Source organism: Cajanus cajan, chromosome 10 (assembly GCF_000230855.2).
Source record: "Cajanus cajan strain Asha chromosome 10, NIPB_CcT2T_4, whole genome shotgun sequence".
Taxonomy (NCBI): Eukaryota; Viridiplantae; Streptophyta; class Magnoliopsida; order Fabales; family Fabaceae; genus Cajanus; species Cajanus cajan.
This window is the reverse complement of record NC_138526.1, coordinates 29,124,347-29,190,059: the sequence shown is the minus strand read 5'-3', so window position 1 is coordinate 29,190,059 and position 65,713 is coordinate 29,124,347. Positions and strand designations below refer to the sequence as shown.

General features: G+C 37.6%; 2 protein-coding genes and 1 long non-coding RNA gene across 4 annotated transcripts in view; all 3 read right to left on the bottom strand.

Annotated features, from left to right (window-relative positions):
• Positions 1 to 17,316: 17,316 nt before the first annotated feature.
• On the bottom strand, positions 17,317 to 19,152 carry LOC109792827 (uncharacterized). Its single transcript, XR_014430034.1, has 3 exons — positions 18,515 to 19,152; positions 17,999 to 18,298; positions 17,317 to 17,931 (listed from the first exon to the last, which is right to left on the bottom strand). It is a non-coding gene; the product is annotated as an uncharacterized LOC109792827 (long non-coding RNA).
• A 12,808-nt stretch (positions 19,153 to 31,960) lies between these two features.
• Positions 31,961 to 33,050, bottom strand: LOC109793198 (protein E6). Its single transcript, XM_020352663.3, has one exon. The coding sequence runs from the start codon at positions 33,002 to 33,004 to the stop codon at positions 32,270 to 32,272; it is 735 nt and encodes a 244-aa protein (XP_020208252.2). The 5' UTR covers positions 33,005 to 33,050; the 3' UTR covers positions 31,961 to 32,269.
• Positions 33,051 to 60,756: 27,706 nt separating this feature from the next.
• LOC109818270 (uncharacterized) overlaps positions 60,757 to 65,713 on the bottom strand; it is a 17,822-nt gene continuing 12,865 nt past the window's right edge. The window contains exons 2-3 of one of the 2 annotated variants that reach the window (XR_014430033.1): positions 61,947 to 65,713; positions 60,757 to 61,730 (exon numbers count right to left, since the gene is read on the bottom strand). The exon at positions 61,947 to 65,713 is cut by the window's right edge and continues 14 nt beyond it. The gene's annotated coding sequence lies outside the window, so the exon portion shown is untranslated. Of the gene's footprint in view, positions 61,731 to 61,946 lie in introns of those variants that run through there. The other variant, XR_014430032.1, reaches the window with a different exon arrangement.

Genomic DNA, 65,713 nt, shown 5'->3' with positions numbered 1-65,713 from the left:
GTTTCTGACGACCTCGGTAGCGTGAGTTTGCCCTCTCCAGGGTCTGCATGCCTCCGTGTTTCTGACGGCGTTGGCAGCTGCATACCTCCGTGTTTCTGACGACGTCGGTAGCTGAGTGTTAGTCGTCGCCTCTCCAGGCTCGTGCATACCTCGGTGTTTCTGACGACCTTGGTAGCGTGAGTTTGCCCTCTCCAGGGTCTGCATGCCTCCGTGTTTCTGACGACGTTGGCAGCTGCATATCTCCGTGTTTTTGACGACGTCGGTAGCTGAGTATTAGTCGTCGCCTCTCCAGGCTCGTGCATACCTCGGTGTTTCTGACGACCTCGGTAGCGTGAGTTTGCCCTCACCAGGGTCTGCATGCCTCCGTGTTTCTGACGTCGTTGGCAGCTGCATACCTCCGTGTTTCTGACGACATCGGTAGCTGAGTATTAGTCGTCGCCTCTCCAGGCTCGTGCATACCTCGGTGTTTCTGACGACCTCGGTAGCGTGAGTTTGCCCTCTCCAGGGTCTGCATGCCTCCGTGTTTCTGACGGCGTTGGCAGCTGCATACCTCCGTGTTTCTGACGACGTCGGTAGCTGAGTATTAGTCGTCGCCTCTCCAGGCTCGTGCATACCTCGGTGTTTCTGACGACCTTGGTAGCGTGAGTTTGCCCTCTCCAGGGTCTGCATGCCTCCGTGTTTCTGACGACGTTGGCAGCTGCATACCTCCGTGTTTTTGACGACGTCGGTAGCTGAGTATTAGTCGTCGCCTCTCCAGGCTCGTGCATACCTCGGTGTTTCTGACGACCTCGGTAGCGTGAGTTTGCCCTCTCCAGGGTCTGCATGCCTCCGTGTTTCTGACGTCGTTGGCAGCTGCATACCTCCGTGTTTCTGACGACGTCGGTAGCTGAGTATTAGTCGTCGCCTCTCCAGGCTCGTGCATACCTCGGTGTTTCTGACGACCTCAGTAGCGTGAGTTTGCCCTCTCCAGGGTCTACATGCCTCCGTGTTTCTGACGACGTTGGCAGCTGCATACCTCCGTGTTTCTGACGACGTCGGTAGCTGAGTATTAGTCGTCGCCTCTCCAGGCTCGTGCATACCTCGGTGTTTCTGACGACCTCGGTAGCGTGAGTTTGCCCTCTCCAGGGTCTGCGGTTTTCCCTCCCCAAGTTTGCATACCTCCGTGCTTCTGGTCACTTTGGTAGCGTGAGTTTGCCCTCTCCAGGGATTTGTGATGATTTTGTCTCCACAGTCTACGATGCTGCTTCGATGGTTGTTTTTGATTTTGGTGCCGCTGAGGGCTGGATAACGCAGGGATCCGTCTAGGGGATGTGCAGTTACTCATAGGTTCTTGTGTCCCAACTTTCCATTGCGTAGTTGGTGCCCACTGGGGAAATTCTGATTCCTTGGGGATGCAGACACAAAGATGCTCTTTCTGAGGTGAGCGATGCCTTATGATTGGCTGACGTCCTTTCGACGTTGGTGGAGTATCCCGGTTATCCTTATTCGGGTGAATTTTTTTTGATTTTCTGGTTTTGTTGCCTCTGCGTAGGCTGTTATCCGCTGGGGGTCGTATTGATCTTGATTGGCCTCTTCTGTTAGGCGGATTATCTTGACGTTCGGTGTTTAGCTGAATACCGAATTCTGCTTGGGAATGGTTATTGATCTTTTCGGATTTTCTCTTTTTGAAGGAGTGCCTCTGAGTAGGCGAATGGGGATTGAGGATCTTATGTATCCCAGAGTATTATTTAGAAAGCCTCTTCAGGCTTAGCTTCACTCGTCGCTCGAGTTGGAAAGCTATCTTCCACTGAGGAAGTCTAAGTCCTTTGACTCGGATATTTTGTTTGGATGATCATGCTTCCATTGGGGAATCTTGCTGATCTTGCTCTGATAGCTTTCACTGGGAATTCGGCCCAAGAGTGCAAGCTGAGATGTCTCTGGGGAGTATTATTTCGGCAAGCCTCTCCAGGCTCAGTTATTCTGTACGATTGTTGGATTTTCTGAATTTTTTGCCTTTTTTGTCGATTTCAGCTTTTTCGGCTTTTTCTGTACAGAAATTAAAGTGCTAAAGAATTTTAAACTCGAAAGTGGAAAATTTCATTAATCAAACAGAATGAAATTTGTACAATGATGATAAAAAGAGTGGGGCACAGCCCGATCAATCAAAATAAACAAAAAGCAAGAAAACACAGCAAATGGCCGGTCTTCATTCCTCTGCCGGCGGATCTTGTGGAGGGTCTGGGAAGCGACGATGCAGCCAGACTGACAGGTTGTCAAAATCCTGTCTCAGGGTGTCAATGCTGTGCTGCGCATTGTCGAATCGGGCGTTGATGCTCTGCTGCAACGCGTCGAAACGAGCATCAAAGTAGGCCATGTCTTGCTGCGAGGTGTCGGCCTCTGTCTGCGGGTCCCCTTCACCCGGGAGCTCGATGTTCTCGAAAAGCTCACTGAAGGTGTCGTGGGTGGTCGCACGTACATATTGCCTCCCTGTCTTAGCAATGATCTTCATATTGAGCAGGGTGGCATCATTGATAGGCTTGGGCGCCAACTCCCCCGCATCTACGCCATCAGGGCACCCCCAAGTCTCGGCGAGTCGTGAAAGAAACGTAGAGACCAAAATGTATCCTCGCCGAGCGTCGCTGCCCTCTCTTGCCCCCAGATTCTTTATATGCTCGAGAAAAAAGAATCTGGGGTTGGCCTTCTGCCTGGTGGCCATGCAGTAAAGAGCTAGCAGATCCTGCCGCGTTACTGACTCTAGACTCTTCAGTCTGGCGTGGATGGAGCCGGTGATCAGCTTGTGGCAAATTCGGAGCGCAGTCGGGAGCCAGGTACCCTTTACTCCAGCGTGATAATCCATCTGACCCGTGACCTCTCTCCACATCTCGGTCGGGGTCAGATTATCAGGGCACTCACAGACGGCGTCCCGATATTCCAACTGATCGGCTCGCCGAAAGAAACCAGCCTGGACGTTGAATTCATCCAGTGTCAAGGAGCAGTATCCTCCCTTCATCCAGAAGTCTACAGAGTAGACCGTTGCGCCGTAGCTGTTTGTCGACTCTATGACACCGACGGTAGCCAGAAATTCCTTTGTCGCGGTCGGATAGATCTTAGGGTGGGGATCAAGGAGGAACCCCCATCCTATGGCATCGATGTAGCCTCTGACCTCATCTTCCCATTCCATTGCCCGAAGGATGCTGAAGTCGAGCACCCTCGACGGCTGGAAGACGAATGACTCGAGGAAATCCAACCTCTCTTGGTGCCGCGCGGTCATTTCAAGTTGCGCAGGGACCCTCTGCCTCTTCCTTGAAGACTCGGCCATTTTTCGGAATCGGAGGGATCTCAAACACACTCACAGATGAAGTATGCAGAGGAATGAAGATGTTGTGATGAATGAGAGGAGGAGGGACGTATTTATAGAAAAAATTAGGTCAGTACGGCCCGTACTGATCTTACTGTTGATGTACAAAAGAATGGGCCAATACGGGCCGTATTGAATTCAATACGCCCATATTGGTGTGGACGTTATGGCCAATACGGCCGTATTCATTTCAGTACGCCCGTATTGAGTTGAAAATTTGTTCATAACCCTAATTTTAGTACGGGCGTACTGAACATGGTACGGGCGCATTGTTTTTTCTAAAGTTCATTCATTTTTTTTTTCAATAAACAGAGAATAAGTGATCTTCTAGTACACCTATCATCTATATGCATGTATGCGGTATGATGCACCTAATTCTATTTGATTTATTTTTCAAAAGAATTAACCGATGCGTTTCTTTGCTTGGATTTTTGCCATTCCTCTAGACGGGCTGTGCGCTGCCGATTTCTGTAACCGAGGAATGATGCGTGTTATATCGAGATTGGTGTCATCAACCCAGTGATCTTTCCCTTCCTTTAGAAGACGTATCAACCTTCCTATTGACCACTATATCTCCATGTTTCCACTAGATTATTCTAAAATCATTTGGGACAAGAGAAAAGAAAGGAAAGATATTTTTGTTCAAAAGTTTGTGTTTTAGAGGGGATTATTATTGTTTTGAAAACGGTTTTTGTAAGAATGGCTGGCCAAGGTAGGCTCATGTGTTTAGGCTTGTTTGATTAAACACTTATGAAGTTAAGAAAGTCTTGTTATTGACGTTGTGATTCGACAACTTAGATAGTTTCCCTTGAACCTTTCTTTTTGAATTCAGCTCATGGTACCATCATGGATTTCTTTTGCTTTTTGATTGTCCTTATTTTTGCCTAAAACACCCCTTTGTGGCGTCTCAGTGGACCTTTGTTTTTGTTCATTTTTGAAACCCTAATTTTTGCCTAGGTCACCCTTTCGTGGGATTCCTAGCGGGTTCTTTCCTCTTATTTTTGCGCAGCCCCCTTTTTGGGTTTCCTGCCGAGCTTTTTTGTTTTTAGGATTTTGTCCTTAAAGGATTTCTTTTTTATCCATGATGGCACTTGTCGAGGCCAAGGAAAGGTGCTCCAAGTTGTCACACACACTTCCATATAAAAATGATGCGGGTTTATTGTTATTAAGACGATTTTAACCTCATTCATGCTTATTCAAACAGGGTTAAAAATAATGTGGTCTAGAAATTTATTGCAAGCAAGAAAAGAAGCAATAAGAACTAATAAAGAACGATTTTATTATGATTCTAGCGGAAACATGTGCCCTATCGAGGCTCGGGGGTCGGGCTGTCCCCGAGGAGTGATCTCTAACAGTCATCAGGTCTATACATCCCTATCGGAAGAAGAAGAGCACTTGATGACGACGACCGGCCTTGACGCTTGTGAACCGACCTTCCTAAAGATCTGGCTTAAAGAACGTCGAGAAGGATCTTGGTTCCTCTTCGTCCTTTGATCTTTATTAGGGTTGTATCCTAACCCTTGTTTCCCCGGATTATCCTTAATAATGGGTAGCTCGGGAATTCCTTGGGAATCCTTGCCAAGTCCTTGTCCAGGCAAGTATCCGTTCTTGGTGAGCATGTAGGCTACCTTCTTCATTTCTCGGGGAAACGTTTCGACATTGGCAATCTCCAATGCTTGGAAGGCGGTCTCTAGAGCTTCCTCTGCTGCATCCACGTAAGGTATGGCAGATGGCTTGCTGATGAGTATGTCATCTTCGGCTTGTACGGTCACCAGCTTGTCACCCACTATGAATTTGACTTTCTGGTGGAGCGTAGAGGGAACAGCTTTCGCATCATGAATCCAAGGTCAGCCGAGGAGACAGCTGTACGTGGGAGTAATGTCCATCACTTGAAATTTGACATTAAAGATGGTGGGTCCAATTTGGATTGGAAGATTGATTTCTCCCACCACTTCTCTTTTAGAACCGTCGAAAGCTCGGACGATCATGTTGCTCGGGCGCATTTGGATTCCCTTGATTGCCACTTGATCAAACGTTCTTTTTGGCATCACATTCAAGGAAGATCCATTATCCACCAAGACTTTAGCGATGTGATATTCCTTGCACTTTACAGAGATGTGCAAGGGCTTGTTGTGATTCGGTCCCTCAGCGGGGATTTCTTCATCGGTGAAAGTGAGGTGATCATTAGCCGTGATGTGACTAACAATCCCCTCAAACTTGTCTTGGGAGATAGTTTACGACACGTACGCCTCGTTCAAGACTTTCAACAGAGCTTGCCGATGCGGTTCGGAGCTTAGGATCAACGACAACATAGTAATCTTTGCTGGCATCCTATGAAGTTGATCCACGATGGAGTACTCGCTCTGTCGGATATATTTTAACAGCTCGTCAGTCTCCTCCTCGGATTCTTTATTTTCCTCGATTTTCTCTTTTTCTTTTTCCTTTCCTTTATTCTTGGGAGCTTTATCATGAAGATCTTCGGGAGTGTAGATCCTGCCACTCCTAGTCATGCCCCCAAGTCCAGCGATGTTAGAGATATCGCTGTCGGCAGAAGAATGGATGTCGTATATCCATGGCACAACTTTATTCGATTCGTAGGGAAAAGGTCTTGGAGCAGTGATCTTCAACGGTGTCGGACCTTCCCCTTTATTCGTCTTGATTACCAACAACGGAGTTGATGTGCGTTCGCTTGGCGCGGTTGTTGGCTTACACTTAATAACAAACGGCGTGCGATCCATTCTGAACATACGCATCGATTAATCCTTTCTTTTTATTAATGGTATTAATGAATTACTAGGAGAGATGTATGCAAATGAATGACTATGAAATGCAAAGGCAATTGAAAGATTTCATAGATCTCAAAAATTCGATTTATTAATCAAAGAAAGTGTACAACTCATTATACAATGCTTCGAAGCAAATTTTTACAAAATGAGAAAAGCCGATAGAAACCCACAGGCGGGTTCATGTTTCTTCTCCATTCAACTTCGCCTTCCTCTACATGACGGGCCATTGCTTCGGCTTGCGTATGGACCACTTGGCTCATATTATCACTAATCTTTTGAGCGTCCTTCGCCTTTTGAATATAGTAGTTGATCATGGCTTGCAGCTCATTAAGCTCGTCTTCGGCTCGATCCTTCTCCTCTCGGAGCTTAGCCATATGTGCTAATCCTTCCCTTTCCTTCTTGCGAAAATCGGAAAGGCTTGCAGTTTGTTGTTGAGCAACTTCCCGCCATTGCTGCGCATCGGATCGAGTCAAGAGTAGATCATCTTGCATATCCTTGATCAACTGTGCCTGCCTTGCGTACTCGGCTTCAAGGCATGCTATCTTTGCATCGACATCTCGGAGTTGACTACTCGGTTCGACCTTTGGCATTTTGGATGCCCGAATAGCCTTCTCATTAAGGTTAGCACACTCGTCCTTGAGCCGCTCTATCTCATGGTCTTTTTTCTTGCACTGCCTTTGTAGACCGTCAATGGCGAAACTGGATTCTTCGCTTTTCTCCTCAAGAACTCTCATCTGAGCTCCCATGATTTCCAGCTTCTTGGTCAAGGCATCGACTTGTTCTTGCAGCAACCTCCTCGTGACTGCGGTTGCGCAAGAGGTGGATGGTTGGGGCACTCCCCTCTCGCTCCTCCAAGTCTCGTAGTCGGTGGAGACGGATACCCGAGGCTTTCCAAGCTCTCGATCTCCCTCGTAGATTGGTCTCTCCCATGTTCTAACGACAGCGTGCATGTCCCTTTGATGCTCGGAATCAAAGGAGAAACACAATCCTCCAAGCTCCTCTTTAGTAGGAACAATCTGAGTCCTCATAAGTTGCCTCATAGCCAATCTAGGTGAATAAGCTATGCAACCTCTGAGGCCCATCAAAGGTACGCTTGGGTGACTGCCGCATCTCATCAATACGTTGCTCGGACGGAACCAAGGACAAACCCATGTGAAGTGCTCGATGCTCCACTGTTCCATCTCTTCCTTCCATTCGGAAGCATAACGGCGGCATACGGGGATCTTCGAAAAGCTCCTCAACGGATCGGGGAAAGTCCCCATGTGACTAGAGGCGTAGAAGTGTGTGATGCTCCACACATATAACAAGGAGGTGCAGCATCGGATAATCTTCCCTTGCTTCTGCTGAGATATGTTGACAGAAAGCAAGGTGTCGGCAAGAATGGCAGGCACGGGACTCTTCATGTGCACGTCCCATGTGAAAAAAGCATCCATAGCGGCATGGTCCACTGTGTTAGCATGAAAGGGGAATAGGACTGTCCCAAACACGGCTAACGCTAGAGTCTTGTTGAAAGCTAACCAATCTCCCTCACCAGCTAAGGAAGAAAGGTGATCCTCAATCATAGCGAGCTTCCAACCTTTGATACTGCCGTTCCCCACTAAGGTAGATGATCGTGATGGTAGTTTGACTTGAGTAGCGACCCTCTCCACGGCCACATAATTACCATGAAAAACATAGACTCCTGCTGATTTGGGCCATCGCAACATGAGCTTGTACTCCTCGAGAGTAGGAACTAAGTCAAACTGGGGGAACTCGAAGCAATGCAGATCGAGACTCCAAAAGTGAACCAATGCTCTCAGAAAGGCCGGATCCACACATATCTTCATCAAATCGAGGACTCGTCCATATGATTTCTCGAACTCAACACGAGCCTCATGTGGCATCAAAGAACAGAGGTGGTCCAACCTCTCGGCACGGTATAACAAGAAGTCCACTTTCTTCAACTGCCCTTGCACTCCCCTAGATCCCTCCATGATCTTCGATAAGAATGCATGATATGAGATGATGGCGTTGAATATGCATGCATTGTGTTTATTCAACTAAGCATTATCATGTTTTCAGGATGCTCCTAAGATGATGCATGATATTGCTTGGTTTGGATAAATAACTTTTTTTTTTTTTTGGGTATTTTGTTTTTTGTATTTTTTGGGTGAAAAGGGAAACTACCTACATGAATGTGATGAGGGTAGATGTTAACACCATGTAATGGAAGATTCTTATTCCTATTTATTCTTATTCTAAAAAGGGAATGTTGTATGTTTAAAGAATGCAATGTATGCTCAAACAATGTCACATAAACAATGCACAAACAATTCACTCATCCACGAACAGTCACGAGCGAATCACGAGGTAGGGGTATCCTGCAGACAAGTGCATATTCAAGGAGGTTCTAACTGTTCTCACCGGTCTAAGGCCCCCAAGGTGCCCCCATTATAGGGACCCAATCCCTTTCGTCGTAAGTCGATGGAAAGCTCCAACGCACTGTCGGACTTGAGTTCATGGTTTTCACCTTGAGTGATGCTTTCCGACAACGGTCTACGGGCACCTATAGACCCATTCGACAACCGGCTGTACTAGCATCCACTCCCTATGGCTTTCCACTCATGCCCCCGGGTATAGAGGGAACTAAGGTTTGTGTGCAGTTTATATTTCAAACAATTGCGAAAATTTAAACACCCAACAGTTATTAAAGACAATTAGGTAAAACATATTATCATACAAGCGAGGGGTAATGAAGTAATTTTAAACTATCATTTTAGAAATAATCCATCACTAAATGGGACTGACTCTCGAGGCTTCCCCAGTGGAGTCGCCATCTGTCGCCACCCGCCGAAACGGACATTGGCATTCGCGACGATGGTTGGACTCTTTTTTAGTTTTGAAAAATGGTGGATTGTTAGAACGACTTATTCTCAAACTGAGACCTCATCGAACTACCAATTTTGTAAAATGATTCTCACCAATCCGTGTTAATCCCAAACGGGACCCTCCATGGATTAGTGGTTTTCGCAAAAAGAGGTTCTTGGAGTCGCCACCAATGTTTTACTCAAAACATTGGAAAAAGACATAAGGTAATTGATTTTCGCAAATCAACTTTGGCCATTACAACCAGAGTTGGGTAAGGGAGTCGATTACGTGTGGGGAAGGTGTTAGCACCCCCACAACGCCCCTTTCGGGTTCCCTATGATGGATTATTTCATAAATAATAGCGTAAAATTACTAAACTACCCCTATTTATTAGAACGATTATAAGTAAACTATCTACATGATGAAAGCTTTAAACGTGCAATGCAACAATCAAAAAGCGATAAATGAAAGCGGTAAAAGAAAGGATTTGGAAAGAAACCTTCGAAGCGGGCTTTTATATATGCAAAAAGGAGTTAGGAGGCTTTTTGGCGCTCCTTCCCACTACACGTTCGCTCGCTCCTTTCCCTAAAAATAAATATTAACTATGGAAATCAAAGAGATTTCCCTTCGACTTGTTCGAGTCTCAAGCTAAAGGCTCGTGAACTCAAGAACTTAGTCGGATCAGCTCTCGGAGAGATTTCTAGGGCAGAGAATAGCTCAAAAACCCAAGAATACTCAGCCAGAGGGTGGAGAAATGCTCCAAATGTGTGGAAGGACGAGCCAATGACGTCTTATTTATAGGATTGAGGCGCAGTACGGCCTAAGGAGTCAATACGGCCCGTACTGAGTTTTTGAACTACAGTACGGTCGTACTGAATTCAGTACGGCCGTACTGAAGTTCAAAAACTTCAGTACGGCCGTATTGATTTCATTATGGCCGTATTGTAGTTCAAATGGCTCAGTACGGCCGTACTGAACCTCTAGGAGGGCGTATTGAGCTCCAATCCTCACACACCCTTATTCTAAGCTACTCTAAGACTTCTAGACCTACAAAGAATCATCCTAGGGTCTTCCAGGAGTCCTTTCGGCTGACTTTCCTTCGGTCTTCGAGAGTCTTTGAGTCTTATTTCCGACCCGGACAATTTTAGGGGTCTACAGGAAGGAGTATTAAGAAGCTGGTCAGGTATATCTAACTCCTTGTTAGTCTACTCACGTGTAGTACTAGTGGAAGTGGCTTGAAAATTTCATATGTTTCAAGCTTCCACTTAGGGAAACCGACTAGTTACTTATCTTGCTTTCTTTAAGTTCTTTGTCTTTAATTGTTTTATTTTGCTGCCTTATTTCGACTAGAATTGTGTAGCTTTTAATTGTTCACGTTGAGCTTAGATTGCATAACAAACCAATTGAGAAAAGCATACAAAAATTTTTGTGAAAAACTTTGGGGAATTGGAAATACCACAAAGGAGTTTAGTGATTTCCACTTGAGAAGGCTTGGTTATTAAGTGGCTCTTTGTAGCTCACCTCCCTTGATAGTGCAACTTGTACACTTAGACTTCCAAGTGCTATTTTCATTCCTAGAAAATACCAAAAACATTTTATAACTTTTTGCATAGCATATAAAATTCTCTTTGCTTAATCATGAGTCTTATTTCTCAAAGTAGTAGTGACTTTGAATCTCCTAAAAGTTTTAGAAGAATTGTTAAGGAGGTTGAGAAACTAAAACTTTGGAAGCAACAAGAGGTACTTCAAAAAGAAAAAGAGAAAATTGAAAGAGAAGTACAACTTGTTGTTTTGGAGGAAGAGATAAACAAGATCAAGCTAAGAGAAGAAAAACTTTTGAAAAAAAATCATAAACATAAAAGCCAAAAAATTTCTTCCACTAAGAGTTCCAATGACTCTCAAAGCCAAGAAAATGATGGTAGTTTGAACATGGATGCATACTACCAACCTCATCCTAGGAGAGTCATTAAAGAACACAAAGTGAGGGAATCAAGGGTTGATCTCCCTTACTTTCATGGAAAAGAAAATGTGGATGCCTACTTGGATTAGGAGATGAAAGTGGAGCAAATCTTCACTTGTCATCAAGTAGGTGAGGAAAGAAGAGTTCCTCTAGCCACCCTAGCTTTTCAAGGACAAGCCATGCATTGGTGGACATCCTTGGAAAGAGAGAGAAGACTTCACAATGATCCTCCCATCACTTATTGGAATGAATTGAGGACTGCTATGAGAAGAAGGCACATTCCTTCTTATTATAGTAGGGAGCTTATGGATAAACTCCAAGGACTCCAACAAAAGAATATGAGTGTTGAGGAGTATAGACAAAAGATGGAGTTGTATCTCATGAGGGCTGGAATAAGGGAAGAGGAAAGATTGACCATTGCTAGGTTTTTAAGTGGTCTAAATTTTGATATAAGAGATAGAGTTGAGTTACTCCCTTATAGGGACCTTGATGATTTGGTCCAACTTTGTATAAGGGTGGAACAACAAAATTTGAGGAAAAGTTCTTTTAAAGGTAAAACTCAATCTAGCTCATATATCAAGAATGACTACAAGAGGGAGGGTCAACATGACTCTTCTACAAACTCTAGTAAGGGTCAAGAAAAAGAAATAAAAAAAGAAAATGATAAAAATAAAAATGTTGTCACTTCTAGTAGTAAAACTAGTGACATCAAATGTTTTAAATGTCTTGGGAGAGGCCATATAGCTTCTCAATGTCCAACTAAAAAGGTTATGATTTTGAGAGGACAAGACATTTATAGCAGTCATGATGAATCTAGTTCTACCACTTCAAGTGATAGTGAGACTAGTGAGGAAGATCATCCAAGTGAAAAGCTATATCCTGTTGATGGTGATCTTCTTATAATCAAAAGGCTTATTGGAAGTCAACCTTGTTCCACTTTACTATCACAAAGAGAGAACATCTTTCACACAAGATGTTTAGTTTCCGAAAGAAATTGTTCTCTTATTGTTGATAGTGGATCATGCTCTAATTGTTGTAGTACAAGGTTGGTTAACAAGTTAGCCCTTACCGCTATTCCTCACCCTCATCCTTATAAACTTCATTGGCTCAATGAAGGTGAGGAATTGGAGGTAAATCAACAAGTGAAGGTCAAGTTTTCTATAGGGGACTATAAAGACAAAGTTTTATGTGATGTGATCCCTATGGAAGCTTGTCATATTTTGCTTGGTAGGCCATGGAAATTTGATAAACACACTATACATGATGGCCTTACTAACAAAATAACCTTCACTCATAAAGATAAGGAAATTGTTTTTAATCCTTTAACACCATCCCAAGTGTTTGAGGATCAAAAGCAAATGAAAAGGAAAAGAAATAAAGAAAGGAAAGAAGGAAAAAGTGTGGATGAAGGGGACTCAACTAAAACATTTTTGAACAAGGAGAGTTATTTTATTACCAAACAAGCCTTGCAAAGAACTCTCTTTATTCATAAAAGTTTTGACTCTTATCCTAATGCTGCCACTAATGTTAAAGTTGAGAATGAGGAACAAAATCAATTTCAAACAAAGACTTCTCAACTTCGGGATATAGTGAAGAAGGAGAGGACTATTTTTAGTTTTACTCCTTATACTACTTCCTTGGAGGTGCACAAGGGAGAAAGTATTTTTGTGGTCTTAATAAAGCACCCAATTTTTGGTTTACATTGTTTGGTAGATACAACTTGTAATAATCTATATTCTATGTTTGCTTCTATGGGAAGATCTTATTCTTTTGAACTTAATATGATTCCTTCCCTACAAGACAAATATAGTTTATATGATTATAAGTATCTAGCAAACAATCAAATCCAAAATTGTTTAGGATGTTTTCTAGTAGTTTTTTCTTTATTTTTTAGGGAAAGCCTAGGTTACCATTTAGGGTACTTTAGGCAAGATATAGTAGTGTTTAAAAATCAATCTTTCCATTGTCTTAGTCATAGTGTTCTCACATTTTTAGGTTTTACTTCTAGGTTATGCTTAGAAGAGGAGCCTATTTTTAGGGAGTCTAATTTTGATAGTTTATTTTTTCTTAGGCTAGATAGAAGGACTCCTCCTAAGATTTCTGAAAGTTTCATCTCTTATCCATTGTATGTTATACATGTAGGTGTTGGGTTTTCTTCCATTCATCCTCGAGATTTGAGGACAAATCCTTTTCAAGAGGGAGGGGATGATGGAATCATGCTTTGGAGTGCAAGAGGTGACATACTCAAAGATCCAAGAGGAGTTGGCTAGACATGAAGGTTTGGGCCAGTCAGGGCCCAATGGGCCTGATGGGCCTGGGAAGGCCCAAGTTGAACTTTTCATGGGCCATATTTTGTTATAGCTATTTTCATATATTTTGTATACATCATGTTAGTATAGGTATCATATATTTTGGTCTTGTATTTTGGACCACATAGAGTAGTTTTTTGGGTTTTAGGTGTCTTGGGCTTAATTTTGGGCTTCTTGGGCTTTGGGCTTTTGATACCCAATATTGGGCTCATTCTTCTCCTTGTAATTTTTCCTATTCATTGTATTCATTAGACCATTGTATTTTGGTCATTAGATTAAGGTTTAAGGAGGTTTAGTAGTTCATTTGAATTAGGACAAATTAGGTTAAATTTAGGATGGATTTAAGTTGCATTTAGGTCACACTTTTAGCACCACCATGGCTGCACAAGTGTGACACTGAAATGCAACCCTAAATACATACTAAATTCAGCTTAATTTACATTTAGCTCTACATGACCGGTTAAGCACATGTGACACAAGGTTTGAATTCAAATTTGAATTTGAATTCAAATCTTGGCGCCAACATGTGACCTCTCATGTGGCGCCAAGTGTCTTCCTAAATTCGGTGACCTATATGTTCCCTCCTAACACATTTTGTATTCACTTTTGAACATAATAGAAATTTGTGAGCCATTGGCCGAGTTTCATCTCTCAAAAGTCTCCAACCTCTCACCTTCAAAAACCCTAGGCTAGTTGTCTACTTTCCTACTTTTTGAAGTGAGAATCCATTGATGCTTGAGCTTGGATGCTTCCCTCCTAAACTTTGGAAGAGTGTATCCGTGAGTTCATAGTTTTCAAGTGCTCTTAGTTGTGGAATCAAGTCTCCTTTGAAGAAGATCCGGCCTAAGCAATTCCATGGAGAAGAATCTCCTTCACTTCTCTTAGTTTTGCTATCATGATGCCATTTAGGTTAAAAAATGCAGGTGCCACATATCAAAGGGCCATGAATTTAATATTTCATGATTTGATAAGTAAGTTTGTACAAGTATACATTGATGATATAATCATTGGGTCGAAACGAAAGGATGATCATTTGCAGCACTTAAAACTATCTTTTGAGAGAATGAGAAAACATGGTCTAAAGATGAATCCACTAAAATGTGCTTTTGATGTTACAGCAGGTGGAGACTAAGCCTCCATCGAACAAAAAAGAACTTCAATCTCTCATGGGTAAGATAAATTTCCTTAGAAGGTTTATTTCAAATTTATCTGGTAAAACTAAGGCGTTTTCTCCTTTATTACGTTTAAAAAAGGAAGAAGAATTTCGATGGGAAGAAGAACACCAGAAGGCATTCGAAGAAATCAAAACATATTTGGCTCATCCTCTAGTAATAGCACCACCCACTAAAGGAAGAGAACTGAAATTGTATGTTTCGGCCAACGATTCGACTATTGCGGGCATTCTGGTGCAAGATGATGATAATGGCATCGAGAGAGTCATTTATTATCTAAGTATAATGTTGGTAGGAGCAGAGAGTAGATATACTCCTTTAGAGAAATTATGTTTAAGTTTATATTTTTCTTGTACAAAGTTGAAGTATTATCTTAGACCTTTTGATGTATTGGTATTTTTTCGAAGTAATGTAATTAAGTATATGTTGAGTAAACCTGTGTTACATTCTCGAATTGGAAAATGGGCACTTGCGTTAACTGAATATTCCCTAACTTTTGTTCCCCTCAAATCCACTAAGGGGCAAATAATTGCAAATTTTCTTGTGGATCACTCAAATCCAACTGGACAAGTCCATTACTTGACAACGAAACCTTGGGAGTTATATTTTTCGATGGCTCAAAATATGATTCGGGAACCGGGATAGGCTTGTTAATAATTTCTCTTGAAGGTATTCCGGCTAAGTTATCACTAAAAATAAGGAAGGGGTACTCGAATAATGAAACTGAATATCAAGCACTCATTGTTGGACTTGAAATTCTAAAGGAATTATGAGCTAGGAATATAATAGTGTGAGGAGATTCTCAGCTTGTTATCAAACAATTAACTCAGGAATATAAATGAAAAATTGATTGAATGCAAATCTCGAGCTGTTACATTATTGAATTCGTTCGATGAGGTTAAGTTACATTATTGCATCAGGATATAAAATGAGTAAGGGTTGTCTCAAATCCTTGGTTTATACAAAAATGAATTGATAGGGAATGTGGAAAGTTGTACCATCAATACCTCAGGCACTCAAGATTAGAGGAAAGAGTTGATCGAGTATCTTTAAAACCCAAATATAAAAGTCGAAAGAAAGATAAAATATCAGGCTCTCAATTATGTCATGCTAAATAACGAATTATACAAGAAAGGTTTCGATGGAATTTTATTTAAATGCCTCAAAAATCATGAAAGTTATATAGTTATGGAAGAAATACATGAGGGTATTTGTGGAGCGCATCAAGCAGGAGGAAAAATGAGATGGACCTTGTCTAGGAAAGGATATTATTGGCCAACTATGATTAAAGATTGTAGCGAATTTGCTAAAAGTTGTGAAGAATTTCAAAAACATGGGCCAATACAAAGGGTACCAGTAAGTTAATTACATTCAATTATCAAAATTTGGCCATTTCGAGGTTAGGAAATTGACCTAATAGGGCAAATCCACCCACTATCATCAAGGAATCATAAATATATAATAGTAGCTATAGACTATTTCACAAAATGGGTAGAAGCAATCCCAGTGAAAGAGGTGGGTCAAAAAGAAATTATAGACTTCATCGAGAATCATATCATAGTACGATTTGGAATACCTCAAACAATCACTACAGATCAAGGTATAGTTTTTACAGGTCAAAAAGTTACACAATATGCTCATTCAAGAGGAATTAAATTGGTGACTTTGAAACTTTATTATGCAAAGGCAAACGAACAAGTAGAGACTGCTAATAAAGTAATCATCACCTTGATTAAGAAACACATTTCAAGGAAGCCTCAAAATTGGCACGAAACTCTTGTCTAGGTATTATGGGCTTACAGAAATTCACCAAGAGGTGCTACAAAAACCACGCCATACAAGTTGTTGTATGGTCATGAGGCCATTTTACCCACAGACATTAACCTAGAATCTATTTGCATACAAAGGCAAAATGATTTGCCCATCGAAGATTATTAGAATTTGATGTATGATGAATTGAATTCATTGGATGAAGAAAGTTTGATGGCATTGCAAAATATTATTCAACAAAAAGAGAAAATTGAGAAAACATATAACAAAAGGGTTAAAGCTCAAAACTTTCGTGTCGGAGAGCTAGTATTAAAGGTAATTCTTCCCATAGATCAAAAGTCTCAACACCTAGGCAAATGTTCCTATAATTGGGAAGGCCCATTCATAATCGATCAGGTATATTCAAAAAATGCCTATGTAATTAAAGAGATAAATTCCAGATTGGCAAGCAAGGTAATCAACAGAAAATACTTGAAAAAATTCCATGAAAGATAATACTGGTAAAAGAGGCAGCAAAGTAACATAAAGTACGTAAGTCAAAATCATAGTTCTCAAATTTAATCAATATTACAGAACTTGGACTTAAAATTCCTATAAGCTTGATAGGCTTGATCTAAACTATATCTTCGAGAAGCACATTGAGTTTCCAGTCGCTTCTTGTGCTCCAAAGTCTTCGAGAGTCTCAAAGAGATCTCCTTGCCTTCATCTTTAAGACTCTTTTTTCGTTGAATGACTTCCTAACTTTGAGTTTTTAAAGTAGCTTGCTTAGCTCAAAGAGTATCAAGCTCCCTTTGCAAAACCTCGATAGATTTTTCAATATCAGCTTCTTCCTATTATAACTTCTTCAAAGTAGGAATCATTTCTTCTATGGATTTCCTGATAGAAAGCAACTCTTGTCTAAGATGCTCAAGCTTGGCACGATCGCCCTCGGTCTCTATTTCGATATGGGCCACTTCTTGAAAAGTGTTAGTCCATTTAGCACGAAGATCATGGGCAAGGGTGAAAGGCTTGATGAATTCTTGAAGCTCGAGGTGAATTTCAGGAGGAAGATCTGGGTATGCAAGCAAATCATCAACCATTTGCTCAACTTCAGTCTTAAATTCAGGAACGAGAAATGCCTGATTGGGATCCTCCACATAAGCCTCTGAACGAAACGATTCGAGCAGGGGTTGAAAATTGGCAACGGACTTTGGAGCTTTCTCGAAGGCAGATGTACCACTTGTCCAATTCTCTAGAATCTCAAAGATATTATCGACTTTAACATCGTCATTGAAGAAGCTAATCAAATCTAAATCAGTAGAAGGTATAAAAATAGGAGGAGGCATAAATGACTCAAGGTCATTCTTCTCTAGTGGGGGAAATGTAATAGGTTGAGCGGAATCTGGGGTGGCCGTGGTTTCTCCTAGCATAAGAAAGATAGGACAGGTTATAGAAATAGAAGATAAGGGAAACAAAAACTATATATGGAGAAGTTGCATCAAGTGTTAGTTCAAACAAAGGATGAGGAAGAAAAAATACTTGTGCCCAACAAAACCTTAGGTTTTACTTCAAAAGAAGGGGCATCTCCTTGGGAAGACCCACGGGGTGTGTCGACACCAATAGGAATGTTTGATTGTGGTATGTCGAGACCAATAGGAGTACCCACGTTAGTCACCTCGACATTGATAGAAGTATCCAAATATGGACTTTCAAGACAAGGAGAAATTTTTTGGGAAGTATCCACAACTTGCTCGGGTATAGATGATTCAAACTGTAAAAGGAGAGATTTTTTTTAAAAGACTAGTCATAGACATAAAAAGAACAAAAAATAAGCTTACCAGGGGTTGATCAAAAATAGGGTTAGGTTCCTTGGATAAATCTCTAGAAGAGGAGATGTCAATAACTTCAATATCCTAGAAAATAAGATGAATAGTCAGGAGAAAGTCAAAGAGGTAAAGAAATTAATAAATACTAAAACTAAAACTTCCATGTACCTCTTGACGGGAAGCAACAACAACAGAATGAGGAAAAGACTTCATGGCATCTTGTAGCAACTTCTCGGCCTTTGGGGCTTTGTCGATCTTAGTCAAGGAAGTTTGCTTTCCTTTCCCTTTGTCAAGTTTCTTCGTAGTAGAAATCTAGTGCGAGCAAAGTTAGTGAGAGGCAATTAAAGGAATAAACATCAAAGACAAAAGAATTACTGTTTTGCCATTGGAAGAATCGACTTTAGCTTTCTTTTTCTTTGGTAGTGGTTCCAACTCCTGAGAAGTGAAAACGTTTACGTGGAGTAAGGGTAAAGAATGATGAAAGAATCAAAATATTTTGAGTTCGATCTGTAGACTCAATGGGGTTACCTTAGAGCAGAGCAAAACTTTATTTGAAGCTATTTTTCGTTTCTTTGACTTGGGTCCTTGTTGCTCATCATCACTTTCCCACTGATGGGTTGTATCAGGGTGTTGACGAACTCATTGAGCAAGAGCCATTGAATTCAAGAAATAATTATTCAATTAAAGCACAAAGAAAGAAGCAAGTAAAACAAATCAAAGAAAACATCAGAGGGATGTTTTTACCCGGAGGCACAACTGTTCTATCAACCCAACAAAGTGGCCACCATTTATCTCGAGAAAAATCATGCACGGAACATCTCGCATAGGTAACTCGGTCCTTTACAGGGATACTTTTGTGCTCCAAGTAAAAGGGATCGAGAGTCTTCACCCAAGGAGGGTAAGATAAATATTTGGCTAGACCAAAATGAGCATTTGGAAGAGGGGGAATATTTTTAGGACAAATATTTTTGAAAGTAGTTTCCCCTTTTGGATTAATAACCTTTTTCATGAGCATGTTCTTTCGCACCATTTTCGTCAAAGATACGGTGGCATCGAAAATCGTTCGAGGAAAATTATTGGGTAGATAACAAACTTTAAAAAACTGTTCAAATTGGTAAATAATACTGCAATTCTTGTAAGTACCTGGAATTTTTGGACCCTGCACAGGAAAAGGAGAGTTGATCAAACGACGAAGGAAGTCTTCAATGTTGGTCCCTACGGTTAGAATCTAGAAGGGGGGGTTGAATAGATTCTATGTTAGTTTTCCTTTTCTTGTTTGCTTTCTAAATCTTTACCAAACAAATCTTGATTTAAAACAAACCTTTAAACATAAAAAGTAATTCAGAGTTATATATGCACAGCTTATCCAACAAGATTTGAATAACACAATTAATACAAGATATGTAAAGATTGAATTTATCAATTACCAAGAATCTTTAAAGTTCAGTTTCTGCAGATAATGTTTTTCTTCATACAACATTAATCAAGAAACTTATACAGAATGTAAAGAGTGTAAGAGTTAAGAAAATCATGCACCAAGATATATACTGGTTCAGCCATCCAAAGGCCTACATCCAGTTTCAGATTTAGATACACCTCTAAATCCAGTCAAATCCACTATTGATATTCTTTACATGCACCCTGCACAAGCAATATCCAATCAATGAATTTAACAAGCAAATCTTGACACCCACAAGATTAACAAACCATTTCTTGACTCCACAAGAAACATATAACCCAAGAATATTGATCCCACAATATCCTACTTGAGAAAAACCTATCTCAAGATTTCTCTTTACACAACTCTTCCAGAGATTCTCTAATCTCAAGAGTTAAAACCATTCAAACAATAACAAAAGATCAGAAACGAGTACACCTGATCGTGTAGATATGATCTTCAACAACGTAAACCAGTTTAGAATGAATTTTCTATATGAACTTCATCTTCTTGAATTGATCTTGCACACTTCTTTTTCCAAAAGTTGATTTTCAGCAGATATGTTCTTTCTTTCTTTTTCAGAAAATCTTTTTCTCTTTTGCAGTAATGTGTATTCTAAAAAAAAGTCTCTCTTGTTCGTGTAAGTATTTTTCTTTTTTCCGTGTGTGAAAATTCTCTTTTAAAAGCTTCAGTTTTAATCTTATTTAAAGACAATTTTCATGTGCAAGGAAACAGTTATTTCAGTTATATTCATAACGGAGATAATCTATTACCTGTGATGGTAATCTATTACCACGAGTTAGAATAACTGAACTAATTATTTCAGCTCCTGTTTTAATCTATTACCTAACATGGTAACCGATTAACACGATGCCAAAATAACACAAAACTCACATTTGGAACAGAGGTAATCGATTACTTTAAAGAGATAATCGATTAACACGATCCTTTTTCCTCTTGAAATCATCAGAATCAGTTTGGTAATCTATTACCACACATGGTAATCGATTATTCCAGTATCAATCAGTTTTTCAACATGAGTCAGGTAATCTATTACCAGTTCAGGTAATCTATTCCTTAACTCAGAAAATTTCTGATGTTTTCAAGTTTTCATTTAAAGTCTCAAACACTCAGTAAATTAATACTTCATGTTCTCAACAATGAATGAAATAAGAAAAATGAGTATTATGATATTTTCACCTTCATGTTAATTACTAATTTTTAACACATAACAAACAAACACATACAAGCCTAATCTTTTAAACAATCAATACATTATCCTTTTGACATAGGCTTAAAATAAAAAGCAACATGAGCAAAACATCAAAACTAAAACTTCTAGGGAACATCTTCCAGATGTAGATTCTTCAATCTTCAACAATCTCCCCCTTTTTGGTTTTGATGAGCCAAACTCTTCATGTTGACTTTCACAATCATCATGTTGTTTTGTTTCACTTGTTTGTTTGAAATTTGAACTTGAATTTGAACCTGCATATGTCTAGAACAAAAACTTCCATACAAAGCATTATGCAGTTCTATTTCCATTTCTTTCTTATACAATACATAAACAACCATATAAACATTTAATCAGTTTCTCATGAATTTCTCCCCCTGTTTGGCTTAACCAAACCAAAAAAACAGAGTAAACAGAGAAATAACATGATACTTATGCAACAAAAACAACAAGCACTTAATAAGACTTTCATCATATAAGCATTAAAAATGTTCAGAAGCATACAAATACTACAACTATTACAAACTTTAAGTCTGAAATATAAATCAAAGTATTTATGCAGAACAAATTAAAATGCAGTGCCTAAAATGTAATGCATAACTAAATTTCTTCAGGGTAGGGTATGTTCATCGCATCCAGTCGTTCAGATATAGATTCAAGACAAGCCTTCAGCTCTTGATAATCTCTTCTCTGAGTTTCTCTGATGTCATCTAGCTTTGCCAGAACAGATAGCTCAAAAGTAGAAAGAGGCTTGGGCTCTTCAGCTCCTTCCTCTTCTTCAGTTTGAACTTCAGGTTGAGACGGCTCTATAGTCTCAGCAGTAGGAACATCTTCCTTTGCTATCCAACCAGCATCTGTTTTCACTAGCTTCATCATTTTCAGAGCTCGATCCTTGATATCATGAACATCTCTGGTGACCTCTCTTGCTTCACCAGTTAAGGGAACTTTATAGAACACCAATACCTTGCTTATGAACACAGCATATGGACACTTGCAGTCCATTAACCTCCTTGTCTTTAGCATTATGTCTTCTACCACATATACCCAATCAACTTGAATGTTGTTCTTAAAAGTTGCGAGCAGTGCCATATCTTCTTCACTGATTTGTGCGTGATTGCTCCCCCTTGCTGCCAGAATCCAAACAATTACATAATGTAGGAGTCTATCTTCCACTCGTAGACCTCCAGCATTATATGTAATTTTCCTCTTTTCTTTTCTTTTGTATTCTTTATTAGCCTCCCAGGCTGAAACATCCCTCAGCATACTCATAAAAAACGTATCTTTACCTATTGAGAAATTTTTCATCTTTAATTCATTGAAGGTAGGTTTAATACCATTTCTGGTTAATCCACCAATCTTCAAAAATACATCAGCAGATAGAGTAACTTTTATTCCTTTAACTTCTGAAACCAAAGCACCATTTTCATCTCTTCCCAAATTTGAGTAAAAGACCCTAACAAGATCAGGGTAGTACAGTCCACTTAACCCAACAAATTTGCTAACTCCTTGACAAGATAACAGAGTAGGAAATGTAAAACCTTGCTCTATAAGCCAAGACGAGTAGAGTACCTTTGGAGCCACAATGTCTTTGCAAGCAAAAGACTCATTGAAAGTTTCCTCTTGAGACTTCCTTGTGAACCACGAATGAGAATATTCTTCTTCAGGTTCTGGACGAGAGGACTCTTGTTTCTTCTTTTTAGATGTACCTTGACCTTGAGTAGTAGGACGAGGGTAATCTCTGTTGGCTTTGTGCTTTACACGCTTTCCTTTGCCAAGACTTTCCATGAATGGGGCTTAGGGTTAGGTTTTGAAAGAGATTTTGAGATAGAAAAGGGAACCAGGGGTTTCGTTCGTTTTAGTTTGAAGCAAAAATGGAGAGAGTTTTGAATTAATTTGAATTCGAAACAGATTTAAAGAGGGTTTTTGAGTACTAAAAAACACAGGGGTTCGCGTCAGGTAATCGATTAACCCAGTTGGTAATCGATTATCTCGCAACTGAAACAGGGTAATTATGCAAGTGAGTGAGTGGTAATCGATTAACCCGCATGGTAATCGATTATCACAGTGGGTATGCATCAGAAATTGCATCAAAGTAGCAGAGGTAGTCGATTACTGAAAATTGATAATCGATTACTGCTGTTGATTTTTCAGCAATTTCTTCATTTCTTCCAATGGTAATCGATTAACCCGATAGGTAATCGATTATCACAGAGAAATGTGTGCAGATACAGGGCATACTGTGTTTTGTGTGATTTCCTATTATGAGTGCACATACATCAAGTTTAAACCTATAAGTGCTTAGCAATTTCATGCATATTCACACAATCATACTTTAATTATGAGATTTAGGATAGATTGAACTCACTAATGATACCAAGATTGGTTCTTAGCTTGAAAAATCTTTCCTTTGGTAGAGGCTTTGTAAAGATGTCAGCAAGTTGATCTTCTGACATTATGAATTTGATGTCACAGTCTCCTTTCTCTACATGATCTCTGATAAAGTGATGTCTAACTTCAATGTGCTTAGTTCTTGAGTGTAGAATAGGATTCCTTGAAATGTTAATTGCACTTGTGTTGTCACACTTCAGTGGTATGTGATCAATCTTCAATCCAAAGTCTTGAAGTTGATGTTTAAACCAAATTGACTGAGCACAGCAGCTTCCAGCAGCTATATACTCAGCTTCAGCAGTTGAGAGTGCTACACAAGCTTGTTTCTTGCTCTGCCACGATATGAGACATTCTCCAATCGTGTGGCACGTTCCACTTGTACTTTTCCTATCCAATTTACAACCAGCAAAATCGGAGTCAGAGTAACCAGTTAAAGATGGAGAAGTACCTTTAGGATACCACAATCCAACATTGATTGTGCCTTTCAAATACTTCAGTATTTTCTTTACAGCCTTCAGATGTGATTCCTTTGGTTTTGATTGGAATCTAGCACATACACATACATTGTACATGATGTCAGGTCTGCTAGCTGTTAGATACAGAAGAGATCCAATGATCCCTCTATACATTGATTCTTCAACATCTTTTCCTGCAATATCACTATCTAGATAACAATTAGTAGACATAGGAGTATTTGATATCTTACAATTCTCCATATCAAATTTCTTTAACAGTTCTTTGCTATATTTAGTTTGATGTAGAAAAATTCCATTTTCCATTTGTTTGACTTGTAGTCCTAGGAAGAAGCTTAATTCTCCCATCATAGACATATCAAACTCCTTCTGCATATTGGAAACAAATTCTCCACAAAGAGATTGGTTAGTTGATCCAAATATTATATCATCAACATAAATCTGAATCAGCAGAATATCTTTTGATTTTCTCTTTATGAAAAGAGTTTTATCAACATTACCTCTTTGAAAGTCATGAGTTAGTAGAAACTTACTCAGCCTTTCATACCATTTCCTTGGAGCTTGTTTCAGTCCATACAAAGCTTTCTTGAGCTTGTAAACATGCTTAGGTAATTTGCAGTCAACAAAACCAGGTGGTTGAGCTACATAAACTTCTTCATCAATTAAACCATTTAAAAATGCACTTTTCACATCCATTTGATATAGTTTGAAATCAAACACACAAGCAAATGCAAGTAAAAGCCTAACAGCTTCTAATCTAGCAACTGGAGCATATGTTTCACCAAAGTCTATACCTTCCTGTTGATTGTATCCTTTGGCTACTAATCTAGCTTTATTTTTAACTATAACACCTTCTTCATTTAGTTTGTTTCTGAAAACCCATTTTGTACCAATGATATTCATATTCTTATTGAAAGGAACTAAAATCCAAACATCATTTCTTTTGAATTGATTCAGTTCATCATGCATGGCCATTATCCAGAATTCATCTTTTAATGCATGTTCCACACATAATGGTTCAATTTGAGAAACAAATGCCATATCATCACTTAGAAGATTAAAAGAGTGTCTAGTAGAAACTCCCTTATTTATATCTCCAAGAATGTTATCCAGAGATAGATCTTTGGGTTTCCTCCATTCTTTGGGTAGTGATGTGTCTTCAGATGGTGTTTTCTGCTGTAGTTCCAGTTTTTCTTCTTCTTGTGTAATACTGTCACCTATCTCATCTTCATCATTAAGAGATTTTCCTTTTTCAAGGATGTTAGTTTCATCAAAAGTAACATGTATAGATTCTTCAACAGATAAGGTACTTTTGTTAAAGACTCTATATGCTTTGCTAATTGCAGAATATCCAATAAAAACTCCTTCATCAGCCTTAGCATCAAATTTTCCAAGAGTGTCTTTTCCATTATTCAGAACAAAACACTTACAGCCAAACACTTTAAAATGTGAAATGTCAGGCTTTCTTCCTTTGTAAAGCTCATATGGTGTTTTCTTTAAAATAGGTCTAATCAAGATTCTATTTAGAACATAGCATGCAGTGCTTACTGCATCAGCCCAAAAGTATTTTGGTAAACCATTTTCATTTAACATGGCTCTTGCTAGCTCTATTAGAGATCTATTTTTCCTCTCTACAACTCCATTTTGTTGAGGAGTTCTAGGGACAGAAAAATTGTGATTAATACCATTTTCTTCACAAAAAGTTTGAAAAGATTCATTTTGAAATTCACCACCATGATCACTTCGCAAAGATTTAATTTTCAAGTCCTTTTCATTCTGAATTCTTTTTGAAATGATTCTAAAGGCTTTAAAAGCATTGTCTTTATGGGATATAAATGCAACCCATGTGAATCTGGAGTAGTCATCAATGAGAACTAAAGCATAAGTGTTTCCACCTAGACTTTTGGTTCTTGATGGTCCAAAGAGATCCATGTGCAAAAGTTCCAGCGGTCTAGAGGTTGACATAACTTTCTTTGATTTAAAAGAAGCTCTAGTCTGCTTTCCCTTTTGACATGCATCACAAAGTCCTTGTTTAGAGAACTTGATCTTTGGAAGACCACTAACAAGATCTTTAGATGCAAGTCTATTTAACTGATCTGCATTTATATGTGCAATGCGTCTATGCCATAACCATGTTATATTATCATGTGATGTGAGACAAGAATTGGATGATGAATGCTCTAAGTCTAAGATGTATATGTTATTGACTCTTTTTCCTATAAGCAGGACTTCATTTGATTCCTTATCACAAACCATACAGCATTGATTATTAAAAGAGATATTGTAATTTTTGTCACAAAGCTGGCTAATACTAAGCAGGTTATATTTGAGACCTTCTACATACAGGACATTTTCAATGAGAGTATTGGAATTGTTACCAACACTGCCTGAGCCTAGTATTCTGCCTTTGTTGTTATCTCCATATGTTACAGATCCTCCTTCTTTTTCCTGTAATGAGATAAATTTGCTTTTATCTCCTGTCATGTGTCTTGAGCAGCCGCTGTCTAAGTACCACATTGATTGCTTTGCTCTCAAGCACACCTGCAACACAAGTTATTTAATTTGATTTTGGTACCCAATGGATCTTGGGTCCTGGAGAATCAGTGAGTACATAATCTAATTTCTTAATCCATTTATATTTTCCACTAGGAATGCCAAATTTCCTTATCATGCATCTGTAGTAGTTATGACCAGATTTCATACAATAGTTACATGAGTGGGAATTAATGGATTTCATAACATTAACATTCTGTTTTTCTTTATCCTTTGCTTTTAATGCAGCATACAATGTTTCACAGTTCTCACATGGTGACTTTAGTTTAGAGATATCTGAAAGTAGTTTCCTGTTATCATTCTCTAAATCAGAAATTTTATCTCTCATGTGTGTCATTTTCTTTTTGTAAACATTATTTGATTTTTCTAATTTCTTTGCTTCAGCATACAGTTCAGCAAATGCATTTTGCAATTCATCATACGAGTCAATAGATGAGTCAGAATCATATACCTCATAATCTGAATTATGTTTGGTCATGAGACAGAGATTTGCTTCCTGATCCTCATCACTATCACTTGAAGTTGTTGAGGCATTCTCTTCCCATGCTATGTATGCTTTCTTTTTCTTTGATCTGAACTTTTGTTTCGTCTCCTCATTCTTTTTCAGGCTTGGACAGTCAGCTCTCATGTGTCCAGCTTTTCCACATTCAAAACATTTGAACTTTGGAGATGAGTTTTCATTCTTCTTGAAGGATTTCTTCTGACTGGAGAATCTCTTATTGTTGTTCTTCCTTCTCATGAATTTTCTGAAATTCTTCACCATTAGATTTAATTCTTCTTGTTCAGAACTTTCATTGCTGCTATCCTCTTCATCACTTGAGGATTCTTTTACCTTTAAGGCCAGACCTTTTTCCTTTTTATCTTTTTGTTCTTCATCAGCAATCCTTGACAGATCCATCTCATATTCTCTTAGCTTTCCAAATAACTCAGCACTTGTCATCTGAGCTAAGTTCTTTGACTCTGTAATTGCTGTGACAGTTGGTTGCCATCTTCTGTTTAGTGACTTCAGGATTTTGACATTTACTTCTTCTTCCACGAAGTCTTTCCCTAATCCTTTTAGGTGATTTATTATGTGAATGAACCTCTTTTGCATATCCATGACAGTTTCACCTTGATTCATTCTGAAGGTTTCATATTCCTGAATGAGTGTGTTCTTTCTAGCTCTTCTCACTTCTGGAGTTCCTTCATGTGTTACTTGGATTAAATCCCAAGCTTCCTTTGCTGTAGAACAAGCTGAAATTCTAAAAAATTCATCAGAATTTAGTGCAGAATGTATGATATTTAAAGCTTTTGTATCATTCTCTGCTCTTCTAATTTCACTTTGATCCCAGCTATCATATGGTTTCTCAATTTCTTTTCCTCCCTCTATCTTAGTGGGTATTTTGTAATCTGTGATTACAGCCTGCCAAATATTTCTATGAACAGATTCCATGAAAATTTTCATTCTAACTTTCCAAAAGGGATAGTTATCTCCACAAAACAATGGGGGTCTGTTTATAGAAGCACCTTCAGCAAACGGTAATTGATTACCAGCCATCTAACCTTTCTAAAGATCTAGTCTTGAATGTTTTACAAGATACAGCTCTGGTACCAATTGTTGGTCCCTACGGTTAGAATCTAGAAGGGGGGGTTGAATAGATTCTATGTTAGTTTTCCTTTTCTTGTTTGCTTTCTAAATCTTTACCAAACAAATCTTGATTTAAAACAAACCTTTAAACATAAAAAGTAATTCAGAGTTATATATGCACAGCTTATCCAACAAGATTTGAATAACACAATTAATACAAGATATGTAAAGATTGAATTTATCAATTACCAAGAATCTTTAAAGTTCAGTTTCTGCAGATAATGTTTTTCTTCATACAACATTAATCAAGAAACTTATACAGAATGTAAAGAGTGTAAGAGTTAAGAAAATCATGCACCAAGATATATACTGGTTCAGCCATCCAAAGGCCTACATCCAGTTTCAGATTTAGATACACCTCTAAATCCAGTCAAATCCACTATTGATATTCTTTACATGCACCCTGCACAAGCAATATCCAATCAATGAATTTAACAAGCAAATCTTGACACCCACAAGATTAACAAACCATTTCTTGACTCCACAAGAAACATATAACACAAGAATATTGATCCCACAATATCCTACTTGAGAAAAACCTATCTCAAGATTTCTCTTTACACAACTCTTCCAGAGATTCTCTAATCTCAAGAGTTAAAACCATTCAAACAATAACAAAAGATCAGAAACGAGTACACCTGATCGTGTAGATATGATCTTCAACAACGTAAACCAGTTTAGAATGAATTTTCTATATGAACTTCATCTTCTTGAATTGATCTTGCACACTTCTTTTTCCAAAAGTTGATTTTCAGCAGATATGTTCTTTCTTTCTTTTTCAGAAAATCTTTTTCTCTTTTGCAGTAATGTGTATTCTAAAAAAAAGTCTCTCTTGTTCGTGTAAGTATTTTTCTTTTTTCCGTGTGTGAAAATTCTCTTTTAAAAGCTTCAGTTTTAATCTTATTTAAAGACAATTTTCATGTGCAAGGAAACAGTTATTTCAGTTATATTCATAACGGAGATAATCTATTACCTGTGATGGTAATCTATTACCACGAGTTAGAATAACTGAACTAATTATTTCAGCTCCTGTTTTAATCTATTACCTAACATGGTAACCGATTAACACGATGCCAAAATAACACAAAACTCACATTTGGAACAGAGGTAATCGATTACTTTAAAGAGATAATCGATTAACACGATCATTTTTCCTCTTGAAATCATCAGAATCAGTTTGGTAATCTATTACCACACATGGTAATCGATTATTCCAGTATCAATCAGTTTTTCAACATGAGTCAGGTAATCTATTACCAGTTCAGGTAATCTATTCCTTAACTCAGAAAATTTCTGATGTTTTCAAGTTTTCATTTAAAGTCTCAAACACTCAGTAAATTAATACTTCATGTTCTCAACAATGAATGAAATAAGAAAAATGAGTATTATGATATTTTCACCTTCATGTTAATTACTAATTTTTAACACATAACAAACAAACACATACAAGCCTAATCTTTTAAACAATCAATACATTATCCTTTTGACATAGGCTTAAAATAAAAAGCAACATGAGCAAAACATCAAAACTAAAACTTCTAGGGAACATCTTCCAGATGTAGATTCTTCAATCTTCAACATTCAAATGAAAAAATCTTATCAGTATAACATTTGAACCACCAAGTTAGGAAACATTTCGATACTAAGAAAGAAGGAGAAAAGGTGGAAGGAGTAAGAAGGAGGCGTTTCTCTGGAGTCAAGATCAACTTGATAACTATATCATAATCCTTTTTTTCGACATAAATGTCAGAATCTATTTTTTCTTTTCGACGAAGAGGTAGGGGTTTCATTTGATATAAGCCAAATTGTCTTACGAAGAGTTGCGACTGGTAGGGATAAATGCGCACATCTTTTTGCTTAATTCCCGAAAAGATAACATCCCATGACAAGAATCCAAACCAAATCTCTGTCATCTCTTGAGAAATATGCCCCACTTGGTTTTGGTTTTGTAACCAGGCAGGACCCACTAGATTAGGGAGAATAAAAGGAGCAAGATCTTCTGAGAACCCCTCGAAGCTAAGAATAGTCTTTATATACTTGGCAAAGTTATCTATAGATTGTTTTCGAGGAGTCAAGGTTGCCAATCGAGCCCCTTCGAGATTATAGGTAATTGAAGTTCGAAGGGGGGCTAAGTTAAGTTTCTTCTCGAAAATAGCATTAAGCCACAATTGGAGAAGCCAAAGAAGACTATAATGGTTCCTAGCACCAGTTTCTCGAAACAAGCTTTCTGAAGCCTCATGCAAGCATGTATATAAAAAGGCCAACAACAATTTACTAAGACAAATCTTCTTTCCGCAAATGTAAACATTGAGCAAGGGTGTAATAGTACTTTGGTACTTGGATGGAAGGAGTGCAGAAGACACAAGTTGATAACCAATAAAGTAGAAAAGTGATTTGTTCTGAGTCAGATACAGGCTCACCCGCTTGGCCATGATGAGCGTTGATAAAAGCCAGATATGTCTTCTTGTCCTAGACAATCGAAAGATCTTTAGACGAAATTTCCTCCTCAAAGGCCTCACTTGAATCCTTCAATACATCAACCCCCCACATAGAATTTGAGCTTCCTCTCATACGAGTATTGTGCATAATGCTATCACCGTACTTAGATAAGAGAATTCTGCCCACATTGACTCTGGTTGCTGAAAAAGTCCCCAACGCCACTTAGCTAATAGTGCCTCATTAAAAGCATCCAGCTTCTTAATTCCTAGACCTCCTTCCTTCTTAGGTCGACAAATTTTCTCCCAAGATACCCATGCCATTTTCTTCTCACCCCATAGAAAGTTACGCTGAATAGTTGTCAGTTGCTTGGTGACCATCTTAGGCATTCTATAGAATGACATAATGTATAATGGAAAGGAGGTCAGCACCGAATTTATCAAGCAAATCCTTCCCGTCATGGACAATGTCGATGCTCTCCAAGACGATAACTTTTTTTTAAAACTCGAGACCACAGGCCGCCAAGTTCTACTTCTTCTTGGGTTGGCCCCAATAGGTATGCCTAGATATACAAATGGAATGTTGGACAACTTGCAATGTAATATCTATGCAAAGGAAATTAAGGTCTCTCCCCACGCTAATAGCTCCTAAACAGCTCTTGTAAAAGTTAACTTTAAGACCACTTGCCAATTCAAAACCCCGCAATATTACCTTCAAGGTCCTCACTTTTTCCATCGATGCTTCGCCCACAAAGATTGTATCATCTGCATATTTGAGGATGTTAACTAATTCACCTTTTGATCCCACTTTAACACCTCTGAACAAACCTGAATTCGAAGCTTCTATAACCAGGCCAGTAAGTCCCTCTACAAACAAAACAAACAGGGAAGGGGCTAGCGGATCCCCTTGCCTAATCCCTTTTTGCATGGAAAATTCAATTGTAGGCTTTCCATTAACCAGAACTGACATGGAAGAGGTTCTTAAGCACTCACCAATCCAACCTATCCACTTATCTTGAAACCCAAAGTGCCTTAGCATATATAACACAAAGCTCTATGAAACTGAATCATACGCCTTCTCAAAATCAACCTTGAAGTACATGCATGACTTCTTTTTTCGCCTAACCTCATCAAGCGTCTCATTAAGAACCATAGCGCCTTGTAATAATCCCCTTCCTTCCACAAAGCCCATCTGCCTCTCATTGACTTATAAATAAGAAAGCACTACTTTGAGTCTAAGTGCTAGAATCTTTGCGAGTATCTTATACATACATCCTATCAAAGAAATAGGCCTATACTCATTCAGACTTTGCGGTGTATCAACCTTGGGAATCAGAGAAATAAAAGAGGAGTTGGTCCCTTGAGGTAATTTGCTATTATCATGAAACTGTTGGACAAAGAGCACCAAGTCCCTTTTCATTATGTCCCAAAATTCCTTGATAAACTTGAAGTTTATGCCATCTGGCAATATCTATTATTTTTCTTCATTTTCTCTTTCCATCACTCGTTATACCCACACTACTCTTTCCTTTCCTGTATTTTATTTACTAATTAGAGATTGATATCTACCAATTTTTTTCTAATGAATGTTCCAAGTTGAACAGTTGGTCTCAGAAAGGACATTACCACTCTACTTCAAATTAAAAATGCTATCTCTCTTATTTTCTGGGTAGGTAGTGTAGGTCAGGAAATATGGGAATTTTGAAATCATTTTGAAATTGCAATCTGCATGCCATTTTTCTAGTCTCCCCTCGTATTGGACCATTTTGAAAGAGAAAAACAAACGAAGAAATATTGTACTATAACTTAAAAAGGGAACACAAAAGTAAAAGAAAAATCGAGCAAGGTAACATACATGCTTATACTTCACATTATACAACTTATTAATAGGTTGTAAGCAGAGTTACTCATTCTCTCGTACTTCATGCGGAATTTCCAGATCAAGACACAGAGAATGTAATTCCGGAGACAAGACTTAATAGAAGTACTACTAAGTATAAAAATATGAAAATAAAAGCCCGCCATAATTAACATATCATCCTTTAACTTTGTGTTTTCTTGAAATAAAAACATGGAACAGCCACAGCGGATACTCAAAAGTATAGTGAATTCTTCACTTTGCCAATGATCCAAGCTCATGGCTCGAAGTTCTCTTGTTCATCTTCAAACTCCTCCTGGTTCTGGTTACCTGTGTTGTTGTGCCAGTTTTCAGTGTTCACTCCTCTGGATGACTCACCATAGTATGTTGGATTGTTCGTCTCTTTCTCCGCGTTAACGTCATAAAAATACTTTCCACCCAAAAACCTGGTGTCACTCATCCCTTGCTTCTCACCATTATACCTGTTATCAGAAACATTGTTGTTGTGAAAATACCTGTTGTTGTTGTAGTAGTATTTATCATTGGCAGCATAATTGTTGTAGTACTTGTTGTTGTATCCTTCTTGAGTATACTTGGTGTCACTTAACTCATATTGGTTACCCCCATAAGCATCCTTGTTGTAAAACTTCTTGTTGTAGGCATCATTGTTGTAGTACTTGTTTTTGGGGTTGGGGTATTTGGTGGGGTCCTCAAACTGAGCCTTGTAGGGGTGGTAAGAAGTGGGAGTGGGGGTGTTGGAAGGAAGTTCATTGGACTCATCATGACCATATAGGCCATAGCTGTTTTCAGTCTCAGGAATGAAAGCTGGTTGTGGTTCAGGCTTGTTTATTTCTGGTGCTTCTTTGTTGGGAAGTTCAGTCTCTTTGACATTGTTGTTGTTGTTGAAATGGGTGACCTTGCTAAAGAACTGGCTGTCTCTTGCAGTGATATGAAGAGGCAACACAAGGGTAGTGAGGAAAAGGAAAGAAATGTAGTTTGATAAGGGAGCCATAAGATGGATAAATGATCTATACTGATGAGAACCTGTGTTTGCCTTGCTATATCTTTATATAGAGCTCCTTAAACCTTTACTTTGCTCTCTCCTTAAAATTTTTTCCCCCACTTATTAGGTGTAAATGGGATGAGGTTGGATGCTTGTGGTCCCTCCAAAAGAAAATCTGGCTTGTTAAAAATAATTGAAAAATATTAAAAATCATAAAAATATGTATATTAACTAAACACTATAAAATTTTGTAAATTCCACTTTGAATCATAAAAGTTTTAATAAATTTTAACTACAAATATAAATATAAGAGTTTAATAAATATATAGTTTATAGTCAAACACATAAAATTATCGTTGATATGATTTTTAATATAATTATTATAGAAGTCAACAAACTTAAAATATATATATATATATATATATAATTAATTTGTAATTATATAAAAATATTATATATATATATATATATATATATATATATATATTAAGGATGTTTTAAAAAATTGTTAAATAATATGTAGATTTAATATTTATACATTACCGATATATTATCAACCGGTCAAAAATTATTATTGATATAATTTTTAAGATTTTTTTTTTTAAAAATCAACAATTTTTTCGTAAATGATGATTTGTGATTGCATCATTAATGTAAATATTTTTTCTCATAGTATGTTGCTAGTACTCCAAAGTTTAAATGGATCCTTTCTTCACATTTTTCTTTGATTAATTATGTCATGTAATATTATTATTAGAATTAAGAACTCTGTTTTAAGAATGACAATGGGATAGTATGAGTAGTAATTCATGTCATCCACCTTACTTAGTGGAAATATTCATTTTACAAATATTCATAATTATATATATATATATATATATATATATATATATATTTGTGGGTATTCATGAGGTATCTGTAAATACTTGTTAAAATTAAAATTTTAAATAAAAAATAAAAAATAAAATGAAACTAAAAATAAATCATTTTAAAAATATATTTATACTAAAAAAAATTGTAACATATATTTGTACTAAAAAGTGATTATTTACAATTTATTGTAAAAATAAATTAAATTAAATTACTTTATATATAATTAAGAAATTTTTGAAGTGTATTAGGATAAGATTCATCTGTTTTGATATTGTTAATCTGATAACAAATAGTTTGTTAGTTAATTTTACTGATAAGATTGATTTGTTAGAATTTGTTTTATTTGATTGTAATTCTGTTACGGTCATTCTATATAATGACTGTTTTCACAAATAATAAAGTCAAGCTGCAGATTCACAACAACTTCCATTATGGTATCAAGAGCTTGACGATCCTAAAAATTTTTTTGTCATGTCTTCTACAACACAATCACTCAAAATTACAGATCCTAGGTCACCATTTTTTCTTCATCCATCTGATCATCCTAGTGTCATTCTTACCACCGTTCTGTTACATGGGCAGACCAATTATGAAAATTGGGCAAAGCTGATGCGTAATGCTTTGAAAGCCAAAAACAAGCTTGATTTTATTCTTGGCAATGTGATCGCTCCTACTGATAAAGCTTCTGATGAAGCATATGCTTGGTCCTTGTGCAATTCCATGATTAATAGTTGGATTCACAATACTATAGACCCTAAGTTGAAGTCATACATCAAGCGTTTCGAAACTGCAAAAGGCCTATGGGATGATCTCAAGGAATGATTTGCTGTTGCCAATATTCCCCGTATATTTCATCTTAAAGCTTATCTCCCAACCATGAAACAAAATGGTGAAACTATTACAAAGTATTACACAAAGCTTCGGTCCATTTGGGATGAACTGGAGTCTAGTTTGACGCGTGCACCATCGGTGATAATTGTGCTTTTAAAAAATCAATTGTTGTTGAACAGGAACACGATTGAGTATATCAATTCCTTATGGGTCTCGATCATGCTGTTTATGGCACACTTATCACTCAAATTCTCAACAGCAACCCACTTCCTACCGTTAATTGCGTTTTTGCTATGGTTTCTTAAGAGGAATCACATAAAGCTATTATTCGTTCTTCTGAGAACCCTGTAAACGCGTTAGGTTGTGCCGCCACCACTAATATACCCACAAATACATCTAAGCTACGCGTTACCTGTACTCATTGCAGACGTCCTAATCATGATGTTTCTCGCTGTTACAAACTGCATGGCTACCCCGATCGCCCTCTTGTTGGTCACGGCTATGGACGTGGTCGCACTTTGACAGGACGCTCTACTTCCGCTTCTGCTCATGCCACTCAATCTAGTGCATCTTCCGATGATAGTGGCCCCTCCAAACCTTTATCAGTTACTAATTTTACTCCTGAAATGCTTCAAAGGTTTATGTCAATCGCTGTTTCCTCCAAAACGCCCACTGAAAAATTATGTGGTACAATATCTTCCAAACACTCTTGGCTTCTTGACAGTGGGGCTTCCCAACATATGACTGGGACTGTCTCTCTTCTCTCTAACATACGCACCATCCCTCCTTGTTCAATAGGCTTACCCAATGGTGATCGTAGTCTCGCAATTCAATGCGGGGATGTTAGGCTTACATCTCTATCGCTACTTACCAATGTTATCTACAATAAAAATCATATATATCATATATTTTATAAACTAATAATAATACTATATCACAATAGGCTTAAATCAAATCAGACTGAACCTTGAATACCGTAGTTAAGTCTATTTTATAAAATTAAAATCTAAACAACTTATTATTTATCATATATTTTTTCTTTTAGAATTTTTTTACCAATTGTATGAGGAGATTGATGATTTGAATGCAAAATGCAAAAATCACATATTTGTAGAGCTCTGATAGTAGAAACCACGCTAAGCACCAATTTCGGCACTAAGCGTCAAGATAACAGAGAGCAGAAAGTGTTATTTGTAACCTCCACGCTGAGTGTGGCTCAACCAAAGAGTTCATGTTACTCTTTATAAGCCCTACACCGAGCGCCTAGTTTGGGGTTGAGCGTCAGTTACTTTGTTGTGTTTTCTTCTTCTCTATTTGATGAATTCTATTTGTGTAATGTAAATCTTATGCTACTTCTCTCTTGTGATCTATGATTGGCAATGACGCAAAATTCTTGTGTTATTCAATATTATCTTTAATGAATATAATCGACGATTATATGATGTGAGATAAGTTGACATGATGGAAATGACATGATAATGTGATATGACAATGCATAGAGTCTTGATTTACATGCATCATTTGCATAAATATTTTTAAGCGTATGATATGGAATACATCGCCAGGGAAGGTCCCTTTCTGTAAAAGCTTAGGAATTAGTCCTTGGGGATAACTCGGTTTGTAAGTCCTTGTTTCGCCCATTATGTGCATAGAATGTATTTTGCGCAGCTTAACTATCCTGACCAGACCTTGATAGTATGTTCTTTTAGTGAGAGTGCGTAGAGGGTGTGACCCGACATGTATTCTTATACTACTCTATGTGTATTGCTAGAGACAATTCATGATATGATGTTTTATTGGCACCACATGCATCATAATTTGTACCCTGTGTCCATTATATGTGCATTTTAGTATTATATTAATTGATTTTATGTCATGGGTGATTGGAGTGTGATATTGTTTTAATCTGTCTATGATATGTACATATATCTGTCTTGTTTGTGTTTGACTATTCGATGTATATTCCTACACCGTGAGCTAGAATGAGATGTTTCTCACACCCTTTCTCTTTGTGTTGTTTTCCTTGGTTATTATGCAAGTGATCATCAGCACGAAGCTAAGGATGTTGACGATGAAGGTTAGGCTTCAATATTAGACTTTGCTTTAATAGGACATGTGACATCGGGGTGTAGATAAGATTAGATTAGGATGCTGTTTCTATCAATTTATTTTTGAAAACCTTAATTTTATTTATTTTTTAATTTCCATCGATTATGTTACGTTGTTCAAATTTACGAATGTGGTACTCTATATCCAAATATGTTTAGTATTTAATTATTAAGGAACATGTTATTCGAATCTTTTTATTTGTGTTATAGTATGTGGGGTAGAGGGTGTCACAACTATGACGAGTACTTTAAGGCCCACCACAACATTTTTCCTTGTCTATCATTAGGGTAGGTGACCAATCGACCTTTTTCATTCCAAGCCTCTTTGTTCATTAACAATTGAGGCTAAAGAGTTGAGTATTATTGGAATAATTGACCAATTAACCTCTTAATCCCGAGGCTCTTCGTGCCTTAAGATTTGAGGTTGAAGGGTTGTGTACCACTGTACCAGGTGGCCAATGACTTTTTAATCCCAAGCCTTTTCACCCCTCAACACTTGTGATTGAAGGGTCGTGTACTTCATAGTATCTTTTGCATGTATCTACAATTCACTTTCCATTGTTAAATATAAGGAATTTTTATTTTCTTGTCACTTTTGGAATTTTGTTAAAACATTATTTTATAACTAACATCACTGTAGTATATAAGAAAAAAAAATTGTTAGTCATTCAATCATTTTTTTTTTATTTAACAAGGAGGTATAACATTTTCTTACCGAGTTAATTTTTATAGAGATAAAATTGTACATTTGATATCACAACTCTATATCTAAGTTAGAGATCATGATTCTTACATTAGAAGGTAAATGGTAAACTACTTGTGTTAATGATCAATGATCTTTAATATTCAACATTCTATTTAATACTTATGAAAAAAATATAAATATAAATAATATAACGTGACAAGAAAATAAAAATAAAGAGAATTGGTGGATAATAATGATTTTTTTTGTATTAAAAATGACTATAATTTAATTATTTTATATAGATGTTAAAAAATATAAAATCTATACTTTTTTATACAATTTTATTAAAATAATTCCACTCTTTTAATAAATAATTATTTTTAATTATGATGATTGGAAAAAATTTATGAATAAATAAATAAATAAAATTAATATTACATTAAAAACTAAAATTACACGATTTTAAGATGATGGAAATATCAATATCTAAATACATTATTCAATGAAAAATCCTTATACGTTGAATTCATTGTTAGCATAATTATAGGTCCACGTCTACCTTGTAGAAGTCCTTGTGGCTGCCGGTGGTTTACCATACATTATTCTTGCGTGTTGTGGCTACAACAATTTCTCTCGCACTTTCTTTGTCCGTACTGTTATTTACTTGGCACGTAGCAGCAGCAGCAGCCATAAAGACATGTCCAACACGTGTCGACAACAGAATATGTGAACATTTTAACTTAGAACATCTGCAATGCGTTGCTTATAAACAATTTCTGTACAATTAAATCAGTTCTGACCCACTTTATAGGTTGCTTAAATTTTAGTATTTGTAGAAATAATTCTGCTAAAATTTAAATAACCCATAAAATAAATCAGAGTTAATTTTACAATAATGTGACACATGAAGTTGCTTATAAACAATATGAGATGTTCTTAGAGGACACGACCCCGTCATTAGTCCTACAACATTCACCATGTGACTAACACGTGTTCCTTTTCCTATTTATTCAGATTTACCCTGCGTTCACATCATCTTTCTTTCTACGGTTTGTGACGTGTTATATTTCAAGTCATTCATTTATTATTTGGTTTCATTTTCTTAAATTCTATTCCCATTGTGCTCCTTAAGCCAACAACAATTTCCAGTTGATGAATATTATTGTAAATTTACGACTAAAGCAAACTGTGTACACAATATGAACTTTGACTCAATAATAAATGGAAATTATTTCTTAATTTGTCGTCACTAGGCAATTCTAATTTATAGTCCAAATTTCTTTGGCAACCCGATTGAATGGAACTGACTTAAATATTTTTCACAAGAATAAAAAACACACATTCCCCAATTATTGTGGTAGTGGATTACGAAACTTCTTCACACATGCTTCATACCCAGGAGAAAATAAATACAAATATAATTCAGATTCAAAATCACCAAAAGAAAATGAATAAATCTTAAAAATACTAAAACCTTAGACTGAGAGCGAATGGGCGAGTGACTATCTAAGTTTTCAGGGCTGCTAACTAATAGACCTCACAAACCTAATCTTATAAGTTGGGTTCATGAATATTAGAATTATTCTAAATTTATTATAAATAAATTTTAAAAATTTACTAATATTTTTAAGTAAGTTTTAAATTTTTAACATGAGTTTATTCAAATTAATTTTTGTGTTCCTTTAAACTGACTTTACAAATTAATTTTTTAAAAAATATATAAATAGGGGATAATCTTCATCTTACAAAAATTTAAATCTAAACTCACTTTTTAAGACTTAATTGCAATAATCTATCTTAGAGCATTTTGAGATAAATTTTTATAGTAATATTTTTAGAATAAAATAGAAAGAGTAATTGAAATTAATTTTTCATAAATTATGCATAAATTAAAAATAGATTTTTTAAAAATTAATAGAAGTGAGTTTCTACAAATTAGCATATGCATAAGTTAATTTTACTTTAAAAAATTATTTTATTTATTTTTGTTATTTTACTTTTTTTAAAAGTACTTTTGGAATGTTTCCTCACATAACCCTAAAATAAGTTAAAGAAGCATACCTTAATTTGAATATAATCAGGAAACCAATTTTCTCTATTCCCTGGTTTTAATTTTCTCACATTTCGTTAAGTGGCCTTAAATTCCACTCTAGAAGGCTTTATTATTACTATTGCTGTATTATTTGATTCTCTCTATAAGGCTTTACAAATCTAAATTGGGCAGACCAAATTGTTTCGGTTGACTTAATAGTAACCATGCATTGCATTTAACACGAGGAAGACACGAAAATATAAACCCTTTAGTCTTTTTTTTAATTTATTTATTTATTTATTTTTTTAACTTGACTGACTAAATTTATTTATTTATTTATTGACTACAGAAAAGAACCATTATTGTAAATATAATTTTTTACTTAACTATGTACATTGAGCAAGGCTAGCGTTAACATGGAATTTTAAAAATTTAACGAAGATTAGTTAAACAAAAAAAATATAATTATTTTTGTAGCGATGACGTATTTTCATAAGCTTAAATTTTGCAAAGGAGTTTTTAAAAGAAAAAGAAGCTATTTTCAAAAGCTCATTAAAATCAGAATAATTGATAAATACTAGTAAAATTGATAGATACTATATTCTAATAACATAATCATAAAAAAAAATTGAAATAATAGAGAAACTTTATAATAGTTAGATGAGCAAAAGCCGCTGAACTTATGAAGTAAACTGATACAAAGCGGGCCTAATCTTATGCGAAGTAAGGTTGATGATATATACACCTCCATTTTTTTTATACATATATCTATTTTTTAAAAAAATATATTATATTTTTAAATTATCTTTAATATTATTTAGAACAAAAAAAGTTATTTTGAAAAATATTTTTTGGAGGTGTGTTTGTACATAATTATGGAAAGTACTTTCTGCAATACTAAAATTACTATTCCGGAAAGAACTTTCTGCCGAAGTAATTCCGGAAAGTACTTTCCAGAATACTAAAATTACTATTCCGAAAATAACTTTCCGTCAAAATAATTCTAGAAAGTACTTTCCGTAACACTAAAATTACTACTGGAAAAGTTCTTTCCGGAATTATTGTAACAAATATACACATCTTTAATATTCTGGAAAAAAGTTTCTAAAATTATGTAAGAAACTCACTTGAAAAAATTGTTTTCAAAATAAAAATTTTCTAATTCCAAAAAGTAATTTTGGTAATACTAAAATTTTTCGAGTTTCTTTTTCGAAAGTATGAACAAATATAATGAAAGTATGGACAAATTTAAATTACAATATACCTTTGGCTCATGATATATACACCTTCTTTTTTTTTTTTTTTTATAAGTAGACCTCCTTTATACTTTTTTTTATAAATTATAAAATATTGTAGTTTTTTTTTTATAAATTTTATAATTTTATACCTTTAACTTTCAATTTTCTACTTTTTTCTTTTTGTCACACACTTTTTTTTTCTTTTAATTTTCACATACTATCAAAATAGGTGGGGTGAAAGAAAGGTAAGAGGGTGCATGTAAAAATTGAAAAAAGAAAAAAAGATGTATGAAATTTTTTTTACTAAATTAAATGTTGTGGATGTAAAATTAAAAAATTTAAAATAAAAATTTAAAAAATTAAAAATATTTGAAATTTTAATTTTTTTTCCAGAAAGGAGGTGTACTTATAGAAAAAAAGGAGGTGTATATATCATGAACCGCGAAGTAATTACATTTTGTTATTGGGTTTGGGTCCATTTTTGGAGGGCTGATGATAAACACACCTCCACTCTCGTATAAACACACCCCCTTTTTAAAAAAATATATATAAAATGTCTAAATTACCCTTTTAAAAAAAATGAAATTTCTAAATTTACACCTCCCTTCCCTGCACCCTCCTTTCCCGCACCCCACACTCCACACCCCTCTTCTTCCCAAAGCCTCTTTCCGCTCAATGTCATTAAGCAATATACTTTTACAGTCATTCTGAATAGAAAAAAAGGACTAGCCCCACCATAACCAGCATAAGAAAGGCTCTTTTACAATCATTAGCATTCCGGAAAGTACTTTTACAGTCATTAGCATTCCGGAAAGTACTTTCCGGAATAGTAAAATTATTGTTCATATAATTCCGGAAAGAACTTTTTGTAATAGTAACTTTAATATTATGGAAAGTACTTTCCGGAATTATGTAACAAAACATTTCCGGAAAATACTTTCCGGAATAAGAATTTAATATTATGGAAAGTATTTTCCGGAACATTTTTATATAATTCCGGAAAAAACTTTCCGTAACAGTAAGAAGAAGAAGAAGAGGAGTGCCAGAAAGAGAAAGAAGAGGGGTGTGCGAGGTGCGGGAAAAAAAAAGAAGAAGAGGAGTGCTACAAAGAGAAAGAAGAGGGGTGCGCAATGTCAGCAGGTGGTCTTGTAAGAAAAAGACTCTTACTTGTTCTATGGAAAGAAACACTAGTACAAAAATGACTTTTAAACTCGGGGTTTTAAAATCAGTCATAAGGTAGCCGTTTTAAAAGTGACGCGATGGCCTGTACTGCAACAGAACGGCCCCAGAACGGCCTGTACTGCTTGCAGAACGGGCTGTACTGCTTGTAGAACGGGCCGTACTGCTTGCAGAACGGCCCGTTCTGGTGCCGTTCCAGACTAAAGTTTACATGCAGATACAAGATAAGGAGGTGCGGGAAAGGGAGGTGCGGGGAAGGGAGGGTGCGGGGAAGGGATGTGTAAATTTAGGAATTTTATTTTTTTTAAAAGGGTAATTTAGACGTTTTATATATTTTTTAAAAAAAAAGAAGGTGTGTTTTTACGAGAGTGGAGGTGTACTTATAAAAAAAAAAGGAGATGTATATATCATGAACCGCGAAGTAATTACATTTTGTTATTGGGTTTGGGTCCATTTTTGGAGGGCATCGCAACGATTTTGATCCGTTTAGGCGTGTTATATAAGGTCGTACGGGTGTAAGTTTTAAGCCCATGGACAAACTAGTTTAACATGTTTATATGTGGGGTTAACATAGAAATGGTGGCTTGGCTTGTTCAATATTATGAAAATGTACATCACATAAGATGTTTACACTTTTGGTTTAACTTCAATGTAGTTAAATCACCACTATTCACCTAATTATGGAAAGTATAGATACCTTTACTCCTCGTTGTAATTAGGGATGTTTATTGCATCGGCTCAATTTCATAAATTCCACAATCCGAATTAACTAAGTTAGTGGCTTCGGATATTTTTTTGGTTTAGCTTAAACTTGAAATAAATTAATTAAATTTAATGTTTATTGGTTTGATATCAAATTTACACATTTAAAATTTAAATCAATTTGAATCAAATAAATTAATTGATATATTATTTATTATATATTTTTTATTTAATTAACGATTAATATATATGTATTATTTTGATTATTTTAAAAATAATTTTGTGTTATAATATACAATTTTTTATTTCTTTTTTCAAATACTTAAAAAATAAAGAAGACTTATATTACAAAATATTAAATATCATTTTCACATATTGTAATATATTTGAAAATTTTAAGTATATTAAGAAAAAAATTAAGATAAATTATATTGCAAATTTATTAATTTAAATAAATTTTTTTCTTAAATATGGTTGGATTTATAAAATTCATATTTAATATAAAGTTAGGCTAAAACTCTATTTTGGTCCCTTATATTAATTGTTTGTTTCAATTTAGTCCCACTTTTATTTTTGGTTTCAATTTGGTCCCAAACTAATTAATTGGTTTCAATTTAGTCCCAAATTAATTAATTGGTTTCAATGTGGGACTTCCGTCCAAATTATTTAAAGGGAGTTAACTTTTGGCCACGTGGATGCCATGTAGATGCATACGTGGATGCCACGTGGATGACAATTTTTTGAAAATATCTGGACCCAGAACGGCCCGTTCTGAAACCAGACAGGTCATTCTGGTTGCACTTTTGGTGTGTTAATTTTGCAACTGAAACGCCCCGTTCCAGATGCAAAAACTAACACAGCGCCAATGCAACAGAACGGGCCGTTCTGAAACCAGAACGGGCCGTTCTGGATTCAGAACGGCCCGTTCCAACACTGAGAATAGAATATTTTTGCTTTAATTGGTTTTTGATCGCTCAAGTATTATAATTATGCAATTTTGATTCCTAAGGTTTACTTATCTTGGTTATCGCGGCACTAGTGGAAAATTAGGATATTACGTCACCCATTTTACGTCGAAAATACAAACACCCGACGTAATAAAAATGCGGTGGCACGTTTCTTAATTTTTATGACTTTTTTACGTCGGACCTTTAAGGGACCGACGTAAAATTTTAACATCTACGTCGGCTATACATTGTGTCCGACGTAGATGTTAAAATTTACGTCGGACCTTAAAGGGACCGACGTAAATAAGCCACAGCCTGCTTAAAAGAAGATGTGCGCGCATGGCTAGGTTTCAAAAATTTCTTTCTCCCGCGCGTTGTTTCTTCTTCTGCACCTCATCCCTCCGAAGCCTCCTCAAGTTTCTTCTTCTGTTTTTCTTCTTCGGAGGTTTCTTCTTCGCGTTGGTTCCATACGTCCATCTGCTTTTCTATGAGGTTATGTTTATGACCAGTTTCAAGATTTTTTTTGTAATCAACAGAATCAAGCTTAGATAAAAGAGGAGAAGATGAAGAGTGACTGTCAGCAAGTAGCAGAGACATCCACGGATCCAACTGGGTTAGGCCGAGATGAAAGGAGCTCTGCGCTAGAAGAGTTAAAAGATGAAGTCCGGATTTGGAGAACCTGCTCCTGGGTTTATCAAGTAGAACGGGCCATTCTGCTTGGAGAACGGGCCGTTCTCCAAGCAAAACGGGCTGTTCTCCAAGCAGAACGGGTCGTTCTGCTGCACTCGTTTTCTTTTCTTTTTTTTTTGAATTATTTATGACTTTTTACGTCGGACCTTGGCATGTCTGACGTAAATTTACGTTGGTTTTCACGCCCCGACGTAAATTTACGTCTCCCGCTTCTACGTCAGAACTTTTTCTGATGTAAAAACCCATAAATAACCGACGTAAAATGCTTATTATGTACTAGTGCGGGTCTAATCCTAGGTCTAGGTCTTCTCGTTCCTTTCCGGGTAGTCCGAAGTGAGGGGGGGTGCCTGCAAAGACACTCCAATGCTCAAGTAAGTTCTCGATGTAATAAATGCGGTAGTTGAAAGTTAGTTACGTACCTCATTGGGGCTCTATTTATAGTGACTCTTGTTGGGCCGTCATTAGGGACTGGGCCCCGGGAAATTAGGGGGCCAAACCGGCACATTACGTAAATTAACCCCTCCTTAATTGTTTGGTTTATTTCCGTGTTGCTATATGTTCAGTGCAAAACTGGTTGGCTAGCTGATTTGTCAGACCACTCGTGAGCCGAGGCTGTCCGAGCAGTCATGCTCGGCGTGGTCACGTTGATCAGCTAGGCTTTGTATTCGGTATTGTTGGTCACCTTCCGGTATACAACCCCCGTAGCGTCGAGGATCGGAGGGACGAAGGCGATAATTGCAGTTAGACTTTCCTATTCCCTGCACGATGTGTTACCTTGACCGGTTGCCGAAAGATGTGGGCGACGAGGTTGGACCGATCATTAAAGTGGTGAGGCGGTCGACAGAGGAAGAGTTGTCAGCTCCGGAAGCCGGGGTGATTATCCGATGACTTTGTGTTTGACCTTTCGCAGCCTCGCATGAGGCTTCGGTGTTGCCGCACAGTTTGTCTGAGTCGAACAGTAAAGTTAGACCAACGACCACTGTTGTTAGATGAGAAGCCTCTACCGAGACCCCAACGGGCAGGGCTAGACTACGCCACGCTGGACTTGGCGGTTAAAAGCCCAACAGCTATCAAATACGGACCGTTGGTTAGTCAAGATCCAACGGTTACGGGTTTGGGGCATCTTTTCACCTCCCCATTTCACCTTGCCTATAAATAGGTGATGGGTGTTTTGGGAATTTACGCGCTGTAAATTCTCTGAGTACCTTTAGCGAACACGAGTATCCGAGATAACCGAGCAAGGTGAGCACGTGAGTTTTTTGTATTTTCGTGTTAGATGGAGAGCGGGTATTCCTCGGCAAGGAGTTGTTCGCCTTCCAACGCGTCAGCGTCTTCGTTCAAGGATAAGGGGTCAAGTTCAAGCGAGGTTTCGAGACTACCTTCCATTCAATGTGAGGTAGTGTTTCCTTTCGACTTTGCTGACTGAGAAGACAGCGGGGACGAGGTTGTGGAGGTTTCGCCACGGTTTATGGCAGCTTCTCTCGGCTTAGACGGGGGTGTCGACCATGTGTCAGCACGTGTAGAGGTTGCCGAGCAAGCCAAGATGGTTGATGGTGCGGCGGGAGATGATGGGCCAAATGAGGAGGTCTCGGGTCAAGCCAGTACCCGAGTCAAGATCGACTATGGGACGGTTGAGATGGCCGGATACGAGTGGGTTGATGGCGAGGTCAGTATTTATTTCTCATCCTTCTCGGACTAGGGTTTGTTAGACAAATTTGTGACGTTAGAGAAATGCTTCGAAAGTGGGGAAGAAGAACTGCCTTTAATTGCCGAGGCGTGTCAGGACGAGGGGGTCGACACCGACTTCGTCTTTTTGGATCGGGGGTCCGAGGAGGGAGATTTCTTCTATGCCTACATGTGTTGGTTTCAAGACTTACGCATAAAGCTACCCTTCAACGACTTCCAGATGGGGGTTCTCCAGGTATTGAACGTTGCGCCGACCCAGTTGCACCCGAACTCCTGGGCCGCGATGCAAGCCTTCCGGAGCCTTTGCCTATGCCTGAACGTCATTCCCCGACCTTTCTCTTTCCTCTTGATAGATTATGGCCAAGGCCAAGGAATCCAAGAGGTGATATACTAAAAGAACCAAGAGGAATGGGATGATCTTAAAGACCTTTTTCTTATGTTTGTACATATAGTAGCTCTTTTGTATAGGTTATTTTTGCCTTTGTATTTGTGAGGCACTTTACTTGCTTTTTCTAGTGTTTGTATATTGATTTTAAGGTAGGCTACTTGGAGAGTTTATCTCCATTTAACCTCCCTAGTTGATACATTCATTTTGTATTTTTTCAGTAGAGAAAAGGGGGTGACATTTAGCAATACTTGAGGGTGTGACTAGTAATTCGGCCAGAACTGGGCCTAGGCAAAATTTTGCATATTGGACTCATTTTGCTCCTAATTTTTCATAGATTTGATTTAGCTAGGTCTCATCATCATATGATGCACCTAACTAAACCAAATCAAATATTTTTGAAATAAATCTTGGAGCAATTTGGAGCCAAGGCCGCCTAGCATTCTCTTTTGTTCATGGCCGAAAATTACTAGTTTTCCTTCTAGTTTTTGAAGCTTCTCCTCCATGTTTCTAAACCATTGTAAGTTAGGCTGACCTTACCATGGTTCTTAAGTGAACCATGGTCAAGGATAGCTTCTCCTACAAGTTTTAGAAACCATGGATAGTTAGCTACACCTTACCATGGTTCCTAGTGAACCATGGTCAAGGTTAGCTTCTCCTAGAAGCTACCTCCCCTATATATTTGTAAAACCCTCTCTTGTAATAACTTTTGGACATTTATGAGAATTAGAATTAATATTTCTCTCTCATTTTCAAGAGTCAAAATTCGTGAGAAACCTTCTCCTAGGTTCTCTCTCAAAGTTCCTTCTCCTAGAAGCTTGGTTCCTCAAGCTTCTTCACCTCTCTAAGAGGTAACCAAACCTCCTCAAAGGTGCTTCTCCTCCATTGAAGCTTCTTCAAAGGAGAATTCCAAGGTCAAAACGTGATAACCTCATGGAGCATTTTCGGTCCTTGCATGGAAGCTTGGATGAACATCAATCTTCACCAAGTGCTTCCATGAGTTTTGGTATCTAGAGCCTAGTGCTCTTGAGATTTGGTGTTCTAATTTTTTTGTTGAATCCGTGTTGTTTCTTCCTTCTCCTATGTCTAAATATGTGTTTTCTGCATGGATCTAAATTTTCTAAATTTTCTTGATAGATCCTATATGTCACATAAGAAGAAATTGATTCATGTTTTTGTTTGTTCCTATTAATCCGTGAATCAATTGTTTTGTGCTTTAGGTTCCTATACTTGTGCGTTTTGCTTTTGTTTGACTCTCTCCATTCCTTAACATGTATCCGTGATTGGACAACATTCATATTGCATTATTTTTATTTTTGAATCACTTGTTTTGTCATAGAAGTCATGTGTAGTCATTTTCATGTTGAAAATTCCTAGACTAGCTTGTTGACCTAATTTTTTATGTGTTGTTTGTGTCCGAAATTTTTTGTGTATTTTCTTATTGAATCTGAACCTTACCTATATGTTCTTTTGTTTTACATATTTGAGTTCATAATTTGCTATTAGTTCTAGCAAATTTCCTAGAGTTAGGTTTCTATGATGTCTTGTTAAAAGTTTTGTCAAAAAAAATTACTAAACACTAATTCCTATTAGGTTTCTTTGAGTCTTGTGTTGTGGCTGAAACTTTTAACACTTTTTAGGCACTTAAAACAGACAAAACAGAGGTGTTTGTGTTCTAAAAATATTAGAAAAACAAGAGAAAGAGTGCTTAAAAATTTGACAAAAAAATAGTACAAAATTGTGAAGCACTAGTTGAACATTGCATGTGAACACCTCTTGTTTTGTGTGAAAATTTCTGCAGCAGATTTTTATGCTTAAATCTAAGAATAATACTTGATTAAAAGGCTTTAAACTCCTGTGTTAACAAAGAAAAAAAAAACAAAATAAATCACAAAAGAAAACAAAAGAAAAGAATACAAGAAAAAGCCAAGGAGTGAAAATTTTAGCAAAATAGTGCTCTCGGTTTGGTAACATTTTGTGTGCTCTATCTTCAATTTTCTGTCCAGCCACATATACAATCTTTTGAGTCTTATTTTTGTTTCTAATCTTAGCTTTTATTTTGTAATCGATTTTAGTGCCTTTGATAGGATATCTTTTGTGTGCTAGCTTTCTAAAATTGCCTTAATTGTTGCTTGTCATTTTTGTGGAATTCTTTCTAGTCTTGTCTCATTTTCTTCCACCAATTGGTGTAGCTGTTCCTAATTGTTCCTTTTCAGTTTTTGAACTAATATTCCAGCATCTTAAGGTGTGTTGAGTGCCTCTTGGAAGGTGTTGAAGGCCAAGCTCAAGGTTAGCCAATATTGAAGGACTTTGGTGGTGACCTAGGAGCTTGTTTCTCATTGGATTAGATTCTTGGAAATTCAAACACCTAGGAGTAACCATCATCAAGGTTGCTTCTAAAGAGGAGTGAAAAACATTGAGAGGCTGCAAGCTAGGTGGATGAATTGGAGAAAGAAGGAGCAAAACTTTTGTGAAGAATTTAGTAACAAATTTAGTGACGGAAATTTTTCTTCAAAAATTTCAATACCAAATCCGTCACTAAAGTTGTCACTAAATTAGTGGCTGATTTTTGTTTCTAAAATTCTTGGTGCAGCAACTAAATTTTCTTTAAGTGAATTTACATTTCATTTGGTGTAAATTTGCATTTCATTTGAATGTGAATTTGCATTTCATTTGGTGTAAAATTTACATTTCATCTTTGTAATCTTTTAATTTCCAAATTTTTGTACAAGGCCTTTATTAAGGAGTGTCTTGGAGTGCCTTTGGTGTATCTCCATCTCTCCTTAAGTTTTCTCATAGTAATTTCGTTTAGTACTTGTGAGAGGGTCCTTGAAGGTCTTTGGTGCCTTTCAAGCTCTCACCTAGGTTTAATTGCTTTCCACGTCTAGTTTATGTTTTCTTGTCTTTAAGTTTTCATGCAATTTATGTTTTGAGCAATTTATGTTTTCAAGTTTTGATTGCATTGCTTAATTGTACACATTAGGCACTTGCTTGTTATTTTTCTTTTGAAAAGAACTTTGTGAAAAACATTTTGTGCAAGGCAAAGTACAAAGGGGTTTAGAAATTTTTACTTGAAGAGGCTTGGTTATTAAGTGGCTCGATAGTAGCTCACCTCCCTCCAAAGTTCAATTTGTACTCTTAGACCTCCAAGTGCCAAGTCTAGTACTTCCAAAAATATTATTTTCTTAAAATCTATGTGTGAAGAGAAAAATCTTGTTGTTTAAAATGTCTCAACAATCCAACTATAGTGGAAGTGATAGCTCTCCTAAAAACATTTCTTACTTAACAAAAGAGCTAAAATCACTTAAACTATGGAAGAAGCAAGAGGTCTTTCAAAAAGAGAAGGAGAAAATTGAAAGAGAGGCCAAACTTGCTATCCTAGATGAGAAGTTGAGAATTCTTAAACAAGAAGAAGAAAAATTGAAAGAAGACATGAGAAAACACAAAAGAAGAAGAAAAATGAAAATCAAAAGTGTACTATCCGTATCGCGAAGCCGAGCTCCCAGCTCGGTATCACAGCGCAAGACGACCTCGGACAAGCGCTAGGCCACGTCAGCCCTACATCCAATTAGGTCATAAACTGATCTCAGGCCCAAGGCCCAACAAAACCCTAATTTACACAAAGATACGTGCATTACATATACGAGACTGATACACCGAAAAACACTAACTTTAGCATTAGAGTCTCTTTTGCAGGTACCACCCCCATCTTGAAGCAATAAGCGTACCAGTGAAGGAGGCTCACCGATCTTACCCAGCGGATCATCTCTATGACAGATTCCGGTAAGAACATTTGGCGCCCACCGTGGGGTTGATCAAGACAGCTCTTATCGGCCACGCTTATGGTTTGCACCAGAAGCCATAGCAGACGCGCAATAGACGACCTAGATCACACAGCTACCATGGATAACGAAGCCACATTGAGGAGACTGATCGACCAGGTCGAACAGATGCGGCAACAACATGATGCCGATCTGCAAAACATGCATGCCAAGCACGAAATTGACCTAGTAGCGATGCGGACCGCTAATGAAGCTGACCTAGCGGCACTACGCGCCGAAAACGAGCGAATTCGCGCCCAGCTCCCTCGACGCCCTTCTAATCATCCTCCTCAGGCGAGCAACCTCTACGAGGAAGAAGGGCATTCAGTCTCTCAACCCTGGACAGCGACTAGGGCACCGACTCCGCGACCTGCCACGCATCGGTCTCACGCACCGACGAATAAGTCGGCCCATGAAGTCAGTAAGGCCCCTACTCATGTCACGGGGGGTAAAACAACCTTCCGCCGTCATCCTTTTGTGGATGGCATCATGGAGACGCCACTCCCTCATGGATGGAAGCCTTTCCACATTGACCGCTACGACGGCACGACAGACCCAGACGAGCACGTTGATCTGTACATTACACAGGTAAACCTATACACTAATGAAGATGCTATTCTGTGTAGGGTTTTTTTGACCTCGCTCAAGGGGGCAACGCTCAACTGGTACACTCAATTGCCAGTAGAGTCAATAGACAACTTCGACACTCTGGTAAGGTGATTCACGGCGCAGTATGCCACGAGTCGACCTCACCATGTCACATCAGCCGCCTTGGCCAGTCTCATACAGGGCGATGACGAATCACTGAGGGCGTTCATGGAACGATTTGCCAGTATCTCGGTCAAGATTCGAAACTTGAACCCCGAGGTCGCCCTACACGCCATGCTCATGGCGCTCAAGCCTGGACCTTTCATGGATAGCCTGTGTCGACGATCTCCTCTTGATATGGACAAACTCCGTGCCCGAGCTGCAGGGTAGATTCAGATGGAAGAGCACTCTGCTTTTCGTAACCAGGTTCGCGACAAACCACAAGGAATGCAAGACCAAGGTCAGGCCACAAACATTTAAAGTTAGCGACCTTGTTTGGTGGGATGAGAGAGGCAAGTATAGACCCTTCCGAAGGGAAATTCAGAACTTGGAATGTCACCCACCTCAAATTTTATTAACTTGTAAATTCAGGTGATGTACTCTTTTTCCTCCTCAGCCTTTTTTCTCGCTAAAGAAAAGGGTTTTTGGCCAAGGAAGGTTTTAACGAGTCACACCTCAGAAATAAATAAACAAAGCAACTCCATTCCCATACATTTTCAGTATTGGCTCATTAACCATGAGAACTTGCCAAGGCCGAACTCGAACCTTGATGTTAAGGTCGAGTTCGAACCTTCAAATGCAAATTACGTAACCGAGGTCGAACCTTCATATGCCAAGGTCGAGTCTGAACCTTGAGATCACATTTTCTTAACCGAGGTTGAGTTCGAACCTTGATATGCCAAGGTCGAGTCCGAACCTTGAGATCACATTTTCTTAACTGAGGTCGAGTTCGAACCTTGAAATGCCAAGGTCGAGTCCGAACCTTGAGATTACATTTTCTTAACCGAGGTCGAGTTCGAACCTTGATATGCCAAGGTCGAGTCCGAACCTTGAGATCACATTTTCTTAACCGAGGTCGAGTTCGAACCTTGATATGCCAAGGTCGAGTCTGAACCTTGAGATCACATTCTCTTAACCGAGGTCGAGTTTGAACCTTCATATAGCAAGGTCGAGTCCGAACCTTGAGATCACATTTTCTTAACCGAGGTCGAGTTCGAACCTTGATATGCTAAGGTCGAGTCCGAACCTTGAGATCACATTTTCTTAACCGAGGTCGAGTTGGAACATTGATATGCCAAGGTCGAGTTCGAACCTTGATATGCCAAGGTCGAGTCCGAACCTTGAGATCACATTTTCTTAACCGATGTCGAGGTCGAACCTTGAAGATCACAAGTCAAATTTGAACCTTCAAACAACAAATTTGGGAGCTCCTCAAAAGCCCCTTTGCTCTTACATCACTCGGTGCTTGGGGGGCAAGTGTACTAGCCAACCGTGTTGCTGACTTATCCCTCACCAATCTGCTGACTCGGTCAAAGGTTTACCAGCCTAACCAAGCAGTAAACTCATTATTGCCGAGCTCCTCAGCTCGGCCATGCACATAGCATCATGACAGGCAGACATACGTGAAAGGTCACTGTTCCCTGACGAGCTCGGTCTTAACTCCTTGACCTACGGTCTTCGGAGCTCGGGTGGCTAGTGTACTATCTATACTGCGAAGCCGAGCTCCCAGCTCGGTATCACAGTGCAAGACGACCTCGGACAAGCGCTAGGCCACGTCAGCCCTACATCCAATTAGGTAATAAATTGATCTCAGGCCCAAGGCCCAACAAAACCCTAATTTACACAAAGGTACGTGCATTACATATACGAGACTGATACACCGACAAACACTAACTTTAGCATCAGAGTCTCTTTTGCAGGTACCACCCCCATCTTGAAGCAACAAGTGTACCAGTGAAGGAGGCTCACCGATCTTACCCAGCGGATCATCTCTACGACAGATTCCGGTAAGAACAAAAAGAAAAGAAGAAATAGAAAAAAATAAAGAACTTTGTGTAGGGAAGAGTAAAGAGGAAGAAATATCCTCTAAAGGATTTGTGACTAAAGAGAATTATTTTAGTACTAAAACTCCTATGAAAAAAATTCTCTTTATTCATAAAGATCTTAACTCTTGCCCTCATTATGCCACTAGTCTTGAAGAGGAGATTCATAAATCCATTATTTTTAAAGAAAAAGAGTCTCAACTTCAAGATTTGGTGAAGGAGAAGTGGACTTCACTTAGTTCCACTTCTCATGCTACTTCCTTGGTGGTGCCCAAGGTAGATAGCCTTCCTTTGTGTAAGACTTTTCCTACCTTAGTTGTTTCAATAATGCACCCAATTTATGGAATATATTATTTGCTGGATATAACATCTGGACCTTCAAGGTTCCTTGTGACAAATTCTTTTCATAACTATCCAACAAATCATATAATCCAAAATTGTTTAGGAAATTTCTTGGTAGTATTTTCATTATTTTCTAGGAAATACCTAGCTTACCACATAGGGTACTTTAGGCAAGATATTTTTGTTTTTAGGATTAAGTCTTTAATGTGCTATAGTTTTAGCTTTAGCACATTTTTAGGATTTAGAAATATACCTAGTCTATGTTTAGGAGAGGATCCTATTCATTATATTAGTAGGTCTAGTGTCATAGATTTCTTTAGGTTCCATGAAAGGATTCCTTCTAGGATATTCCTTTCACATTTATTTGTTGAAAATATCACCTCTGATGAATTTTATTATATATTTGTAGGTATGGCCAATAATCATGAGGACCCTCGAGATTTGAGGTCAAATCCTTTTCAAGAGGGAGGGGATGATAGACTATGGCCAAGGCCAAGGAATCCAAGAGGTGATATACTAAAAGAACCAAGAGGAATGGGATGATCTTAAAGACCTTTTTCTTATGTCTGTACATATAGTAGCTTTTTTGTATAGGTTATTTTTGCCTTTGTATTTGTGAGGCACTTTACTTGCTTTTTCTAGTGTTTGTATATTGATTTTAAGGTAGGCTACTTGGAGAGTTTATCTCCATTTAACCTCCCTAGTTGATACATTCATTTTGTATTTTTTTAGTAGAGAAAATGGGGTGACATTTAGCAATACTTGAGGGTGTGACTAGTAATTGGGCCAGAACTGGGCCTAGGCAAAATTTTGCATATTGGACTTATTTTGCTCCTAATTTTTCATAGATTTGATAGCTAGGTCTCATCATCATATGAAGAACCTAACTAAACCAAATCAAATATTTTTGAAATAAATCTTGGAGCAATTTGGAGCCAAGGTCGCCTAGCATTCTCTTTTGTTCATGGCAAAAAATTACTAGTTTTCCTTCTAGTTTTTGAAGCTTCTCCTCCAAGTTTCTAAACCATTGTAAGTTAGGCTGACCTTACCATGGTTCTTAAGTGAACCATGGTCAAGGATAGCTTCTCCTACAAGTTTTAGAAACCATGGATGGTTAGCTACACCTTACCATGGTTCTTAGTGAACCATGGTTAAGGTTAGCTTCTCCTAGAAGCTACCTCCCCTATATATTTGTAAAACCCTCTCTTGTAATCACTTTTGGACATTTATGAGAATTAGAAATCAGATTTCTCTCTCATTTTCAAGAGTCAAAATTCGTGAGAAACCTTCTCCTAGGTTCTCTCTCAAAGTTCCTTCTCCTAGAAGCTTGGTTCCTCAAGCTTCTTCACCTCTAAGAGGTAACCGAACCTCCTCAAAGGTGCTTCTCCTCCATTGAAGCTTCTTCAAAGGAGAATTCCAAGGTCAAAACGTGATAACCTCATGGAGCATTTTCGGTCCTTGCATGGAAGCTTGGATGAACATCAATCTTCACCAAGTACTTCCATCACCTCTATTACTACATTTGTAGGCTGAGCAAGCCGGCGAAGTGGGTTTCACTTGCTCGAGTGCCGAAGCGTGGGTTCTTGAGGGCGTTCACGTCCTCTTATAATGGCTTTAAGAGCAACTTTTTTAATATTCGTTGGAGTTCCAACATGGCCGACTTCTTTTTCGACCGAGAAGGGTCTAACTTGTTCCCCTTTTACTGGACAAAGAGACCGACGCGTTTCGAAGCTAAGTCGTTGTCCAAGCTCCTTGCCGAGGACCAAGAGATTATAGCCCTCCTTAACAAACTGCCGAAGGAGTTGCCTATCCGAGGCCTATTGGATATTTTTGAAACTCCCAATTTTGAGTTAACCTTGCTAGGTATGTGTCTTTGCTTCGGTTGTATTACTGTGTTTTAAATTAATGTTAAAATTTGTTTTGTTGTAGGGCTAATGGCTGGTGCCGGTAACAACCTTGATGTGACCGAGATGTTGGCTAACCAAGCCCGAGCTGCCAAACCTAGTGGGAAGGTCCCGCCTTCCCGGTCTGCTTTGAAGATTCCCTAAGAGAAACTGGCTGATGTGTTGGGGTCACTGGCAGACCAGAAGAAAAGAAAGTCCTAACGATTCGGGCAAGAATGGCCGAGCCTAACCCCAAGACGGACCATCCAGGTTCGTCTTCAAAGCGTTTGAAACAACAAACTCTAGAGCAGCCGGGGTGTGGCGCCTTCGCTGTGTCGGCTGTAGTTTCCGGTTCAAATTTCCTCCTAGTTCTGGTATCCATTGTAGTTACCTCTGTTGTTGTAATTTCAGAATGATTTCAAAATTCCTGAGGACGATACTGTATTTCTACAACGAAACTTGGTTCGCTTACAAAGTGGAGTGTTCGCAAAAGCCTCATCAATAACTCATCAAAATTTGGCAATACTTTTGTGCCAAATGCTAATGCCCTAGTAGGAAAGTGGAATGCTCCACAAAGGCAAATGGCTAGAATGGGTCGAGAGAAACAAGTCATGAACTATGCTGGGCTCACATTTCAGGGAGTTCCTGGGAAATTTTTGATTATGCATAGAAATTATGGCGTGGATTTAGACAACAACCTTTTAATAATCTGACTAAGACCCAATGGAGAAGACATTAGAGAATGAGGAAGGCTACATTCGAGGGTTTTAGAGGAAATCGTTTCTCGATCCCAGTACCTCAAAAAGGCGAATCATCTCGAAAGTTCATGGAGGATGATGAAAATATGATAACTAACTATTTCAAGAGTGGGTTCGAGGATTCTTTGGAAGATATTTGTGGTATAGTGTCGATTTGACCTTCTAAATATGCTGGAGCCTTGGAGTATGTGAATGAGCAAGAAGATATCCATAGGGAGGATTTTTTCGATGACCCTAATTATGAGTCAAAAATCGTTTGGGTTAATCAGATCTCTCGAGTCATCCCTAAGTTCAATTCAGCTGTGTTTGATTATCTGACGGAGGAGATGAAGGCTCATTTGAAGCCTTTGTTTCTAACTTTAATGATCAAAGGACATGAGGTGAACAAAGTATTGGTAGATGGAGGTGCAACTATAAATATACTGCCTAGAACCATGTTAAAAAGGTTTGGCAAGACAATGGCAGATCTGAAGCCTCATAATATATTAATATCTGATTATGCGGGAAAGTCATCACAACCTGAAGGAATGATTTTGCTGGATGTGCAGATTGGCAGTGTGAAAAGGACAACTATGTTTATTGTAACCCTATCGAAGGCAACTTTTAATGTCTTACTAGGTTGAGAATGGATACATGGAGTTGGTGTAGTTCCTTCGAATGTTCACCAAAAAATCTTTTTCTAGAATGATGATGAAGACTTAGAAGTACTCGATGTTGACCAGAAGGAATATGAGGTGGACATGTATTTTGAGGATCAACAGTTGACAACATTTGCCAAAACCATACCTTTCGACGCCCATAATGCCAATGTGTTGGATGAGGAAGAAGGCATTAAGAAAATATTCTGTTGGGATGTGAAGAGAGGATTTAGTATTCGAGCCAAAATGGAATTGGCTCAAGGGCAAGAATGAAACACCAAGACCACTATTCGAGCTTTTTAACTTGAATTTCGTCCTATATGGCTGAACGAACGGCCGGAAAGGCCGTAGATTATAAAGATATTGAGGAGATGTCAATAGAATCGAAAGAATGTGTAAGCATTACGGCCATAACGGCCAGAGAAAAAGAAAACCAAAAAATAAAAAATGATCGAGCAGATCAAGAGGTCAAAAATTGGGAAAAATAAGAGTTGGAAACAAAGTTGGATTGTATTTTCGATGATGCACCTTTGGGATTCGAAAAACCAAACAATAAAGAATACAAGCTAGAATCCCAAGATCCGTTAGAAGAGATCAATTCGGGCACTATCGCGAGGATAAAAACATCACTTATATTAGCAAGCTCTTGAAGGGGAAGCTAAGGGAAGAAGTTATTTCAATACTACACGAGTTCAAAGACTTTTTTGCTTGGGAGTATGAGGAAATGCCCGGTTTGATCAAAGTTTGGTGGAACATAGACTACCAACAATTCCCGAAAGAAAGCCTGTAAAACAAAGTCCTCGAAGATTCGCCCCAGAAGTAATTGACAAGATCAAATATGAAATAGAGAGATTGTTGAAGGCTAAGTTCATTCGAACCTTGAGATACACGGAGTGGGTGTCTAACATTGTGCCTGTCATCAAGAAGAATGGGAAACTTAGGGTATGTATTGATTTTCGAGATCTCAATCTAGCCACCCCCAAGGATGAGTACCCTATACCTATCGTTGAGACGATGATAGACGCAGTTGCAGGTAACGAAATCATAAGTCTTTTAGATGGTTATTCTAGGTATAATCAGATTTACATTACAGCTAATGATGTATCGAAAATAGATTTTCGATGTCCAGGAGATCTAGGTGTTTATGAATGGGTGATGATGCCATTCAGGTTAAAAAATGCAGGTGCCACATATCAAAGGGCCATGAATTTAATATTTCATGATTTGATAGGTATGTTTGTACAAGTTTACATTGATGATATAATCATTGGGTTGAAAATAAAGGATGATCATTTGCAGCACTTAAAACTATCTTTCGAGAGAATGAGAAAACATGGTCTAAAGATGAATCCACTAAAATGTGTTTTTGGTGTTACAGCAGGTGAATTTTTGGGATTCATTGTGCATCAAAAAGGGATCGAAGTGGACAAAAACAAAACCAGAGCTATCATGGAGACTAAGCCTCCATCGAACCAAAAAAAACTTTAATCTCTCATGGGTAAGATAAATTTCCTCATAAGGTTTATTTCGAATTTATCTAGTAAAACTAAGGCGTTCTCTCCTTTATTACGTTTAAAAAAGAAAGAAGAATTTCAATGGGAAGAAGAACACCAAAAGGCATTCGAAGAAATCAAAACATATTTGGCTCATCGTCTACTAATAGCACCACCCTCTAAATGAAGACAACTAAAATTGTACGTTTCAGCCAACGATTCGACTATTGCGGGAATTCTGGTGCAAGACGATGATAATGGCATCGAGAGAGTCATTTATTATCTAAGTAGAATGTTGGTAGGAGCAGAGAGTAGATATACTCCTTTTGAGAAATTATGTTTAAGTTTATATTTTTCTTGTACAAAGTTGAAGTATTATCTTAGACCTTTTGATGTATTGGTATTTTGTCGAAGTAATGTAATTAAGTATATGTTGGGTAAACCTGTGTTGGATTCTCAAATTGGCAAATGGACACTTGCGTTAACTGAATATTCCCTAACTTTCATTCCCCTCAAATCCACTAAGGGGAAAATAATTGTAGATTTTCTTGTGGATCACTCAAATCCAACTGGACAAGTCCATTACTTGACAACGAAACCTTGGGAGTTATTTTTCGATGGCTCAAAATATGATTTGGGAACCGGGATAGGCTTGTTAATAATTTCTCCTGAAGGTATTCCGACTAAGTTATCACTAAAAACAAGGAAGGGGTACTCGAATAATGAAACTGAATATCAAGCACTCATTGTTGGACTTGAAATTCTAAAGAAATTATGAGCTAGGAATATAATAGTTCGAGGAGATTCTCAGCTTGTTATCAAACAATTAACTCAGGAATATAAATGAAAAATTGATTGAATGCAAATCTCGAGCTGTTACACTATTGAATTTGTTCGATGAAGTTAGGATGGAACATATCCCTCAAAATTCAAACACAATCGCAAATAAACTAGCTCAAATTGCATCAGGATATAAAATGAGTAAGGGTTGTCTCGAATCCTTGGTTTATACAAAAATGAATTGATAGGGAATGTGGAAAGTTGTACAATCAACACTTCAGGCACTCAAGATTGGAGGAAAGAGTTGATCGAGTATGTTTAAAACCCAAATATAAAAGTCGAAAGAAAGATAAAATACCAGGCTCTCAATTATGTCATGCTAAATAACGAATTATACAAGAAAGGTTTCGATGGAATTTTATTTAAATGCCTCAAAAATCATGTAAGTTATATAGTTATGGTAGAAATACATGAGGGTATTTGTGGAGCGCATCAAGCAGGAGAAAAAATGAGATGGACCTTGTCTAGCAAAGGATATTATTGGCCAACTATGATTAAAGATTGTATCGAATTTGCTAAAAGTTGTGAAGAATGTCAAAAACATGGGCCGATACAAAGGGTACCAGTAAGTGAATTACATTCAATTATCAAACTTTGGCAATTTCGAGGTTGGGCAATTGACCTAATAAGGAAAATCCACCCAACATCATCAAGGAATCATAAATATATAATAGTAGCTATAGACTATTTCACAAAATGGGTAGAAGCAATCCCAGTGAAAGAGGTGGGTCAAAAAGAAATTATAGACTTCATCGAGGATCATATCATAGTAAGATTTGGAATACCTCAAACAATCACTACAGATCAAGGTACATTTTTTACAGGTCAAAAAGTTACACAATATGCTCAGTCGAGAGGAATTAAATTGGTGACTTCGACACCTTATTATGCACAGGCAAACGAACAAGTAGAGACTGCTAATAAAGTAATCATCACCTTGATTAAGAAACACATTTCAAGGAAGCCCCGAAATTGGCACCCAAATATTATGGGCTTACAGAAATTCACCAAGAGGTGCTACAAAAACCACGCCATACAAGTTTTTGTATGGTCATGAGGCCATTTTACCTATAGACATAACCTACAATCTATTTGCATACAATTAGGCAAAATGATTTGCCCGTCGAAGATTATTAGAATTTGATGTATGATGAATTAAATTCATTGGATGAAGAAAGTTTGATGGCATTGCAAAATATTATTCAGCAAAAAGAGAAAGTTGAGAAAACATATAACAAAAGGGTTAAAGCTCAAAACTTTCGTGTCGGAGAGCTAGTATTAAAGGTAATTCTTCCCATAGATCAAAAGTCTCAACACCTAGGCAAATGGTCCTATAATTGGGAAGTCCCATTCATAATCGATCAGGTATATTCAAAAAATGCCTATGTAATTAAAGAGACAAATTCCAGATTGGCAAGCAAGGTAATCAACGGAAAATACTTGAAAAAATTCCATGAAAGATAATAGTGGTAAAAGAGGCAGCAAAGTAACATAAAGTAAGTCAAAATCATAGTTCTCAAATTTAATCAATATTACAGAACTTGGACTTAAAATTCCTATAAGCTTGATAGGCTTGATTTAAACTATATCTTCGAGAAGCACATTGAGTTTCCAGTCGCTTCTTGTGCTCCAATGTCTTCGAGAGTCTCGAAGAGATCTCCTTGCCTTCATCTTTAAGACTCTTTTGTCGTTGAATGACTTCCTGACTTTGACTTCAATCTTCTGTGGATTTCCTGATAGAAAGAAACTCTTGTCTAAGGTGCTCAAGCTTGGCACGATCGCCCTCGGTCTCTATTTCGATATGGGCCACTTCTTGAAAAGTGTTAGCCCATTTAGCACGAAGATCATGGGCAAGGGTGAAAGGCTTGATGAATTCTTGAAGCTCGAGGTGAATTTCAAGAGGAAGATCTGGGTATGCGAGCAAATCATCAACCATTTGCTCAACTTCAGTCTTAAATTCAGGAACGAGAAATGCCTGATTGAGATCCTCCACATAAGCCTTTGAATGGAACGATTCGAGCAGGGGTTGAAAATTGGCAATGGACTTAGGAGCTTTCTCGGAGGCAGATGTACCGCTCGTCCAATTCTCTAGAACCTCAAAGATATTATCGACTTTAACATTGTCATTGAAGCAACTAATCAAATCTAAATCAGTAGAAGGTATAAAAATTGGAGGAGGCATAAATGACTCAAGGTCATTCTTCTCCAGTGGGGGAAATGTAATAGGTTGAGCAGAATCTGGGGTGGTCGTGGTTTCTCCTAGCATAAGAAAGATAGGACAGGTTATAGAAATAGAAGATAAGGGAAACAAAAACTATATATGGAGAAGTTGCATCAGGTGTTAGTTCAAACAAGGATGAGGAAGAAAAAATACCTGTGCCTAACAAAACCTCAGGTTTTTGCTTCAAAAGAAGGGGCATCTCCTTGGGAAGACCCACGGGGTGTGTCGACATTAAGAGGAATGTTTGATTGTGGTATTTCGAGACCAATAGGAGTACCCACGTTAGTCACCTCGACATTGATAGAAGTATCCAAATGTGGACTTTCAAGACAAGGAGAAATTTTTTCAGAAGCATCCACAACTTGCTTAGGTATAGATGATTTGAACTATAAAAGGAGAGATTTTTTTTAAAAGACGAGTCATAGACATAAAAAGAACAAAACATAAGCTTACCAGGGGTTGATCAAAAATAAGGTTAGGTTCCTTGGATAAATCTCGAGAAGAGGAGATGTCAATAACTTCAATATCCTAGAAAATAAGATGAATAGTCAGGAGAAAGTCAAAGAGGTAAAGAAATTAATAAATACTAAAACTAAAACTTCCATGTACCTCTTGATGGGAAGAAACAACAACAGAACGAGGAAAAGACTTCATGGCATCTTTTAGCAACTTCTCGGCCTTTGGGGCTTTGTCGATCTTAGTCAAGGAAGTTTGCTTTCCTTTCCCTTTGTCAAGTTTTTTCGTAGTAGAAACCTAGTGCAAGCAAAGTTAGTGAGAGGCAATTAACGGAATAAACATCTAAGACAAAAGAATTACTGTTTTGCCATTAGAAGAATCGACTTTAGCTTTCTTTTTCTTTGGTAGTGGTTCCAACTCCTAAGAAGTGAAAACGTTTACGTGGAGTAAGGGTAAAGAATGATGAAAGAATCAAAATATTTTGAGTTCGATCTGTAGACTCAATGGGGTTACCTTAGAGCGGAGCAAAACTTTATCTGAAGCTATTTTTCGTTTCTTTGACTTGGGTCCTTGTTGCTCATCATCACTTTCCCACTGATGGGTTTCATTAAGGTGTTGAGGAACTCATTGAGCAAGAGCCACTAAATTCAACAAATAATTATTCAATTGAAGAACAAAGAAAGAAGCAAGTAAAACAAATCGAAGAAAACATCAGAGGGATGTTTTTACCCGGAGGCACAACTGTTCTATCAACCCAACAAAGTGGCCACCATTTATCTCGAGGAAAATCATGCACGGAACATCTCGCATAGGTACTCGGTCCTTTACAGGGATACTTTTGTGCTCCAAGTAAAAAGGATCGAGAGTCTTCACCCAAGGAGGGTAAGATAAATATTTGGCTAGACCAAAATGAGCATTTGGAAGAGGCGGAATATTTTTAGGACAAAATTTTTTGAAAGCAGTTTCCCCTTTTGGATTAATAACCTTTTTCATGAGCATGTTCTTTCGCACTATTTTCGTCAAAGATACGGCGGCATCAAAAATCGTTCGAGGCAAATTATTGGGTAGATAACAAACTTTAAAAAATTGCTCAAATTGGTAAATAATACTGCAATTCTTGTAAGTACCTGGAATTTTTGGACCCTGCGCAGGAAAAGGAGAGTTGATCAAACGACGAAGGAAGTCTTCAAATGAAAAAATATTATCAGTATAACATTTGAACCACCAAGTGAGGAAACATTTTGATACTAAGAAAGAAGGAGAAAAGGTGCAAGGAGTAAGAAAGAGGCGTTTCTCTGGAGTCAAGATCAAATTGATAACTATATCATAATCCCCTTTTTCGACATAAATGTCAGAATCTATTTTTTCTTTTCGACCAAGAGTTAAGGGTTTCATTTGACATAAGCCAAATTTTCTTACAAAGAGTTGCGGTTGGTAGGGATAAATGCGCACATCTTTTTGCTTAATTCTCGAAAAGATAACATCCCATGACAAGAATCCAAACCAAATCTATGTCATCTCTCGAGAAATATGCCCCACTTGGTTTTGGTTTTGTAACCAGGCAGGACCCACTAGATTAGGACGAATAAAAGGAGCAAGATCTTCCGAGAACCCCTCGAAGCTAAGAATAGTCTTTATATACTTGGCAAAGTTATCTATAGATTGTTTTCGAGGAGTCAAGACTGCCAATCGAGAACCTTTAAGATTATAGGTAATTGAAGTTCGAAGGGGGGCTAAGTTAAGTTTCTTCTCTAAAATAGCATTAAGCCACAATTGGAGAAGCCAAAGAGGACTAGAATGGTTTCTAGGACTAGTTTCTCGAAACAAGCTTTCCGAAGCCTCATCCAAGCAAGTATATAAAGAGGCCAACAACAATTTACTAAGACAAACTTTTTTTCGCAAATGTAAACATTAAGCAAGGGTGTAATAGTACTTTGGTACTTGGATGTAAGGAGTGCAGAAGACACAAGTTGATAACCAATAAAGTAGAAAAGTGATGTGTTTCGAGTCAGATATAGGCTCACCCGCTTGGCCATGATGAGCGTTGATAAAAGCCAGATATGTCTTCTTGTCCTAGACAATCGAAAGATCTTTAGACGAAATTTCCTCCTTAAAGGCCTCAGGATGTTAACGGTGGCCTATGGGTTTCAGACCAGTAATCGCGGTAATATCTAGTAGAGTTGGGCATACAAAACCACAAGGAAACTCGAAAGCTCGAGTTTCCCTATTCCATAAGAAAATAACAGATAAAAGAATTTGTGGATCAAAAATATGCAAATCAGACTTAGCCAGTTGGATGAAATCAAGAATACCAACATCCGACTAGATTGACTTCATAGAAGTCTCCACGCGTTCAAGCCATTGAATATGTCTATCCTTAGTAGGCGAAAAATATCTAAATATTTTTGTGGTAACAGTGAAAAGAGAAAGATCAATCTTAGGAGAATAAATAAAAGGTAAAGATCTTCATCATCAGGGAGTAGAGTGTTGGCATATTTCTTCTGATGTTAACCCATGAATGGACCTAAAAAGGCACGAGAAGTACCATCTTGAGTGGTAAAAGGAAGAAGTACCTGACATTGGTAGATCTTGAGATTCGCCTCTTCCATACCAGGGATAGGCACAAAAAGGTCACTACCTCCATCCACCACAGAGATAGTAGCATTCTTTACAAAAAGAGGCAAATATTGAGTAGAAGAAACAGAGACCAAAGTCGGAGAAAACATAGAGGCAGTAGCAGAAGTTGAAGCAGCGGAAGAAGCCATTGCAGAGAGACTAAGCAAGAGAAACAAGAAGAAGAACAAGAAAAGCAAGAACGGAAAAGAGTTTGAAAAGCAAGGGATCCATGTGCACAATGAAAATGGTAAAAGTAATTTTACCCTAAGTAAGACTTTTAAACAATGTAAACGGGCCTGGGAGAAAATGGGCCAAAACAAGTCAGATCAACCATCAAATGTTTCAAATCACATTTCAAATCAACGGACATGAGTTTAGAAAAATGTGAGCAGGCGCCGTCAAATTTATGAGGGGCAGTAAAATTTTAAATATAATGGTAACCACATTTAATAAAACTTCAAATTAGGGTTCTGTTGAATAGGTGCATCATGGAGTTTGCTCTTTGGCTAAGCAGAGAAAGCGAATCTCAAAAAGGTGAAGGTCATAGGAATTCAGTCCTCCCTCACCCTAGCACGTTCCTCGAGACTAAATTCCTAGGGGGAATTTGGTGGGGCACTCGAAAAATATATTTTTAGAAACCACTCGAAGAAGAGAATGATGGAGGGGGTACCTACCAAAAGAGAATATCAGAAGCTATTAGCATGCATCACTACTACAAGATGCATATTCTACATCGATTCTCTAAAGTCATCTACATCGGTTCTAAAACTAATGTAGAATAGAGCGATGTAGGAAATGTATACATTTTTACATCGGTTCTGAAAAATCGATGTAGATTTAAGATTAAATCTACATCGATTTTCTTGAGAACCGATGCAGATTACATTTAAAAAAAATCATGCTTATTTTTGAATTATTTATGATTACCTGTAATGAACATATATATATAGCTTTAGAAATTTTGTTTACAAATCACACAAAAAAAAAACCTTAATTGCTAGAAGATCAGTCAAACTCAACATGATGCAACTAAAATAACATTGATTAAATCTAATAAAAACATAAAAACCCAATCCAACAACACATGATAAGGTAGTAAACTAGAAATCCACACCAAAGCAGCTTATTGTTTATACACAATTTTAAGATTCTAAGTTAGGATGTATGCATAGATAAAACAATGGAGAATCAAAGCTGCAAACCATGAACAGAGAAATAAAAGTAACCAGTTAGGAATCAAAATGCAAGGCCTACTTCTTTGCTTCACCTTCTCGCATTAGGTTCCAGCCATAACTACCAACAAGTTTAAAAACTACACTCCTGGCATTCAGAAAGAAACATCCATGAAATGCCAAACATGACAACATCATACATATAATATGGTGGCACTTAAGTAACAATGTAAAAATGGAAGAGATACAGACATTAAGATTTCATATATAGATTCAACGTATAAGACAATGTTCTTATTTTGATAGAAAGGATTAAACAAGTTTTTAAACAAAAATATGCACACTTTAAAGACGTTATAGTAACTAGAAAATCTCACCAATAGTAGCATAAATCCATTGAACTTACATAAATGCAACCTTTGACAACAGCATGACGACAAAAAGCTTGTGGTAATTCTCATTCACCATAAATAGGATATAGCAAAGCCCCAG

Bases quoted from the DNA above. Each gene is read 5' to 3' on its own strand.
- LOC109793198 (XM_020352663.3), bottom strand. From the start codon at position 33,004: ATGGCTCCCTTATCAAACTACATTTCTTTCCTTTTCCTCACTACCCTT.